We start from the raw sequence: 61,260 nt of genomic DNA, 5'->3' as shown, positions 1-61,260 counted from the left end.
ATAGCGCACAATATTTTACATAAAGCAGGTTTTTAAAAGGACCAAAGAGTTTGGTCTGCTTTGAGTTTTCATTTTTGCCATGGAATTTATTTTTGCTATACTGGTATGGTCACAGCCCTAGAATTAATTATTTAAAATGTTTCAAATGTTGCACATTATCCTAAATGACACACAGCAGTTCAACATGATACGTCAGTACAGTCAGGGTACTAAATAAAGACAATAATGTACACAGTATTCTGGACAGTATGTTTTTGATGTAGAGTTGTAAAGATTAATGTAGAAACTGTTTAGGAAAATCAGGCTAGGAAATAAAAGGCTTCAGGCTTGTACAGAGTTCATGTGGAGGTCAGGGAGTCCACCACTCCAGACTTCCTCCTCTGGGGAAAACATGAAGGAGGAAGTGCTGAACCTCTCCCAACTTCCGGACGCTGGATCGAGGAAAACCCTCCAGCAGCTTCATATAGCAGCTTTACTTTCTCATAAAGATTTCAGATGATCCAGCAGTCTTTAAGCAACTTCTGCAGCTATTTTTACTTTCTCCCTCTCTCAATCTTTCTCTCTCATTCCGCCTCCCACTCTTTCACCATTTCCTGTAACTGCAGGAAGAGCTAAACCAGTCTTTGTGGCTTTAAATGGTCCAGTGACTTGCCTTCCAGTTTCAAGCTGCTCTCTGACTTGCAGACTAATTAACCTTCCGGTTAGTTGTAGTCTACTGTTGACTGCAGGCCTAGAGCGCCATGTTTCGCAGCACTTCCAGTTATTCTACTGTGCCCATCCAGCGTAGCACTAAGGTTACTGTATGACAATTTGACAAACACATGCGCAGGCAGGCGCACACACAAACACTTTCCAAGTCATGTGAAATATTTCCTGTTGATGGTGCCCACACTGTTTCCTGTCACAATGAGAGGGACTTCACCTTGTGACTTCCTCGTTCCTCTGGACCACATTGTTAGGACTCATGTACTAATTAGTCCATGGAATCAACTGCTAGAATAAACCATTTCACCATCCATCTAAGACATGTGTTCCCAACCTATGGGGAATGCCCCAAATAGGGGTGTGCCAACGTTTCGCGAGGGGGTAGCGGGACCTTCCTTGATTTTTTACAATTCGTGATTGTTTATACTGATCTAAAACTATGCATAAATCTGTGATGCTTTAGGATAGAAACAAGCGGAAGAGGAAGACACGATATCTTTGGTTAGTCTCTATGACATTCAGAAGCTGAGCTACGACCTTCTAAAGTCGAGGGGTCAAAGAAATTGGACTTTGCTTGGGAAGTCATCTTATACAATGTGTGACTCGTCGCTATCAATTGATCTATTAACTTTCTGTAAAAGAGAATATGTATACTCAGCAAAAAAAGAAACTTCCCTTTTTCAGGACCCTATCTTTCAAAGATAATTCGTAAAAATCCAAATAACTTCACAGATCTTCATTGTAAAAGGGTTTAAACACTGTTTCCCATGCTTGTTCAATGAACCATAAACAATTAATGAACATGCACCTGTGGAACGGTCATTAAGACACTAACAGCTTACAGACGGTAGGCAATTAAGGTCACAGTTATGAAAACTTAGGACCTTAAAGAGACCTTTCTACTGACTCTGAAAAACACCAAAAGAAAGATGCCCAGAGTCCCTGCTCATCTGCGTGAACGTGCCTTAGGCATGCTGCAAGGAGCCATGAGGACTGCAGATGTGGCCAGGGCAATAAATTGCAATGTCCGTACCGTGAGACGCCTAAGACAGCGCTACAGGGAGACAGGACAGACAGCTGATCGTCCTCGCAGTGGCAGACCACGTGTAACAACACCTGCACAGGATCGGAACAGCCGAACATCACACCTGCGGGACAGGTACAGGATGGCAACAACAACTGCCCGAGTTACACCAGGAACGCACAATCCCTCCATCAGTGCTCAGAATGTCCACAATAGGCTGAGAGAGGCTGGACTGAGGGCTTGTAGGCCTGTTGTAAGGCAGGTCCTCACCAGACATCATCGGCAACAACATCGCCTATGGGCACAAACCCACCGTCGCTGGACCAGACAGGACTGGCAAAAAGTGCTCTTCACTGACGAGTCTCGGTTTTGTCTCACCAGGGGTGATGGTCGGATTTGCGTTTATCGTCGAAGGAATGAACGTTACACAGAGGCCTGTACTCTGGAGCGGGATCGATTTGGAGGTGGAGGGTCCGTCATGGTCTGGGACGGTGTGTCACAGCATCATCGGACTGAGTTTGTTGTCATTGCAGGCGTTACAGGGAAGACATCCTCCTCCCTCATGTGGTACCCTTCCTGCAGGTTCATCCTGACATGACCCTCCAGCATGACAATGCCACCAGCCATACTGCTCGTTCTGTGCGTGATTTCCTGCAAGACAGGAATGTCAGTGTTCTGCCATGGCCAGCGAAGAGCCCAGAACTCAATCCCATTGAGCACGTCTGGGACCTGTTGGATCGGAGGGTGAGGGCTAGGGCCATTCCCCCCAGAAATGTCTGGGAATTTGCAGGTGCCTTGGTGGAAGAGTGGGGTAACATCTCACAGCAAGAACTGGCAAATGTGGTGCAGTCCATGAGGAGATGCACTGCAGTACTTAACGCAGCTGGTGGCCACACCAGATACTGATTGATACTTTTGATTTTGACCCCCCCTTTGTTCAGGGACACATTATTCAATTTATGTTAGTCACATGTCTGTGGAACTTGTTCAGTTTATGTCTCAGTTGTTGAATCTTGTTATGTTCATTCAAATATTTACACATGTTAAGTTTCCTGAAAATAAATGCAGTTGACAGTGAGAGGACGTTTCTTTTTTTGCTGAGTTTATAATTAAATTGAAAACATAGAAATCATATTTGGTAGCGGAATAACATTTGGGGAAATCAGGTCTAGGGGTTTTTTCCTTATAAATTAAATAGCCTATCTATCTAAAAGATGTAATGAGTCTTGTTAAACTACGAAAAATTGCAGGAAATTAGCTTAAAAACAAACAAATTCTTAGGTCCCTCAAATTAAACAAAAGCAAGCTGGTGGTGTATTTATTATAGACTATCTCAATAAACAATAATACCATTTTTAAAAGGGGAGGGGGTTGCGGCGTGACATTTTTCAAATGTAAAAAAAGAGAGCCCTGGGAAACAAAGGTTAGGAACCCTGATCTAAGAGAATAATTCATTCCTCTCTTCTCTTCCACTCACTCTCAAACTATTTTACCTCACCCTCTCTGTTCGCTAATGTCAACATCTGAAGAACACACTTGAACAGATCTCTTCCTCCTTCATGAATTTGGTTTATCCAACGCACTTCTCCCTTTCCCGCTCATTCACCCACGTGTCCTTGTTACCTCTTCACTCAGGGTGCGTCGATAGTCTGCCAGCTCCGAGAGGGACTGGTGACCTTGTTGGAAGAACTGGGACTGGGCTTCCATCATAGACACCATCTGACAGAAAAACACAGAATAAAGCATCATCATACGATCAGACTAAACAATACATGCCACAAAGACAACTCAACAACTGCTCAAGTAAACTAATTATTAGACACTCACATGTGGACTCAACCATGCGACACTTACAATATTCCCAATGATAAAAGTTCCCACATCATGAAACTCACCGCCATCAGGATGTCGGTCTTCTTCTTGGCCTCGATGACATTGATCTAGGAGAGAGGACGAGTGAGTGAATAGGAGGGGACAGAACATGTGTGTTGGTATGACTGCAGCTGCTAGTACAAACCACTGGGTATTAATATTTACCAGCCTGCTACAGGGGAAACCCTTAGGCAATGCTGTTAGCATTCACCACAGCAAAACACATGACACTAAGGGGAGGTGCTGCTGCATATTTTATCAATGCCATTTGTTAGAAATATATCCTGGTCCTCCTGACAAATCTGTTATGTAAAATTATTTCTAGTATTTTGTTTGAGGCCTTCCAGTAGGGTCATGTTCTCAAACGGAAAGCAAGCAGTGTAATGAACAAGATTCCCAATTGAGCTGGAGTCTACAACTGATAGTTTCAACACTAGTCTGTAATTCAATTCCAGGCAAACCACTTCAAACCAGGCCCAGTGTATGTGAGCGCGTCCATGTCAGTGTGTAAGTTAATGTTTTGTCTCTAGCATACTTTCCATCAATCACCCAGTTTTGACCTTCCCCAAAATACACTCTCATCCTCCAGCTTTGATGACCTCACCTGTAGTACGTAGTCGAGGGCCCCGGAACGGAAGGTCTTGCGGGTATTGAGGAGGGCATGGCTGGCCTCCTCCACCTCGTGCTGCTTCCCCCGGGGGGCCTGAGCGTTCCTGCTCAACGCCGCCTCCAGACTCTCACTGCCCCGCTCAAACTCCTTACGCACTTCCTTGAACCGACGCACGTCCCTGGGAGAAGGGGAGGGGGCATTAGGAGAGAGAGATGAATGAATGTGGCCCATAAAGATGTGGGTGGGACTGGGGGATGTTGTGACAGCAGTCTCTGGTAGTGGTTTGAAACAGAAGGAGTGCCAGACTAACTCACTCTTTCACAAAACTCTGCAGTTTCAACTTCACCGACTTCTGTGTGGTCTCAATCACTTCCTTGGAGAAAAAGAGAGAGAGAGAGTGAGAGAGAAATAGAGGGAAAGAAGGGGGGTGGGGTAGATGGAGAGCGAGCGAGAGCGGGGGGGGGGGGGTGGTAGAGGGAGAGAGATAGGGGCAGAGAAAGAGAAAGATACTCAGAGACACCTGACATTTAAAAGTGGTTGCTACAGTAACTAATGTTGATGGCAAGCGATGCACAGTAGAGGAGTCCAACTCACCCCCTGAGCTTCCAGAATCACTGCCAGTTTCTGGGAGAATTTCTCCAAACACTCCTACGAGAAAAGAACATGGAATGAGTTTAACTTATTTATCAATGATTGAATACAATAGAACTTCCACTTACATTTTAGTCATTTAGCAGACGCTCTTTTCCAGAGTGACTTAAAGGAGCAATTAGGGTTAAATGCCTTGCTCAAGGGCACAGACAGATTTTTCACCTAGTCGGCTCGGGGATTCGAACCAGTCATCTTTTGGTTACTGTCCCAACGCTCTTCATCGCCAGACTACCTGCTGCCCTTCCCTTGATAAGAATGTACTATGATAAAGACATTAGGATATAACACTAACCATAACTTAACACAACACTATGTAATAGCCCTATATACAGATAGGTCCCTCCTACACTGATCCCAAATCAGTGGTTAGAGTGTACTACCCAGCATCTCTATAGACTCACCCCCATCATGTTGTCCCCAGAACAGTGGTGGCCCAGCTCTTTGAGCCCTGTGACAAAGCTCTTGCTGGTCTGACAGTAGGCCCTGCCAGCCTCTAGCATGGAGTGGCACTGCTTCACCAGCTACACAATAACACAATGTGTCAGGATTCAACACAACACAATTCCATGTTGCAAAAGACATCAAAACACACTGCAATGCATACAGCATGACATAAGATTTCAATATGACATGGTGTAACATTGTCCAGACGCAGAATAGGTTGAGACTCACAGGAATCTGACATTTGATTGCCAAAGTATGCATCTGAAAATGTTATGTGCACCAATCCCTTTAGGGAATTAGGAATATCAAGTGATTGAAAGTACATTGTGTGGTCAGTTACGTTTCTCTGGTAACAATAGAGTGGGGAAGCAGCACTGGAGTTAGTTCCCTTCAACTCAGGTGAAACACCACCATGTCTCTCACAGTTCATAGTCACTACTCAGAGGAAGAAACTGACCCTGTCCAACAACTACTTCCTCTACGGTATGGATGGCTGGGTGTGTTTATAGAAGTAGTGGTTTGATACTGGGAGCATAATGGAAAAGTGGGGACTTTGTGTGTGTGTGTATGACTCTCTCACCTTTTCTAATCGTGTCTCCAATTCACAGACATCTCCTTCCACCACTTCAATGGCAGCCCTGGATGAAACAGACACACATTAAGCCACATCACCACAGGCAGAGGGTCTTGTCTTATGCATCCACACCCTCCTTGGGCAACACCATACTGGTCTGAATGTTGAGCTGCATGCACAATGTTATCAGTTCTACAGTAAGAATTGCTGTGGCTCCATTACGTTTATTTGCCTGTAATATCAGACGTCATGAGAGTTCAATCACCAACAGTACACATGATTCTTCAAATGATATCTAGTAGAGTTTATAAATGGGCCTGTCAGAAGGGCAGTGGAAGGATATTGTGACTGCTGTGACTGTTAGTCTGTGATTCAGTATCTCCTCTGTTCTTTCTCACATCAACGGCCCAACAGTGTGGTTTCCGCTGCCTTCCACCAAAGACAGACAGTTACTGAGAAAGTGCACAAAGAAAAATACAAAAAGAGAGAGAAGGAGAGCAGCAGAGAGAGAGAGAGAGAGAGAGAGAGAGAGAGAGAGAGAGAGAGAGAGAGAGAGAGAGAGAGAGAGCGCATCTGTTTGTCTGCTGGTAGTGTAGTAGAGACAGTGGCTGCAGTTTATTTCGCTGAGTATCATTCATATTGAAATGGGCCTAGCCAGGCATGACAGGGGTACCAATACAGGACTGAGAAAGGTTTGGTGGAGAGAGTAAGATAGAAAAAGATAACTTTGAAGAAGGGCAAAGATAGAATTGAAGATGGATGGAACAAAGCCTGTGTCAGACACACATTGTATTCGTTACCCTCTGAATGTGTGTGTGTCTGTAACGTGATACTAAGGTGATTAAACGGAATGCATCTGTGCATTTGTATGAGTAAGTGCACCTGAGAGAGAGAAACCTCAAGTTTCCACAGCGATCCACCCCCAAAAAACACACTTCCTGTCTCTTGTTTATCACCTCAATAACTCTTGCTTCACTTCCTGTTCCACTCCACAAGCCCAGGCCGCCCCCGGTTACCTAGCAACGGGAGGCAGATGTTTGAAGCTCTACCCCAAGCACTCTGCCTCTGTGTGTATGTACACTACGGTAGCATCTCTTTTCCTCTTTCAATACATATTTCCCGAGATGTCCCTCTCTCCTCTATCCTTCTTTCACTTCTCTCTTTTCTAGTCTTTCAAAGCCTCTTTTCTCCAAACGTCACCCTCTCCAGTCCACCACACTAGCTGTGTGTGAATATGAAGGCCTACCAGAGTTCGACCATGGCTTTCATCTAAAACCTTCTCCTCCCCCTCTTTTTCTCCTCCTCCACCTCTCTCTCGCTCTCTTCTCGGTCAAATGAGACCTCACCGCTGCAGAATGCACCAATGACTGCCACAACAAGTCAAACTTTCCGACACTGTGTGTTCCTCCCAGAGAGACCATGAGCCAAGAATGAGGAAGAGAGCGAGAAGAGAAAGAAAGAGATAGAAAGAGAGAGAGAGAGAGAGAGAAAGAGAGAACGAAAGAGAAAGAGAGCAAGAGATGGAGAAAGAGAGATAAAAGCTCTTCAAAAAACTTGCAAGGTTAACCAAACAAGAATTAAGAAAATATCAAACAGCAAAAGATTGAGAAAGAAAGAAAAGACAAGAGAGAGTAAGAGTCTAACCACTGTCACTTCTTCTGATCTGCCAGCTAAAAAAAAGGGAGGCACACCCAAAGCAACAAACCTCATTTATTAGCTACATTCAAAACCAAAAAATCCACTTCCCTTTTGGTTTTATGTTGTGTTCCTTTTAGAGTTAAAATAAAAGCTATATTTTGACTGAAAGAGAATAGACCAGGCAGAGGTTGGTGTGCTGCATTCCTACATTGACTTACAACCTGGGCTTGTAACCATCTTGGTGGCATATGCTCCTAAATATTGTGCTGTGTGACCTATAATTTTGATTAGCACCAATGCACCTTATCCATTGAATGGCAACATTCTATATTTGCCGTTGGGAGCAAGCACGGTTGTTAGATTTATGTTTCGCTTCAGGTGCGGCGGTTGTTACATTTGTATCATATTTGTTTTAACTAACATTTTAAAGTTGGGAGCACCAGTGCTACCAATGAAAAAGCCATTTTAGTTGTATTAAGTTGTATCAATTATCTTTCATTCCAGCACACAAAGCCAGTCCCATCAATGAGAAAAGGCAGTGTCTCGCCGCAGTGTCAATGCCCAAAGAAACTAATTTCGACTCATTGCAGTGACAAATCTGACCCCAAGCATGAGGCAAGACCCCAAACTATCTGCAGGGCTGACACTCATTTGACAAGTTTATCATGTGGTTGTGCTGAACTACAATGCTGTAGCCTACTACACTGTAGACCAATATGCCAACCCAGGATAAGATTGTACAGGTAGTTTTGAAATAAAAAAAGAATGTCTTCACTTTTCTATTTCCTCACTGTTAGGGATGATGCAAGCAGGATGTCATACTTTTACCCTATGTGGACATGTGGCAGCTCTGAAACTATCTGAATAATGTATTACAAAATCATAGAGTAGACCTACACAGGCCTACCCTTTAATCAGGTATTATAACTTCTTGTAACTGTAATAAATTGGTAGTCACATAACTGAATGCAGCATTTACAAATAAGCTCTCACCTTACAATGTAACTGAATGAATAATGCCTATTTGTAGACTGTTACCTAAGTCATTAAAAATGTTTTTCAAGGGTTAATCTAGACCTACCTGAATCGGGGGGAGTCTTTGAGACACTCTTCAAAGTCCAGTTTGACAGTCATCCTTCAGTTGGTTTGACACAAATTACACCAATAACGCAAACGCAACTATTTCTATTGATATTGAATGTGACATGGGACAGTGCGTTCGAAAATATAATATAGGCTATATATGAATATGTAAGATATAATATCTTACATATTGAAAGTATATTACATTGTTTGTAGGTTTTTACCATAAATAACTTGTGTTCTCTTGAATTAGATTCTTCTCGACATCAAATCATGACATTAGGTGTCAATGAATCAGTCGAATCGCGGCTCTCTCTTATTGGACTAGCAGGTTATTACTGAATTGATTAGAACAATTTAAATAACCAAATAACTGCAATCGATTAGTTCATGATAGATACGTTTTTCCACTTCGCTCATGTTAGCTTTTTTTCTCTGTACTTTGGTACGCGCTTGCGTCACGAAAATGAAGAAAAAATGCCCCAAAAACGTATCGCAAGGGTTGCTCATTCCACGGTGAATAATCCAACATTAATAAAAACACAGCACCGCTGTCGCAAATAAGATTAAACAATAAATGGCATTTCCCCTCGAGGGCCCCCGGGATGGCGAGAGTGACACTGTAACGAAACAATCACCTTCCTATCCTATCTCTCTCACCCGGCCGGTCCACCCCCTCACACTATTTCCGGGTATGCAAAGTGCATGCACAAACACAAAGATTGTTTATTATATTGACAAGATATTCGAGTGACCGCTCTAACAATGGAAATACATGTCCTCAAAGATGGAAGGCAGGCGGGAGGAGGCGAGATCAGGTGGGACCATTCTAGCCAATTAGAGGGCAGATACACGTGTGAACAACAGGCCATAGAGATAGAAAGAGGACTCATCTTTGTACCTGTGCCATTGTAGCGTCTGTGACAGCATGGGCAGCGCATTGAGGGTATCTCCATTTTAAAGTAGTCCATTTTCTTCTTCTTCATTGGTTGATTGCTCCCAACTGATAGGAATCCCCACCCAGTTGACTACTTTAAAATGGTGGAAGCCTTCAATGGCAAAGTCAATGCTAAAACAGGTTATTATATTTATTCCTCACTTCGTGGCTTATTTTTTTCATGGGATAGATTTCGGGCAGAGTAAAACCTCTTGCTTCACCTCTTCCTCTCTGAATTAAAGCAAAAAAGCCAGTTTTGTGGTGGTAAGGAAATGGTTAACATGTAGGGGTTATGATTATATGAGGGAGAAATTGCAACTGGGATAAGTGGAATAAATATTAAATTCATTCTAAGAGGTAGTTATTATAACCATGGTTGAATAAATGTGGACTTTTTGTAGGCGGGCAATTCCGTGGTAATAGAATGACGCTGAGACTTTAAAAGTATGCCAAACAAAACCATTGATTGCAAAGTTAAACAAACCATACAACTCTATACACAAGTACTACTTTTAACAATTTCCACACAAAATTTTACAAAAACACATTTACTCGAAGAACAGGGCAGATGTAATGTTTGGTAACAGAATGATGGCAAAATCTCCCTTAGTTTTTTGTGACCATTTTTTCCAAAAACTCTGTTAAAGATCTACCCCGAATTAAGATTCAAAGATGTCTGCAGAAAGAATGGGGTGTCAGCTATAATATGACAACTTGAGTTTAAAATAATATATTTTGGTTATTGAACTATAGTAAATAAAGTGGATTAACACCCGGTAACAATATTACATCATGGGTCCCTGATCTGTACTATACATAAATGCATAATTATGAGCGTCATTCCCTTAATGGTGATGTATCCTGAATAAGTACACAAAGGTAGAAAAATGTAACATCCTCATTTGCTTGTTTGGGTTTTATTCTACATACTGGCTATTATTCTAATGAACTCCGCCCCCAAACAAGACCACATTTGGATGGCCCGGACCGGACCAAATCTGTATCAATCACAGTACAGCACAGAAGAGCACAGCACACTACGGTAGAATATAGTACAGTACAGTACAGTACAGCACACTAGAGTAGAGTACAGTACAGTAGAGTAGAGTTCAGCACTGTACTGTACAGTACAGTAAATTATACTGTACTCTACTCTAGTGTGCTCTGCTGTACTGTACTAAACTCTAGGCCTACTGTACAGTACTGTACTGTATTTTACTGACCTACAGTGGCGGCTCCTGAAAAAATTCTCAGGAGGGGCAATTTTTCTGATGATTTAGGTGACCTACACACATTTTAAAAAAGATATGTCCAGCAACAACATGAAGACAGGGGCAGCATATAAGTCAATACCAGAAGCATTTATTGACTGATCTGGGGAGATGGATTCCAGTTTCTGTGACAGATTATAAATAATCTCTGATGCCTTTGTTATATTAGCTTTTGGTTGAATGTACTGTCGTAGTAAATATATAATGTTATAGCTTGGTCTGACTAAAATCTTGTGCATGACCCATTTTGTGTTGGGCCTTTGTATTCAATACAATGAACAAGAGTCCTATCTTGTCAGCCTTGTCAGCAGGTGGCTAAGGATAACACCCACGCCATAGGTCTCTCAGTTCTTCCAACTCACGAGTTCTTGCCCTGAGGACACACACACACACACCCACACACACACACACACACACACACACACACACACACACACACACATCATCACTGATAAACACACACACACACACACACATCATCACTGATAACAAACACACACACACACACACACACACACACACTGATAACAAACACACACACACACACACAAATCCTCTTCTCTTAGGCTGAACATCTGAAGACAGAGAACCCGACTCAGAGCCAATGCAACAGTGACAACAGTGACGATGTCACCTGGAGGTGACATCGCCCAACTCATCAGGACCAATCAGAAGATCAGAACTACTAGATTCAACCTACTTCATTTTATTGTATAAAATGTCAGCACACAATGTTTAGGGGCTCTTCTGATAAACTCCCTACGAGTTTGACGAACGGGTCCGTGCACGCGATTCCAGATATCTTTACCTCTGAATAAACTGCCTTATATTATACAATTATCCACCTTGTCCAAAAGTCTCTACTTTTTCTCCGTTCTCCAGTAAACTTGTTTTATCAACAATAGTAAGGTTCAATGACACAGAAAGCAGTTCAATGTCGGGGTACAGAGTCGCTCTCTTACCAGGATCGCGGTCCGCTCTGACCAGGGTGAAGGTGGCCGGCTCCACCTCTCTGTCCGGGACTCTGTCATCCAGTCAAGTCTCCCAGCTGTATTGGGATTCCGCTGCCAGCAGCGTTTTCATTATTTAGTCTGTTCGTAGCGGGTATGTACACGATCAACAAGATCAGTCCAAAACCGAAGATCAGTCCAAAGCAGAATGTTTGCAGAATGTTTGTAAACTAAGTCTACAAATTAAAAACATAAAATAACGCCACACTGCAGGTCGCAACATAGACGCTGGTAGCCGCCATTGTCTTAGTTACGTTCAACGTTACGTCACGTATGACGAAAGCGCGTAAGTGCATGCACACAGACACCCATAGAGAATGTATTGAAAGCTTTGAAATGTGAAAAAAATAGATTTTACATGACAGGCTATGAGAGACTTCTGGGCGATTTTCAACCTGACTGAAATCGCCCAAAAAACGGGCGGGGCCATTTGAAGCACGACTTTAGCCTGATTTGACATTTAGTGGCTGGCAGATCAGACGTGAACACTGATAACTGCTGTTGCCGTGATATAATTGATTAGAAAAAAAATCCCTTCCTTTTCCCGTTTGGCAGTGCGTCGCCCATATCGCCCTATTGAACAAGCCGTCCATGCCCAAATGTCTATCACTTTGCTTTCAACCATTAAAAGCACAGCAAAGTTCCAATGGGAATACAATGTCAGATATTTTGTTTATTTATACAAGAGATTAATGTGTTATCACTGTGCTTCATCTAATAGCGGAACTAAATGTACATTTGACATTTTAGTCAGTTACCACACGCTTTTATACAGAGCAATTTACTGGAGCATGACCTGGATTGCAGTTGAGATTACATTAAAAGTACATGGTGCAAGTGATCAACGCCGTTCAAGATTCTGCACAGATTATTACAGCAATTGTGAAGATATCCACAGACCTATGATGACCTATGCATGCTATGTTGAACATGCACACTTTATATGATTACATAAGAAGACATGTATAGTTACAGTAACCTCAAAATGTGGCCATGGATGTGTTACTCATTTTAAGGTTGAATGTTACATTTGTTTGTAAAATAGCCTTAACTTTAGGCTATTTACTGTATTACAAATGTCATATTGAATTGTGTTTGGTTGACAGCACAACCAAATATCAACATTTAAAGGAGATGTAGCCTATCTACTGCTTGGATAGTTTCATCTGAGCCACTGGCTTAATCCTACTCTTTAACTTTTATTTTTTGTTTAGTTGGAGACGTGAATCCAACATACAGTGGGGAAAAAAAGTATTTAGTCAGCCACCAATTGTGCAAGTTCTCCCACTTAAAAAGATGAGAGAGGCCTGTAATTTTCATCATAGGTACACGTCAACTATGACAGACAAAATGAGAAAAAAAAATCCAGAAAACACATTGTAGGATTTTTAATGAATTTATTTGCAAATTATGGTGGAAAATAAGTATTTGGTCAATAACAAAAGTTTCTCAATACTTTGTTATATACCATTTGTTGGCAATGACACAGGTCAAACGTTTTCTGTAAGTCTTCACAAGGTTTTCACACACTGTTGCTGGTATTTTGGCCCATTCCTCCATGCAGATCTCCTCTAGAGCAGTGATGTTTTGGGGCTGTCGCTGGGCAACAGACTTTCAACTCCCTCCAAAGATTTTCTATGGGGTTGAGATCTGGAGACTGGCTAGGCCACTCCAGGACCTTGAAATGCTTCTTACGAAGCCACTCCTTCGTTGCCCGGGCGGTGTGTTTGGGATCATTGTCATGCTGAAAGACCCAGCCACGTTTCATCTTCAATGCCCTTGCTGATGGAAGGAGGTTTTCACTCAAAATCTCACGATACATGGCCCCATTCATTCTTTCCTTTACACGGATCAGTCGTCCTGGTCCCTTTGCAGAAAAACAGCCCCAAAGCATGATGTTTCCACCCCCATGCTTCACAGTAGGTATGGTGTTCTTTGGATGCAACTCAGCATTCTTTGTCCTCCAAACACGACGAGTTGAGTTTTTACCAAAAAGTTCTATTTTGGTTTCATCTGACCATATGACATTCTCCCAATCCTCTTCTGGATCATCCAAATGCACTCTAGCAAACTTCAGATGGGCCTGGACATGTACTGGCTTAAGCAGGGGGACACGTCTGCACTGCAGGATTTGAGTCCCTGGCGGCGTTGTGTGTTACTGATGGTAGGCTTTGTTACTTTGGTCCCAGCTCTCTGCAGGTCATTCACTAGGTCCCCCCGTGTGGTTCTGGGATTTTTGCTCACCGTTCTTGTGATCTTTTTGACCCCACGGAGTGAGATCTTGCGTGGAGCCCCAGATCGAGGGAGATTATCAATGGTCTTGTATGTCTTCCATTTCCTAATAATTGCTCCCACAGTTGATTTCTTCAAACCAAGCTGCTTACCTATTGCAGATTCAGTCTTCCCAGCCTGGTGTAGGTCTACAATTTTGTTTCTGGTGTCCTTTGACAGCTCTTTGGTCTTGGCCATAGTGGAGTTTGGAGTGTGACTGTTTGAGGTTGTGGACAGGTGTCTTTTATACTGATAACAAGTTCAAACAGGTGCCATTAATACAGGTAACGAGTGGAGGACAGAGGAGCCTCTTAAAGAAGAAGATACAGGTCTGTGAGAGCCAGAAATCTTGCTTGTTTGTAGGTGACCAAATACTTATTTTCCACCATAATTTGCAAATAAATTCATAAAAAATCCTACAATGTGATTTTCTGGAGAAAAAAATTCTCATTTTGAATGTCATAGTTGACGTGTACCTATGATGAAAATTACAGGCCTCTCTCATCTTTTTAAGTGGGAGAACTTGCACAATTGGTGGCTGACTAAATACTTTCCCCCCCCACTGTATTAATGATTAACTTGAAGATTACATTAGAAATCAACCAAAGCTTGAAACCCTAGGCCTATATATATTGTCTATTTTTAGTTTAACCCTGAGTTGAATTGAAACAACAGCTGTCGATGACTTTGCAAATGCTATATAGCATGGTTACATTTCATTTGCTCTGTTAAACCTTTGAAATGATTTATATGACAACAGTGAATATATTTAGTTATTAAGAGGTCTCTCAATAATCATTCTCATGATAGCACATTGGTAGTAGCCAGTGACAAATATCAAAGCTAAGCTTGGTTAAAGCCCTGGATGGGAGACTAAATTAATAGCTGTAGATAGATCAACTCTCCAGTAGGAGGTACTCCCCAGCCTATAGTTTTTTTCTGATAGTGGATATAACACTGAAGCTCTGACGTTGTTTCAAAGGTACAAATTCAACATATTTTATACAAGGTTTGTCTATGACGGAAATTTGCTACTATGATGACATAATCCTGTGGTTGAAATTCCACCCTCAAAACAACAGTTAATTACTTTTTTGATGACATTTACTTTTTTTCAAATCCAATGTATTTTCCAAGTAGATTCCACATCACAATATGTTGACAAATTACATTGAAACAACATTGATTCAAACAGTTTGTGCCCAGTGGGAGGGGTATTTACTTCAACATTATTGTGTTTTGAATGTATTTCTAATACCTTTTAAGACTTCTAGGACCCCTAAAAATCAAAGCCTTTACTTATTCCAAATGTTTATGATGGAAAATGGTTTAAACATTCATATATGCCTTAAGGTCGATGTCCGTTCCCCCATGGACATGTCATTAGCATAATAAGAATATCCCCATAAAAATCTGTCCGTTTAAACTAGAGATATCAGCTTTTTGCATTGGATGCTCTCAATCCACCGCATCCGCCTATGTCGCACTTCCACATCTGCAGTAAAAGGTGACAGAGCTAGAGTGGTGTTTGTTAGACAATGAGACATGCCGAAAATCTGTTTTCTCACAAAATCGTCTGTAGTGTCCGAAAGGTTTGGTCTACAGTTATGACCAATGTATGGAAAGGTGAGACTCTCACGATGGTGTTCTCCGTTTTGCTCTATGTCCTCCACAAGTGTCAGGAGACTCGTTTGAAGTCAGTACAGCTGATCTGCCAACTTCTGTCTGAGGCATCCGAGCTGTTTGGGCTATACACTCATATGACCCCTCTGTGCAAAGGTGAGGCTCTCATGTTTTGCTCTAGAACGCCCACAGAACTCACAAGACTTGTCTGAAGGTCCCTGAGACCAGTTGAAAAAATTAATGGAAGTAAATATGGAGACTGTTTAATGCCAAAAATATGGGGTTAAATACATGTACAAAAAAAACTGTTTGGACACACCTACTCATTCAAGGGTTTTTCTTAATTTTTTACAATGTTTTTGCATTGTAGAATAATAGTGAAGAGATCAAAACTATGAAATAACACATATGGAATCATGTAGTAACCAAAAAGGTGTTAAACTAATCTAAATATATTTTATATTTGAGATTCTTCAAATAGCCACCCTTTGCCTTGATGACAGCTTTGCACACTCTTGGCATTCTCTCAACCAGCTTCATGAGGTAGTCACCTGGAATTCATTTCAATTAACAGGTGTGCCTTCCTCAAAGTTAATTTGTGGAATTTCTTTCCTTCTTAATGCGTTTTGTGGTAGAAATATTTAACTCAAAAATATCTCTCAAAAAAACGGAGCTTGTGAATTCAGAATATACTTTATTAAAGCGTAACAAAGCCGAGCTGGTCCATGGAGCAACTGCTTGCCCTGAACCGGAGCTCTCCTTTTATACAGACACAAATGCATAGTCATGCTTATACAACCTACACAGTTACTCCATTATATGTACATGATTAACATCCTTCGGTGTCACATGTTATTTACTTACAAGGGCTATGTGCGCTTCTCTAAATGGGGCCTCTGTCTCTTATCTCATTATATTGGTGGCTTGACTCAAGAAATTATATACATACATACATACATTAAAGAACAATCACACTGTATTGACTATATTCACTATCCAGGCATGCATCTGGAATACAAAGTATAAATCATGTTCATTCTGTTTTACCCTTATCATTTCATAACACATTATAAAACATATAAATTAATACTTAAGCATGGTTTACACATGTCATGTCCATAACATACATTTAAGCCTTTCCCAACAGCCATCCTCCCAGGACCCTGAGCCACTATGGTTTTTCCTCGTGACTATGTGCATGAGGCTATGTGTGTCAGGTCATAAGCACAAACAAGTGATAACACTAGTTCCATTGTTACTCCAATCTCCACACAGCCACAACGAGAAGTTGTATCTCCATCACGTCATTGACATACCCAGACCAACTGCAGGGAGTTAGAGGGAACTATCCATTATCAGAAGCACAGCGTTTGCACTAAAGAAATGTCTCTGCTCTGTTTTAACCCTTTAATTGGTTCTTAATCCATAAGCATTTAAGGCATTTAGGCGTTTTATTCTACAACATGCATAATTAATATAATTGGTTTTCATGTTGTCCGCCCCTAAGTGAGATAGAGTAGTTAACCAAAAATTCCCCACAGTTTCAAATCAAATGAAATTGTATTTGTCACATGCGCCGAATACAACTTACAGTTAAATGCTTAGTTACAAGCCCTTAACCAACAATGCAGTTTTAAGAAAGAATACCTAAAAAAAAAAAAAAAGTAACAAATAATGAAACAGCAGGAGTAAAATAACAATAGCGAGGCTATATACAGGGGGTACCAGAACCGAGACAATGTGCGGGGGCACCGGTTAGTCGAGGTAATTGAGGTAATATGTACATGTAGGTAGGGTTATTAAAGTGAGTATGCATAGATAATAATGCAAATAATCTAGGTAGCCATTTTATTAGATGTTCAGGAGTCTTATGGCTTGGGGGTAGAAGCTGTTTAGAAGCCTCTTGGACCTAGACTTGGCACTCCGGTACCACTTGCCATGCGGTAGCAGAGAGAACAGTCTATGACTAGGGTGGCTGGAGTTTTTGACAATTTTTAGGGCCTTCCTCTGACACCGTAAGAGGTCCTGGATAGCAGGAAGCTTGGCCCCAGTAATGTACTGGGCCTTATGCACTACCCTCTGTAGTGCCTTGCGGTCGGAGTCCGAGCAGTTGCCATACCAGGCAGTGATGCAACCAGTCAGGATGCTCTCGATGGTGCAACTGTAGAACCTTTTGAGGATCTGAGGACCCATGCCAAATCTTTTCAGTCTCCTTAGGGGGAACAGGTTTTGTTGTGCCCTCTTCATGACTGTCTTGGTGTGCTTGAACCATGTTAGTTTGTTGGTGATGTGGACACCAAGGAACTTGAAGCTCTCAACCTGCTCCACTACATTCCCGTCGATGAGAATGGGGGCCTGCTCGGTCCTCTTCTTTTTCCTGTAGTCCACAATCATCTCCTTTGTCTTGATCATGTTGAGGGAGAGGTTGTGGTCCTGGCACCACACGGCCAGGTCTATGACCTCATGTCACGACTTCCGCTGAGGCTGCCTCCCCTCCTTGTTCGGGCAGGCTTTGGCGTTTGTCGTCATCGGCTTACTAGCCACTGTCGCTCCATATATCATCATTCCATTTGTCTTGTCTTGTCAATTACACACACTTGGTTCATATCCCCTCATTAGTCTGTGTATAAGTGTTCCCTCTGCCCCCTTGTCCTTGTGGGTGATTGTTTTATGTGAGTTGAGTGATATGTCGGTGGAGCTACTCATACCTTGTATTGCTGGGGTAGACTTCCCCCTGATTACCGTATTAACCCCTTGTTTCATGTGTCTCTCCTCAGGCCGGTGGTGGCTGGTCCGCTCCAGGAGTCTGAGGTGTGGGAGGTCCCTCCACATCCTCTGGACATCGAGGGGACCCTGGCGTACTCTGTCCGTTCCATCCTGGATTCGAGGCGTCGGGTGGGGGGCCTTCAGTACCTCGTGGAGTGGGATGGGTACGGTCCGGAGGAACGGTGCTGGGTCCCGGTGAGGGATATCCTCGATACGGAACATTTCAAGAACTTCAAACGTTTCTTCAAGTGCAGTCGCAAACACCATCAAGGGCTATGATGAAACTGGCTCTCATGAGGACTGCCACAGGAATGGAAGACCCATAATTACCTCTGCTGCAGAGGATAAGTTAACTAGAGTTACCAGCCTCAGAAATTGCAGTCCAAATAAATGCTTCAAAGAGTTCAAGTAACAGACACATCTCAACATCAACTGTTCACAGGGGACTGTGTGAATCAGGCCTTCATTGTGGAATTGCTGCAAAGAAACCACTACTGAAGGACACCAATAATAAGAAGAGACCTGCTTGGGCCAAGAAACATGAGCAATGGACATTAGACCGGTGGAAATCTGTCCTTTGGTCTGGAGTCCAAATTTGTGATTTTTGGTTCAAACCGCTGTGTCTTTGTGAGACGCGGTGTGGGTGAACGGATGATCTCCGCATGTGTAGTTCCCACCGTAAAGCATGGAGGAGGAGGTGTTATGGTGTGGGGGTGCTTTGCTGGTGACACTGTCTGTTATTTATTTAGAATTCAAGGCACACCTAACCAGCATGGCTACCACAGCATTCTGCAGCCATACACCATCCCATCTGGTTTGGGCTTAGTGGGACTATCATTTGTTTTTCAACAGGACAATGACCCAACATACCTCCAGGCTGTGTAAGGGCTATTTTACCAAGAAGGAGAGTGATGGAGTGCTGCATCAGATGACCTGGCCTCCATAATCCCTCGACCTCAACCCAATTGAGATGGTTTGGGATGAGTTGGACAGCAGAGTGAAGGAAAAGCAGCCAACAAGTGCTCAGCAAATGTGGGAACTCCTTCAAGACTGTTGGAAAAGCATTCCAGGTGAAGCTGGTTAAGAGAATGCCAAGAGTGTGCAAAGCTGTCATCAAGGCAAAGGGTGGCTATTTGAAACATCTCAAATAGGAAATATATTTTGATTTGTTTAACACTTTTTGGGTTACTACATGATTCCATGTGTGTTATTTCATAGTTTTGATGTCTTCACTTTTATTCTACAATGTAAAAAATAGTAAAAATAAAGAAAATGGTGTGTCCAAACTTTTGACTGGTACTGTATATGTTTCCTAATCTTTCTTATATCTCTCAGATATAGGAGAGACACTTCAGAACAAACTTCCTTTTATATGTTTGGGGGACTATCTGTTGCGCCGTGTAGTGAACCTGTTATTCAATGTGTTTGTATGGGCTAATAGCATTAAGGACATATATTTTTGGGATACTTCAAGGGGTCTTAAAATTCAAAATCAAATAGCTAAATGATCCTTGGAATTACCTTAAAACAATTCCATATAGCTTAGACAGGGCTTAGACTCTGATGGGTTTTAATAAAACATATACAAATATAGACTCTTGGCTTTCATTTGACACCAAATTTGATGTGCTCCAATGAACTTCACATGTTAGTGCTCATGGGGCGTTTTACATGGAAATGCCTGTGCTTATTCATAGGAAGGGTACACAACTCAGAAAGGACCGGGACCTGGTGGAAGCTAAAAGTTAATTTGGTCTGTGGTTGACTGGCCTGGACAGATCATTTCAGTGGCTGATGGTCTATCTAGACCCATCATTTTTGTCTCTCTGGCGCAACACCTGTGTACACAGAGGCAGCTAAATATGCATGTACACATATATGCATGCACACATGCACACAGACATACACAAACACACACACACAAACACACACATATTAGAACACAATCTAACATTTGTGCTCATTAGTAGAATATAATAAAATAGAATTTAAGTGATGTGTTGTTAAATGGCCTTACTCTGCTGGATGGTATGCAAGCAGCCAGGCCTACAAGATTTTTAAAAACATTCGTCAATAACTCCACAACTAATCTTCCAGCACCATCAGAAATGCTTGGAGCAGGGGTGTCAAACTCATTTTAGCTCAGGGGCCACATGGAGGAAAATCTATTCCCAAGTGGGCCGGACCGGAAAAATCATGGTATATATAACTTAAAAACAACAACTTCAGATTGTTTTTTTTGTTTTAATACGATCAACATACAACATAAAGCTGGAGCCTGAGGACAGTGTGTCCAAAATAGTACAAGCACAACATCACTATTAATCATAAAACACGTCAAGTTTATTTGAAAATTCTAAAGAAAAAGAACACACAAACACACAATGCCTCAGTGATTAACAGAACTGTTTCACAGATCACAGAACTATATCAGGGTGTCATTTCTCAGGCAGAAATGTAGATAAAAATAATGAAATCCTGTTCCCCAAACAAGTGCAAGAACCACAGAGTCAAGAATAGGTTAAATATACAAATAAAATAAAATCAATTAAAAACAATAGCACATCAACATAAAAACATATAAACATAAAGATGGAGCCTGAGGACAGTGTCCAAAAGCACAACATCACTATTAATCATAAAACACCTCAAGTTATTTGAAAGTTCTGAGGACAAAGAACACACAAACACACAATGCCTCAGTGATTAACAGAACTGTTTCACAGATCACAGAACTATATCAGGGTGTCATTTCTCAGGCAGAAATGTAGATAAAAATAATGAAATCCTGTTCCCCAAACAAGTGCAAGAACCACAGAGTCAAGAATAGGTTAAATATACAAATAAAATAAAATCAATTAAAAACAATAGCACATCAACATAAAAACATAAACATAAATCTGAAAGCGTTGCTCAAACTCCCGTAACAGTCCCGTTATTTTATCTTTGAACCGCTTCATGTCTGCCACATGTTGGGTCGCGCACACATTTTTCAGACAGGGGAAGTGAGCTGCATCACCACCGGCAAGTTGCGTCTCCCACAATGACAGCTTCAACTTGAAAGAACGTATGCTGTCATAATACTGCGTGACAACTTTGTTGCGCCCTTGCAGCTGTTTGTTCAAGTTATTCAGGTGCTCTGTAACATCCACCATAAATGCAAGGTCCTGCATCCATTCTGCGGAATGAAATTCTAACACTGGTTTGCCCTTTTCTTCCATGAACTGTTCAATTTCTTCTCGTAAATCAAAGAAACGCCTCAGCACAGCACCTCGGCTTAACCATCTTACCTCAGTGTGGTATGGCAGGCCATAGATGTGGTCTTTCTCTCTGAGAAGGCTGTCAAACTGACGGTGATTCAGGCTTCTGGATCGGATGAAATTAACAGTTTGGATGACCACCTTCATGACGTTATCCATCTTTAATGACTTGCAACACAAAGCCTCCTGGTGCAAAATACAGTGAAAAGTCAAAAAATCACGTCCTCCATTTGCAGATTGCACTTTCTCTCTGAACTTTGTCACAACGCCTGCTTTTTTCCCGATCATTGAGGGCGCACCATCTGTAGCCAGGCTGACAGCGCGGGACCAGTCCACTCCGACCCTGTCCAGCGCGCCGACGAGTGCGGTAAAAATATCAGCTGCTGTCGTTGTATCTGTCATCGGCACCAACTCCACGAACTCCTCGGTGACGGTCAATGTGTCATCAACTCCGCGGATGAAAATGGCCAGTTGTGCAACATCTGTAATGTCCGTGCTTTCATCAATTGCAACCAAAAACGCAATAAATGACTTTACTTTTTGCTTCAACTGGCTGTCCAAATCCACTGAAAGATCGGAAATCCTGTCTGCAACTGTGTTTCTTATCAGGCTGATATTTGCAAAAGCCTGCCGCTTTTCAGGGCACACAATCTCCGCTGCCTTCATCATGCATGTTTTTACAAATTCACCCTCACTAAATGGTTTTGAAGCCACTGCGATTTCATTAGCAATGAGGTAGCTAGCTTTCACTGCAGCGTCACTGATGTCTCGGCTGTGAGTAAACACAGACTGCTGTTTCTTCAGACCCGCCAACAGTTCATTCACCTTCTCTCATCTCCGCTGTCCTTGAAAGTTGTCATATTTGTCGGCATGAAGACTCACATAGTGGCGACGAAGGTTATATTCTTTCAGCACTGCAACATGCTCTGAACACACCAAACATACAGCTTTCCCATTCAATTCCGTGAATAAATAGGATGACCATTTTTCTTGGAACACTCTGCACTCTGCGTCCACTTTTCTCTTTTTTGACAGAGACATATTGGGGCAATGAGGGTGCCAAAGCACATAATGTTAAAAGTAGAAGCCGTAATAAATATTGCGGGCAAAACAAAGTAGCTCATTGGCTGCACGTGCTTGACCTACTTGCTCTGCCCCGGTATAAACAGTTTGCTTGCTTAACACAATTGCGCCATCCAGTGGACGCAATTGGAACAGCAGTTTATTTTATTGAAAAATTGCAGCGCATTTTTATACTTTTATACTTTTTTTTTTCTCGAAATCATCTCGCGGGCCTGATTAAACCCGTTTGCGGGCCTGATCCGGCCCGCGGGCCGTAGTTTGACACCCCTGGCTTGGAGGATCAAATGACGAGTGACAAGTACTGCAGGGACTCAGACAGGCAGCCACCACCTGACCTGACCGCGCGTGGCTCTCCCTTGTGACCAAAATAACTCATTACATTAGGCCTACATGCGCTGGTTGATCTGCTCTGAGTGTAAAATCTGAAACCAATCTAAAGTGTTTAAGAGGGATTTATTTTGCGTAGGCTATCAACCTTTAATCTGTTGACTACGTTAGCTGACTACATGTGCGTAATGGCGCGTGGGTAAACCATTTGGGACCTGTATAGCCTAGCCTACTGTTCTTGTTCTATATGGATGGGTTTTAGAGAGTGGTGTGAAGGGTTAACAAATTGAAGACAGATGAAACAAACATTTTTCATGTCGGACGTCATCATGCAATGGGCGTGATGTATTCTCCCCATGTCAGCCGTTAAATGTCTGTTGCTGAGTTACTATGAAAATAAACTCACATAGCTCTGATGAAATAATACTAATTAACATATATTTGTTTCAGCGTATAGAATATAATTTCATCACTATAATGGTTTCTTTTTTGTCATCTATGTTGGTTTATTTGTCTGGGTTATTTTATCTACCACTCTGTGGTATGTGATCCTCTGGTCCTTGCCTTAGCTGGCAATCAGGGTTGCAAAAATGTGTCACCATTCCAAAGCGCGGCGTCTTCATGGAATCACAGAAGTGAGCGGGGCGTATGGCAAGCAGAGAGCGGAGCAGAGAGAGATATTTAGACTGGGGGGGGGGGGGGGGGGCGTATGGCAAGCAGAGAGCGGAGCAGAGAGAGATATTTAGAGCTAGAGGCAGATTTCTTTCTCCACTCCCGAAGAGAATACCGCAGCAAAATAAATAACGACGTTGTAAAACTAATTGACAGCTTGACAAGATCACATTTCTGACTTCTGCTAAAGACACGAAATAGCCTGACGCATGCATGTAGGAATATCAAGGTAATATCGGTCTCAAATCGCGTGAACGCGAGCCGCATAAGAATCGTTTTCATAATGCGGGCGTGAGTAACATACTGTAAACGGAGGGAGAAATAAGGGAGGTTAACCGAGTGCCAGTGGTAATCGAGAGCGGGCCGAGACAGCAGCATGTCGAACCGAAAACATCGGGACAGCCAAGAGATATGCGCCCGCAAGGTCCGGGAGCTGGCCCAGGCTGGAGTAAACAAACACTGCTTCGAGTGCAGTCAACCCGGGGTGACTTACATCGATATCACAGTTGGCTGCTTCGTGTGCACGTCGTGCTCTGGAATGCTGTAAGTAGATGGATACGCAAGGGACATATCTACTTGGATAGCTTCTATAACATGCATATTGCGCACAAGAGGCTATTAAATATGCCTATAAATAAAATAATCCCATTGCATGCAAATTATTAACCAATAACAATGTCCAGTATGTTGCATCTGCAGAGCATATTTGAGGATGCTGTTGTTATATTTGAGTATTGAGAAGGAACTGAAACGTGAAAGTGTAGCCTAAAATGTGGCCTATGCGCGCTGTATAAATTTACGAGGTCTCCCCTTGGTGTGGTTACTTCCTATGGCTACAGTTAATTGTACTACTACTACTTTATAATTTTCAGGCGTGCCCGTTAATGGCACCGTGTTACGTGTCCTTTCGTCATGGCCCAGGTTTGGTATCTCTTTCTGGTTCATGTAATATATTCTGCATGCAGACCGTTGCCAGCTCAGGTCCTCAACACATTATAGGCTATGGCTGTAGCATGTCACACGGTTCAGTAATTTGCAGTGGCCAGATTTCAGCACAGGATTAGAGTCTTGTCAGGAGCACAGAATAATAGCCTAAAGTTTAAACCCTTTGCACAGTGAATGAACAAAATATGAAGTCATGTTTTGTATGCCTAGCCACTGGATACATTTGCACTATGACAATTTCCACCTTTTCTCACAGTCACCTGTCATGGCATCCATTTTTGCAACACTTTAAATCCCCCTTACATCCCTTTACTCTTCAATTCTCTATCAATAGTGTCCCTCTTCAGTGATTTATGTGATTATAAGCATAATAAATGTGGAGTGCCCACTTTTACACATCTTCCATCTCTCTTTTTCCAATCTCTCTCTGCCTCAGGAGAGGACTCAACCCTCCCCACAGAGTCAAGTCTATCTCCATGACAACCTTCTCCCAACAGGAAGTGGAATTTCTGCAAAACCATGGCAATGAGGTGAGTGACAGGCAGGCTGTGTCCATTATTGACAGTCAGGTGGGCTTGTGGGCGGGACCTAACAGTATTACACATTTAGTCATTACCTATATTTCACCTTCCTCATTAGAGTTCTGGGCACAATTCTCAGTGCTCGGCTGAATACTTCAATATTTTAATGAACAAAACACAATCGTGATAAATACTTGGACTGGTAAACATTCAGTATTCTATTTATTTTTCATGTCCCAGGATAAATAGAGCAAGAACAGATTATATACTGTAGGTATTATAAATAGATAGATGTACATCCTTTTACCGAGGCCACCAGGAGAGGGATTGAGTCGACATGAGGTAGATTCATCCATCTCTCAGAATAGGTTTTTTATGTGAACTAGACAATATTAGATCCAAACCCTCACCTCCCTAGATCAGTCTGTTGTAGAATCTCCTCTATCTTCTCATCCATCTTTATGAGATAAAAGGGGATGCTTGATGCTTCCCACTCCTGTACCAGTCAGACCAGATCATGGCACTGTCTTGGTGGTTACAGACTGTTTCTGGAGGAATGTAGCTGCTCTGCCCAATTTGTGCGGTGAATGGAATGCAACATCACAATTACAACCAAACCACCTCATATGTGTGTGTGTGTGTGTGTGTGTGTGTGTGTGAGAGCGAAAGAAAGAGTGTGTGCAGTGAAGAGAATCAAACGTTACAGTTATGCCCAATAATTGAATTTTAAACTTAGTTTGTGTGTGCATGTGTGAGTGTGTGCATGAGTGTCTAATTCATTGCTCTAACACAGATATCAGGTAGAACATTCTGGATATTTCAGTCAGATTTAGTCATGATTTATCAATGTGTTGATGTTGGTGATTCATAATTATGTCAGTGAGCTGCAGTACAGCAGATTAAAACATGTGACTCTAAAACATATAACTAATGTGTGGGGAGGCATGTCTATTGTTCATGTTCTATATCATTGTGTGTGTGTGTGTGTGTGTGTGTGTGTGTGTGTGTGTGTGTGTGTGTGTGCATGCGAGCGTGTGTGTGTGTGTAGGTGGGGAGGAGGACCTGGCTGTGTGCCTTTGATCCAAAGACAGATGGTTGTTTAGACACAAGGGACTCCCAGAAACTGAAGGAGTTCCTCCAGGACAAATACGAGAAGAAGAAATGGTGAGGAAATCAATAAAGATATCATCATATATTCATAAGATATCCATATGTCAGTTGTACCACCTACTTTGAACTCATCTGATCAAAGCTCCATAGTAATAACTAAGTTGTAATTGCACATTGATTTGAATGTGTTGAATTTTTAGAACAATGCATTTACTTACTGTGAGAAAAGTTTTTTATGTTTAGTTTAGTCTCATTGAGATAGATTCTCTTCTTCAAATGTAGTCATAGCAACATGTAACTATTTTCAGGCATTTTTCGAAGAACAAGAACCGGAGGGAGGTAGAGGGACCCTGGAGCCCGCCTGGGATACAGGCCTTACCCACCTCTCACGGCCCCCTGCCCGCCCAGTCCCACGCCATGCCCCCCTCGGCCAGACCGTTACGCACACTGGTGAGATACATAACACCTCCGAGAGATTGAGGAGATGAGAGGCAGAGCTGTATTTCCTATCAGTAAAGCTGTATTGAATCAAATTGAATCAGAGAAAGTGAAGAAAGAGAGAGAGAGAGAGAAAGAGAAGTGGAGGGAGATAGAGAGATAGAGAGCAAGAGAAAAAGAGATAGGCAGAGAGAGGTGTTACTGTGGAGAAGAGTAATAGAGGTAGAGAGTGGTGAATACTGTACCAGAATACTGTAACAGAGATCCTACGACACAGAGAGAACCCACTCCAGGTTGTCTCCACATCAAAGATGAAGGAATTAATAATAGATGAGGGGTTATGTGAGGATATGTAACACAGAGGGGAAATACACCCACTCACTGTGTGGTGATTGTCTGGTTCCCCCCCTGTCCAGCCTCTCATCCAGTCCCAGTCCCAGGTCTCGTCCTGGGGGGACCGAGTCCCCGCTATCTCCCCTGCAGACATGAGGGCTGACGTGTTCACCGCCCGTGCTCCCTCGCGCTCCCAGAGCTTCAGAGACCCCCCTATGAAAGGTAGAACTGTTCACCTTCTTTTTTGGTTCTATGAATAATGGCACCTGAGGCAACATGATTTGACCCTGTTTTTTCTTTCTCTTTCCACTTCTCTCTATCATTATGTCTGTTTCTGTATCTGTCTCCTCTCTATCTCTCTCTCTCTCTCTCTCTCTCTCTCTCTCTCTCTCTCATCTCTCTCTCTCTCTCTCTCTCTCTCTCTCTCTCTCTCTCTCTCTCTCTCTCTCTCTCTCTCTCTCTCTCTCTCTCTCTCTCTCTCTCTCTCTCGCTCTCTCTCTCTCAGACTCTCTACTGAGTGGTATAGAAAGACAACGTCCAGGCTCTCTTTCCTCGGCGATGGGAACTCATAGCCATGCCCCCTCCTTCCCTGCCCTCCCTCGACCCTCAGGTACAGCCCACACGCACCTCTTGTCTGATTGATTGTCTAATGAAATATACTTCCTGGTGTCTTTTTCTACCTACATATCTCTCATTGTCTTCCCCTTCCCCATCTCTGGTCCCTCTTTTTCTTTATCTTTTTTCTTCTCTCTCTTCACATTTACCTCCTTAGCCAGTAGCACTTTCAAAAACAACTTCACTTTAGGTAAGGCACTAGCGTGTACAGGATTTGAATGTGTGCTGAATGTTTATTCAGAGGAATAGAATAGAATAAGAAAATAATAGAATAGATTTGGTGGCAGTGCATACTGGATAACTCCCTGTAAAACAGTAGTAATGTGTCCCCCTGCTAAGTGACTGGAAATGTAATTTCAATTGATCAGTCAGTTTCTTGCTTCAAAGTCCCCAAGCTCAAGCCTGGCCAGGTCAAGGAGAGACACACTGTACCCTGAAAGAGAGAGAGAGAGAGAGAGAGAGAGGGGGGGGAATAACACATTTACAACTATTTTTAGAGAGTGTCAAATGCTCCTTTCAACGGGGGCCCAATGGTATTTCACCATGCTGTGGTGCAGTAGTGTATTGAACTATATGGGTCACAGTTCTAATCATGCACATTAACATTCCAAATAAGTATGCTATGAAGAAGTGTGTGTTGAAGTAGGTTATGATTCTGTCCAAATCCTGCTGGCTGCTAATACATGTAGCATGCTAAATGTTTATGCAAAGCTAGTATTGCCCCAATAATGAATTCTGAGGCTATATTTGCCATCTTGGTCTGGTGAGCCTATTGCCTGGTCAGGTCACATGGTCAGAAAAAAAAACGCATGGTCTGCGTCAGAAATGGCACCCTATTACCTATATAGTTCACTACTTTGCAGGCCCTGGTCAAATGTAGTACACTATATAGGGAATAGGGTGCCATTTCTGACGCAGCCCCAGCCTTCCTTATATCGGCCATCTTTTTGTTGGCTCTCCCAGGTCGTACAGTGTCCTCCTCTGGGGGCTCAGCCCCCTTCAGGGCCTTCCCTAAGTCTCTGAGTGTGGACTTTGGAGGGCTCAGCCAACAGCACAGTCACAGTGTCCTCAGCGTCGCCTCCCCAGCCCCCGGCCCCGGCCCCAACACACACACAAACCACCAGGACCGCTACGCTGCCCTGTCCCAACTGAACAGTGTCTTCTCTGACACATCACCTGGTCCAGGACCAGGACCAGGACCAGGACCAGGACCAGGACCAGGACCTACAGGTAAGGGTACAAGGAGTGAGTGGGTGGTGGGAGAGGGGGTGGGGTGGAAGTGTGTGTGTATGTGTGTGTGCATGCATGTGAGAGAGAGAGAGAGAGAGAGAGAGAGAGAGAGAGAGAGAGAGAGAGAGAGAGAGAGAGAGAGAGCAAGAGAGAGAGAGAGAGAGAGAGAGAGAGAGAGAGAGAGAGAGAGAGAGAGAGAGAGAGCGAAGAGAGAGAGAGAGAGAGAGAGAGAGAGAGAGAGAGAGAGAGAGAGAATAAAGCCCTTAAATTGACATTGAAATTGAAATTGAAATTTAATTGAGAGAGAGAGAGATGAAGGTTATTGTCAGCTAGATTGCATAACATTCTTAGTCAAAAAGCCAAGGTTTATTATTCCCATTGTGCTTTCAGCTCTCAATACTACACTGGTGGGTTGTAATAGAATGACCTTGGAAATATGTTCCAGTTTTGATTTAGCAACGCTACTAAATGCTAACATAGCTAATGATAACATAAATGTGCAGGAACAATGCTTTGGGCATGTTTAAATGTATATCATTGTTTTATTCCCATGATTCAATCCATACTACCTCTCCCCCAGGCAATCATATAGGTATTGTTTTTCTGTCATAGTTTATTTTGATTAATATAGCATTGAACTCTAGAGCAGGTTTTTTTTTACACTGAGCACATTCAATACAATTACACCTTGACGACTCACACTCTGAGAGTGGAAACTTTGCACCCTATGTCTAAGTGATTTTAAGTACTCTTAACAGCTAATTACACATGATTTCTCAAATTAAGCCCCATCTAAGCCCTGTGCTTATGGTCTGTCTATTATTTTAATGTCTGTTGTTAGCACCCCTCGGTGGACTACCCCAGTATAACACGCTCTTTGGGAAGCGCCTGTCCTCCAGCTCTACTCCTGCCAGGTAATGAATGCAAGTCAAGCAAATACATTTAACGTTCATATTAAGTTAATTGAATATGCGTCAACTCTGTACAAGTGCATTGCAAATGCACCAGCCCCAGGACAAAAACATTGTTTTATTTGCTCAGGATATCTGCATGCCCTTGGTTTAGGAATTCATGACAGTCCCACACCAGAGCTGGAGGCAAACTGCAATAGTAAATAGATTTTTAAAAATATTTGTTTATGTTCATACATGTAGTAATACTGTGCCTTCAGAAAGTATGCATACCCCTTGACTTAATCCACATTTTGTTGTGTTACAGCCTGAATTTAAAATAGATGAAATAGATTTGTTTTCTCACCCACCTACGCCACAATGACAAAGTGAAAACTTGTTTTAACACATTTTTGCAAATGTATTGAAAAGGAAATACAGAAATGTCTAACGTATGTTACAATCAATCACCTTTGGCAGCGATTACAGCTGTGAGTCTTTCTGGATAAGTCTTTAAGAACTTTGCACACCTGGATTGTACAATATTTGCTCATTATTCTTTTTAAAATTCTTCAAACTCTGTCAAGTTGGTTGTTGAACATTGCTAGACAGCCATTTTCAAGTCTTGCCATAGATTTTCAAGCCGATTTAAGTCAAAATTGTAACAAACTCTGTAACTGTTTTAAAGTCACCATTGGCCACATGGTGAAATCCCAGAGCGGTTTCCTTCCTCTCCGACAACTGAGTTAGGAAGGACGCCTGTATCTTTGTGTTGACTGGGTGTGTTGATATACCATCCGAAGTGTAATTAATAACTTCACCATGCTCGAAGGGATATTCAATGTCAGTTTTTTTTGTTTTTTGTTTTTTGTTTTTATCTACCAATAGGTGACCTTCTGTGCAAGGCATTGGAAAACCTTGAATACTTATTGACTCAAGACATTTCAGCTTTTCATTTTTAATTAATTTGTAAAGATTACTAAAAACATAATTCCACTTTGGCATCATGGGGTATTGTGTGTAGGCCAGTGACACAACATCTGAATTTAATCCATTTAAAATTCAGGCTGTAACACAAACAACATTCTGAAAAAGTTAAGGGGTGTGAATACTTTCTGAAGGCACTGTATATAGTTGGCCCTTCATCTCCCTCATCCTCACCTTCCTCTCTGCTTTTCCTTCTTTCTTCAGCTCTCCAGGCGTGGATGCCGTGTCGGGATCCCAAACATTTGCAAGTAGGCAGTGTTACAAAAATATGAATGAATCATGCGGGTGTATATTTTTCATGAAAGACTTTAAAAGACATGACCAAATCCATTAACCATTGGCTCTATCTCTCTGTCTCGCTCTCTCCTTGTCTCTCTCTTCCTGTCTCTTTTTCTCTTTGTCTCTCTCCCTCTTTCTCTCTGTCTCTCTACCTACATGTCTCAGATTTCCCCAACCCGTTCAGTTCCTGTTCCATCTCTCAGCAGCAGCAGCAGCAGCCTGCCCTCTCCCCCAGTAACCCCTTTAACAGCTCCACCTCAGGAGGTAAGCTTCCCGCAGGGCTAGTGCTATCTGGAATCCTTGGGACGTCCCTACACTAAACCCTAACCTTAACCCTAATCTAACCATACCCTAACCCTTACCCTAACCTTTTTACATTTCAACTTCAATGGGGTAACGTCAGAGTTGGGACGTCCCAAGGTTCCCGGATAGCAAGGACCCTGCCCGCAGAGCACTGCTTAATCAGCCGGGGGGCAAAGGTCAAGAATGTCCAGTAACACTTTACATGAAGGTACTCTTAAAGTGTTAAACTGTATATAAGTAGTTTATAGACAGTGTTCATGAGTTAATGATGTAGTTTAGAAATCATTAACAAGCAGTTATAATGGAGAATTGGGAATAATGTCTGCACCATATACAAGGCCCCTGGATTCTTGGTGTATTGGAGGACACAAGATGACACCCCGATGTTGTGTTTCTCCAGGTGACTCTAGTGGGTTTGTCACCTCTCCCACCTCAGTTTTTCTCCCGTCTGCCACCTTCCCAGCTCCCACTACCCAGAATGCATTTCCTCACGAGCATGCCAACAACCAGGAAACCAACGGCAAGTAGAAGATCAACTATCATTCTATTCTATTCTAGTCCCGTGTAGCTCAGTTGGTAGAGCATGGCGCTTGCAACGCCAGGGTTGTGGGTTTGATTCCCACGGGGGGCCAGTATGAAAAATGTATGCACTCACTAACTGTAAGTCGCTCTGGATAAGAGCGTCTGCTAAATGACAAAAATGTAAAAATGCTTAGCTCTGCTCTTTTCTATTCTATTCTGCCAACAGAATTGCGAGAATGTTCTTCAACCAGACAGAACAAGACCAGCACTTGCCATGTTGCGTTCTATATATACAAAGTACAGTAGATGCTTTGCCAAGAAACACAACAGTTAGTCAGTGCTGAGCTGCATGGAGGTGTTCCCTGGCTGTGCTACAGTAGCATGCCATGTCACCCCACAGCTAATGATGATTAACAGCATCTTATCTCCTCTGCTTACATAATACCAACTCAGTTCCTAAATATAGAGTTAGAACCCAGAGAATTCGAATTTGTGAAATTGCCATGGTCTGAGGGGCGTTGTCCATTCTAGTAATTATATTTATTTGTTAGCACCCCCTTTCATGTTGAATGCTGGTTGATTTCAATGTGTTTGAATGGCAATTCCAACGTGGTTCTATGTTTGTCAGACTAGTATAGTATTTAATGTATTCGTATTTGGTCTTAATGTATCTCTGGTTTTGGGGTGTTGTTGTGTTTGTAGGTTTTGGCTCTTTCCCTGCACCGGACTCCCAGCCCAAAGTTCCTTGTCCAATGTCAGTGAACCCATTCACTGTGAGTACCACACTACAGCAACACAACAACAATGAGCATTGAGTGTACTTCAATAGATTGCACAGTGTTTGCTGGGGATTTGGACTGCAAGGTGCTTAATTATTATGCTAAAGCTTAATTCAAAAGGAATGAAAGGTTTGTTTGTATTTGAAGGCTTTTTTGGAGCAGTAAATGTACAGTAGGAACTCTCCCTCACCATCTCCTTCTCTCTCTCACCCTCTCTCCCTCCTGCTCTCTCTTTCCTTCTCTCCCTCCCTCTCTCAGGGGAATGTTTACAGGAGTAGAGGAATGTCGCGAAACCCTTTCATCTGATACTGTCACCCCTGGCTACTCCCACCCAACATGGAGGGGTTGACTGAAGACCAGTGAACTTGAGGAGCTGCTGCCATTTCAATGCCCCTTCAAAGAGAGAGAGAGGGGAAACGTTCATGCAGGCCCCTCTCCCCTCTATGTGTGTGTGTCCATGCGTGTGGAGTATCTGTACAGTAATGTTTATCTGTGGAAAAAATGTGTGCATGTGCGTGCTTGAGTGTGTGTGTGTACCACATACCATATATCAAAGGTGTTTTTATGGCAATAGAATCCACCTCAGGGCTCAGTGGGTGTCATCACCAAGAAACACACACACTTACACACTACACGATTTTGGCCCCGATTTAGCTGTCCCAGACAAGATTTTGAGATCGGAGACAAAATCCCCATGTCGTTTAATGTGAGCGGGTCAGAGATGCAATCTGATGGCTACCGATCCCGTCTTTGAGCAGTCCCGGACGTCCCGATATTTTCAAACATGTTTGATTTTATCGGCAAAAAATCTGCAATGCTCTTGTAGTGTGAGATGTGCATCGACAAATTCTGAGAACGGTGATCAGCAATAGCCAATGAGAGCTCTCCAGAGAAGAAGCCAGTGAGATGATGACGTTGTTTTGCATCACCCAGAATGTGTAGACTCTCGGGCAGGAGGCATGACTACTACTAGTATACGTTTGTACTTGCCTTTAACCAAAGCGTCACAAGCAATGTTATTAAATTCTAAATGTTGGCTAGATATTTCAACTCCGTATGGCAAGCGTGAATCTCTGACTGAAAACGTTTATGAGGCTGCTTTGAGCCACAGCTCGTTCTAGTAACATTAACAATCTAATCACATCATCACGCCAATATTTTCGTGAGACAGCTTGGTGGTATCGAGAATCCTCACGACCAAATGAAGAATATTGTGGTGTGTGATCCTCTGTGCCACATCGTTTAGTATGTGCACCACTACATTGGCAAAAAATAAAAAATACAGGAAAGACGGTCGTTTAATTTGAACATTCTGTAGTGTACTCCTGGCATTAGCTGTTTCTCCCATGTCCTGCTTCTGTCCAACAGCAGCCCCATCAGTACGTGAAATCATAATATTTTGCTTACTTTTTGGATACACCTCTGAAAAGGGCATTGAAAAACTCCTAAAAACTAGCCAGTCCAGTCAAGCAGTCAGTCAGTGTGTATCAAGTTACAGAATGGAGATATCCCTCTTCAAGGCTTTCAGACTGAACAATATGACAAGCGCAAAAAAGTATGACAAGCAAGCATTTTTTTCTTAGTGACGGTTACGCCAGCCTTAACACGACGGCCTCCTAATGCATGTAGATAGGAGAACATTACAGACAAGCCTGTCTTTTCCCCCATGTGCTGTGTGTGTACCAGAGGAAACTGGTGGGAGGGGCTATAGAAGGACGGGCTCAGTGTAATGGCTGGAATGGAATCAATGGAACGGAGTCAAACACGTTGTTTCCATATGTTTGATAACGTTCCATTTATTCCTATCCAGCCATCACAATGAGCCCGTCCTCCTTTAGCTCCTCCTATCAGTTTCCTCTGGTGTTTACATTTGTGGAAAAGACGTTTGTATTGTTTTATATGTTGGTTGTTTTTGTCCATAAATCATTTGTGTTTCAGTCTCAGGCTGCATGCGCTTGGAGGGCTGCAAGAGGAGATGCTATTGAATGTAAAAGCTATTTTCAAAACAATAACAGTGTGTTTCATCTCTCTTTGTAATGGACCAAATGTTTCTTGTTCTTTTGGGTGACAACATGGAGTTGAAATTCACTTTCTTTCTTTCTTTCTTTCTTTCTTTCTTTCTTTCTTTCTTTCTTTCTTTCTTTCTTTCTTTCTTTCTTTTTTCAAAAGTTCCACTGAGAAAGTATTTGTAATGAGAAGTGCCCATGTTCATAAATTCAAATAATATTTGTTGCTTTAAACAGTGTCTAGTTCTTTATTCGTTGTGTGTGTCGCTCTCTCTCTCTCTCTGTGTGTGTATGTGTGTGAAAATCCCTAAACGTTTTGTAATACATAACTTGCAACAAACATAATTTGGATCATCAAACATTTACACAAGTAATTCCTTCCTTCTGGCTATCAGTCAATTATGGGTAGACTATTTCAAAACGTCCCTTGTGAAAACTTTAAATAGGTAATGACAACATTTAACCACCAGTTGGCGTATGTTGCATAGATTTTGCATAATTCTACATTACAATGTAATAATGAAAATAAAGATGAATCGCTAGGCTGCTAGTTATAATTACTAACTATGTGTAATTAAAATCGTACAATAAACAATCTTCATAAATAATACATTCACATGACCTTATTGAATCATGTAATTATGCCTATACACATAATGTAAAATGTTCCCATTACAGTTATATCGATTGCACCAACAGCTGTAACAGGATTAAACTGAAAAGTTAAATCAAGCCAAAGGTGCTCAGGGGTTCCATAATCGGGATTCAATTTGATGAGGGTTGCATTTCTGTTGAGTCTTGAGTGTTGCATTTCTTGCAATAAAATGTCCCAATCATTCAACCGTGCAGCACATGATGTGATCTTCAAAATAACTTAGCAAATTCCACAATATTGGCTGAAGAACACAGGCATAGGCATTCTTATAAGAACCAAACAGTATATGAATTCGATTCCAGTTCGCACCCAAACTCAATGCTCTCTCGCTCTCTCTTTCGCTCGCTCTCGCTCGCTCGCTCTCTCTCTCTCTCTCTCTCTCTCTCTCTCTCTCTCTCTGTCTCTCCCTCCCTCCCCCTCTCTATCTGTATACTCTGCCTCTCTCTCCACCTTAACTCACTCACTATGGACAAGTGTTGACTGACAGCTTTTCTTAGTAGCTCCACGCCAAAGCGAGGGGACAAGAGCGGAGGGGACAGCAGTTAAAGCGAAGTAGTCAGCACGCTGCTACTACAGTAAGTGGATTAAAGCACCCTGCCCACTAGTTAAATAGTAGCGATGTGCATTCCGGGTCTTTTCGGTGAGCTGCTTCATTTGGCTCCGTTCATCTAAAAGAGCCGCATTATTTGGCTCCCAAACGGCTTTTCATTGAAAATGCTGGAAAATCGACCTATAACCATGATTTTTTTGTTGCTAATCTCTAATGCAAAGCCAAAAGAGTAAGATCGTGATATGCACTTTCAACTACATTTTTATCTAGCCAAATTGTTGGATCGCTTGCAAAAAAATGAAGATTTTTTTAACGCACTGCAAAAATGAGACTGGTCCAGAATGACTTGCTCTCCCCACTATTGATTGTTTCTGCATTAAGAAATCCTCCATATTCAGATAATGATTTTGTAAATTATTTGCAGATAATCGTTGTTTGAAACTCAAAAAGCAGTAGTAGTAGTATGCAAATCAGGGAGCCAAATGACGGCTCTTTCACGAGATGCAATTTGGTTCCCAACATTCACCGAAAAGAGCCGTTCAAAAAGAGCCGTTCGTTCGTGAACGACCCAACACTACCACATAGTAGTAGCAGGCGCTTTCGCTCAGTTGCCGAATGTGCTCGTCTGTGTGTGTGTGCAGAAAACTAAAGGAGAGACTGCTGATTTGAAGAAGGTAGTTATTGCAACGAGAAAGGAAAGGGAATATTTAGCAAATCTTTTAAAAGACTAAACTGGACCAGAGGACCTCTCTCCCTTGCATACATGTGTTAAAGGGAGGGAGGGGAACTGGACTGAAGGATGTTTGAATTACCCTCTACAGTAGTTAACTTGCGAGAGTATTTTTGCTGTTATTGAAAAGAGAAGTTTAGGTTCTAGTTGAGAAAAACAAGATAACTCGAGCGCAATGGAGAGCCAACTACCCGAGCCGCAAAGCTACGAGGACGTTCGAAAGAGCGGCTATCTCCGCAAGCAGAAATCCATGCACCGGCGATACTTCGTCCTCCGGACGGCCTCGGAGAGGGGCCCGGCCCGGCTCGAATACTACGAGAGCGAGAAGAAATTCCGCGGAAAGACACCCGTCCCCAAGAAAGTCCTGGTTCTGGAGACGTGTTTCAACATCAATAAGCGGGCTGATGCGAAGAACAAGCACATGATAGTGCTGTACACTAGGGCGGAGAGTTTTGCAATCGCGGCAGAAAACGAGGCGGACCAGGACGAATGGTATCAGGCCATGGTGGAGCTGCAATGCAAAAGTAAGTAAGCATAGCAAGCAAACTACAACGAGCTCTGACTGCAACCCGACCTCTATGTGGCTGCCTATCGTTAGCGAAGTGGACATAGTATTACATCTGAACGTGGCAATGTAGCCCATTGCAGCAATTGCTGAAATGCAGCTTACAAAAACGAAACGTGCTCGTTTAAAATATAGTTATTGTTATTAGGCAATTTTTTAGGACATCCAGAAATGTGCATAACGGGAGTAACTTAACATTGCTTGTCAGCAACGAGGGTTGTCACACTGCTCACTACCAGCGCTGTTTTAAAAATGTCGGTGCACGATTTTAGCAAAATAGTTTGAGGCATGATCTTTGCATTTTAAAGAAAAGTGATGTCAAAATATATCCATATTACAATGTGTGGTTGGTTACTGTACTTAATGTGAATTGCTGCCTATGGACCATAATTGAAATATTATTTCAAATTACAGTGCATACTTCTTTGCATAATAATTATATTTTGCCAAGGTCCCCCAGAAACTGCAAATCTTATGTTCCAAGTTGCCGTGTGTGCTTATCCTTGCCAACACCCTGAGAACGTTATCATACTTTTCTCACCACCACAGATAGTCTACTTGCTCCAAAAGTTCACATATGGACCAAAAGCTTGTGGTTTGTACAGGGTTTAGAAAAGGGAAAAACAAGTAGTTTCAATAAAACGTTGCCTGAATCAAGAGGAGGCTATATTGGAGCCAGTGTTCTACAGCCAAACGTCCTCATTTTAGTAATTTAGCAGACACTCTTATCCAGAGCGACTTACAGTTAGTGAGTGCATACATTTTCATACTGGCCCCCCGTGGGAAACGAACCCACAACCCTGGCGTTGCAAGCGCCATGCTCTACCAACTGAGCTACACTGCTTCTTCTTTTCCAAGTCAACCCAGGCCATTGCTCAAACGCATCCAGATGTATGTTATGAGCCTGATTCTCTGATTACCTAGTATGTACGAAAAAAGTATGAAAATGTATGCACTCCCTACTGTAAGTCACTCTGGATAAGAGCGTCTGCTAAATGACTAAAATGTAAATGTAGGTTTTTATTTTCTGCTGACATGACAATATTCGCCCAGACAAGACATCACAGTAGAGGAAACACGCAACACCAACAGTATTAACATGTTTATACAAGATCCATATTGTTGGATACCTGTGCACAACTATCAATAGGCATACTCATCTTCCATTCAGAGTTTTTTTGTATTATGTATTAATATTTGCAATTATGCACATACAGTAACAAAAAGCATCGATTTTCAATGTATACACACTTTCAAATCCTTCCTGATATCACCAGTTGAGCAAACCTTTTGTGCAAACAAAACTATCAAGTCAGTGGCTGACTGTGGCTGCAATCAGCAGTTTGTTCTGCAGTCTCATCATGGAAAATAAAGCTTATAGACCAGTGACTGGGATGGGGAGGACACATGATGCAATCTTGGCAAACTAAGGTTTGGGTTCAAGGTACTTACAGCTGACCTGCTGGCCTACGTTATGTAAAAGAGCTGATTACAATGAGGGAAGAATTAAGGAAAAAATGTGGTGCCGCTGCAACAAACGAGAGAGAAAAGCGGAAGCCTCTTACTGTGTCGATGTACCACATGTCCTAAACATTCTCCACAGGTAACAATGATCAAGAGGTTCAAATAGAATTGGACCTCTTTTGACTTGGTTAACCTGTGCCTTAAAGTAACTGTCCAGTGTTTCCAGATTTCTATTAAATATGGCCTATAATTACTTACAATATGAGTGAAGTAGTTTTCCTTCCAAATTGTATTTTATTAAGTATGTTAAAAAGCAGAATTTCTGTGTTAGAAGGGTGTGCGTACCCCAACAACAGAATGGTGTGGGCATATACCAGTCATTCAAATTATTAATGCGAGTAGACCGCTGATTGGCTAGCTCATCCTACTCTAGACCGCTGATTGGCCAGCTCATCCCCCCTCAGGAGTATGATATCCTACTCTATTAGAAAATAGCAAGCATTTTTTTAAACGGTCTGTTGGAGATACAAGTTTGAGGTGGGGTTTTTGAAGTGTTTTTTTCCCCTCCAATTTATGCTTTGGCTACAAATACTAGAGGAGGACAACATTATTTAGGTATACGTCAACAACATTACTTGGGTATGAGTTAACAGAATATGAACTTTTAAAATGAGATTTTCACTGGACAGTTACTTTAACTAATGTCTTACGCCTATTACCTGTGCAAAGGGGTCCAGGCTCTCTCAGGCTGTAGTTGGCCCTACGTACACATCTAGGATCAGTCTTCCGTACTCCAGTCCTAACTGTAACCAACTGGGCACAAAAAACAGCAAGAATATGTTATGCATATGTTTACATTTACATTTTAGCAGATGATCTTATCCAGAGCAATTTGGGTTACGTGCCTTGCTCAAGGGCACAGCGACAGATTTTTCACCTAGTTGGCTCAGGGATTTGAACCAGCAACCTTTTGGTTACTGGCCAACGCTCTTAAACGCTAGGCTACCTGCTGTTCAAATGTTATTATGCAAGAGGTTACAAACAGTGCCTTCAGAAAGTATTCATACCCCTTGACTTTTTCCAAATTTTGTTGTGTTACACCCTGAATTTAAAATGGATTACATTTAGATTTTTCGTCACTGGCCTACACACAACACCCCATAATGTTAAAGTGGAATTATGATTTTAGAATTTTTTCCAAATTAATACAAAATGAAAAGCTGAAATGTCTTGAGTCAATAAGTATTCAATCCCTTTGTTATGGCAAGCCTGAATAAGTTCAGGAGTAAAAATGTGCTTAACAAGTCACATAATAAATTGCATGGACTCACTCTGTGTGCAATAATAGTGTTTAACATGAATATGTACCTCATCTCTGTACACCACATTATACAATTATCTGTAAGGTCACTCAATCAAGCAGTGAATTTCAAACACAGATTCAACCACAAAGACCAGGGAGGTTTTCCAATGCCTCACAAAGAAGGGCACCTATTGGTAGATGGATAAAAAAAAGCAGACATTGAATATCCCTTTGAGCATGGTGAAGTTATTAATTACACTTTGGATGGTATATCAATACACCCAGTCACTACAAAGATACAGGCGTTCTTCCAAACTCAGTTGCCGGAGAGGAAGAAACCACTAAGGGATTTCACCATGAGGCCAATGGTGACATAAAAACAGTTACAGAGTTTAATGGCTGTGATAGGAGAAAACTGAGGATGGATCAACAACATTGTAGTTACTCCACAATACTAACTGTAATACCCTTGCTACAACCCAGTATAGAGTTGATTTGTTATAATTAATTGGTATTAAATTTAAAAGGTGATCGAATTGCTCCTAATTTGTAATGTCGTTAATGCATTTATTTTGAAGCAATGTTTCAAAAATGTACAAGTGAATAGGTTGGTTTACTTTTAAGTTAAAATTTCCCACGTATCTTGTTAAAGTTTTGACCAATGAGGTAACTTGTTAAGTTGTGGCCAATGGGAGAGTGGACTGGTTGCTGGGAAAGAACAGAGAGGGAAAGGTTGAAAGAAGAGAGAGGAGAGATGTTAGTGGGGTTGGTGAAGGAAAACGACTAAAGGAAACAATACAGACAACAACCCATTGACATATGTCCTCACGTCCGCAAAACTGTATGCCACTGGTCATCGTTGGCTGGCTGCGTTGTCTCCCTATGACTTTAGTCTCAAGTACAGGCCCGGCAGGCAGAACATAGATGCCGATGCTTTATCTCGCCGCCCTCATCAGCAATATGCAGTGGAACAAGATTGGAGAGACATTCCTGCATCCGGTGTTAGAGCCATGTGCCAGATGTCTAATGTTGTTAGAATAACTCCTGGATCGTCTCATAGTAGAGTGATTGATCAGTTGGGAGCCTCTATGCATGCTGTGCCTCAAGCATACTGTAACCTGAGCATGCTGACGTCTAACATGCCCAGATTGAGCACTATGGAACTTTCTGCATCACAACAAGAAGACCCTTGCTTAGGAGAGATGTGGGTTGCTCTTAATAAACATGATATCACCAGGGTGACCAAGACCAAACATCCCCTCATCTCTTTGCTCCTGAGAGAGTGGGAGAAGCTAAAGATGGAAGATGGTGTTATGTACAGGATCACACATCCGCCAAACAAGACTCGTCATGCTCAGTTACTTCTTCCAGAGAAGTTCAGAACTATGGTTCTCACATCACTGCATGATGACTCAGGTCATTTAGGATTTGACAAGACGTATGGACTTGTAAGAGACCAGTTCTACTGGCCACGCATGAAGATGGAAGTAGAAGAGTACTGTAAGTCCTGTGCTCGCTGTGTACAGAGGAAAACAATTCCAAAGATAGTTGCTCCGCTTGGTCATATGCAAAGTGATTTACCTATGGACCTTGTGTGTATGGATTTCCTGTCCATTGAGCCTGACTCCAGTAACACAGAGAATGTTCTGGTCATTACGGATCATTACACGAGATACGCTCAAGCTTTTCCTACGAAGGATCAGAAAGCAAAGTATTGTGGGAGAGGTACTTCATCCATTATGGTCTGCCCAAGAGGATGCATAGTGATCAAGGTAGAGATTTTGAAAGTCCACTCATCCATGAGCTACTGAATATGCTTGGAGTGGAGAAGTCAAGGACAACACAATATCATCCTCAGGGAGATCCGCAACCCGAGAGATTCAACTGAACTTTGTTGAACATGCTTGGAACTCTTGATCCTAAACGAAAGAACAAATGGAGTCAGTATGTTGGGCATCTAGTGCACTCGTATAACTGTAGTCGGAATGAAGTGACTGGCTATTTACCATATTTTTTGATGTTTGGACGTGAAGCTAGATTGCCCGTTGATATCTGTTTTGGAGTCTCGAGTTATAGCTCTTCAGAGAACTTACCTCAAGTATGTATCTGATATGAAGAAACAGTTACACGCTACTTACAAACTTGCTGAGAGCACTGCTGGAAAGCAAAACCAAGAAAACAAACAGCGATATGATAAGAAGATTCGCTACACGCAACTCATGCCTGGAGACAGAGTCCTCATACGGAATCTAGGACTGAAAGGAAAACATAAGTTGTCAGATCGATGGGCCTCTACGCCATATGTGGTGGAAGTTCAGAAGTCAAACTTACCTGTGTTTCTTTTGAAGCCTGAAATTGGAGATGGACCCATTAAGATTCTTCATTGAAATCACCTGCTACCACTGGGGCAGAAAGTGCGCATAGAACCTGTGGTTAACATAGAACCAACACCTGGTAGAAGGACCCTGCAAAGAAGGAGGAAGAGAAAGGGAAATTAAAAGTTGCCTGGAAACTGTACTCCTCAGAATGATGAGAAAGTTGAAGAGGTTAAGAATCCAGAAGATGAGAAGGATTTTGACTCAGAAGATGAGGACATGTATGGCAAAGCAATTAACATTTTGTCCTGAGTACAAAATGTTATGTTTGGGGCAAATCCAATACAACACATTACTTAGTACCACTCTCCACATTTTCAAGCATAGTGGTGGCTGCATAATGTTATGGGTATGCTTGTAATCATTAAGGACCAGGGAGTTTTTCAGGATAAAAAATACACAGAATGGAGCTAAGCACAAGCAAAATCCTAGAGGAAAACCTGGTTCAGTGTGCTTTCCACCAGACACTGGGAGATGAATCCACCTTTCAGCAGGACAATAACCTTAAACACAAGGCCAAATCTACACTGGAGTTGTTGACTCAAGAGGTTAAATACTTATCTAATCAAGATATGTCAGTGTTTTATTTTTAATATTTTCTTTCCAAATGTTAGAATTTTTCTTCCACTTTGACATTACAGAGTATTTTGTGTAGATCGTTGACAAAAAATACAATTAACCCCACTTTGTAACAGAACAAAAAGTTTATCCCCCACACACAGCACTATGCATGGAAGAGACAGAAATAAACTGCAATAGGGGAGCACCCTCAGAGACCTTAGAGTGGGTATGGGATGTGGTTGCCAGATTAGGGAGGCAGGGAGCAGGGAGGGAGGAGAAGAGAGGGAGGAGAGGGGGTGTTTCTCTCTCTCTCTAGTTGTCAGCCAATAAACAGTCGGCAGAGCTAATCAAATAAATGACCCTGTCGACTCTTTGTCTGGTCAAACATTTTGACATCTGTCTTTTGGCATATATTGTGTCAATTGTGTCACTGAATTCTCTGCATTGTGGTGTTATTGAATGACAGCGTAACTCGACATTGCTCAGAACGCTTTCACCCTCTCTTCCTGTTTGTTTAGTGTTGTGTTATAAGTGTAAATCTCTTTTCTCTGACTGGTCTGAAGTTTAGACATTTTTCAGTCAACCCCAGAGCGAGCCAGCTACATCAATCTACACCTGTACAGCTCATATTGCATATGGTTCCAAAATGTTCCATGTCTTTCATGCAGACGTTTGACTAAATTATTTTTGAGGTGAATGAGGCCAACTTGTGTTCACACCCACTCACACACAATCCTTGGAATTCCAACCTATATATACAGTAAAAGGGTGTGCCTGTAATGTATGTTATACAGAGCTTGAAAGAGTCGACAACAAGCTCCTCCCATTTGAAATGAGGCTATTGGGAAAATGGGCCGGAGTCTCTGTGTCAGTGACCATATAGTCTTCAGGGTTTCCATCCAGGAAGCTGAAAGTTTATGGGGGTAACGTGAACCCCCACTTGTTCAGTTGGGATTCACACCCACCCAGATACCTTTTCAGTCGCGCAAATACTGTGCCGCTGCCACTTTCAAGTCATGGCAGTCTTCTTGATCCTATAGGTGTGGAGGAGTGCTTTGTGACATGCTATGGCTTGAACTGAGGTTTTGAGCCAAAGCTGACACATTGAGAGGTAGCTACAGGATTACATTACAGTACTACATTATTATTGGCAATGTATGTGGGAACAGGGGCTACAAAGGGAGAGAAATGCATTCTCTCTCTCCACACACACACACACACACACACACACACACACACACACACACACACGGCAAATGTTTCACTATCTTTGTGGGGACGTAAAATTAATTTCCATTCAAAATCCTATTTTCCTTAACCCTAACCTTAACCCTAACCTTAACCCCTAACCCTAAACCCTAACCCTAATTGTAACCCTAAACCTTACCCCTAAACTTAAAATAGCCTTTGTCCCACGAGGGAGAATTTTCCTTGTTTTACTCTCCTTGTGGGGACTTTGGGGGATTTCCGGTACCCATGAGGAGCCCACACACACACGGAAAAGCCCAACAGACAGCACAGTAGTTAGTCTGTGCACCCGTAGCCCACTTTCAATAACTGCCACAGTCTCAGACTCTCTCCGTGCTGCGTTCTGGGAAACTCACCTGGAGCAACCAGGGACTGCCTTCATCTTAATATCTCACAGGTAATCTACCTCCCTCTGCCAACCCGTAACTTTCACAAATACAGTCCAGCTGCCATGCAGAGACCGAGAGAGATATTGAGATCTTTATTTGTTCAGCTGGGTCCAAGGAAGCCATTTGGCCATTAAATACAGTATCAAGCTGTAAGAGAAGCTTATTTACTGAATTATTTATATTCACTGGACTGTATCAAGGTTGAAGTAGGGTATTAGAAGTGTGGGGCATCATCGTTTGCCAGGCAAATAAAGTCCTCTGGCTCACAAGCCACCTCAAGAACGGTTGTTGACCCTAGTAAACAACGGAGCAGTGTGAACTGGAGATGAGAGATGAGATAAACAGCACTGTTAAGCCAGGCGGCAGGCAGGGGCACTGCGCGCACACACACACACACACACACACACACACACACACACACACACACAAACACACACACACACACTAGGAGGTAAACTGCTCATTAAACTTTAGTGTCAAACTTAACCAGCAAGCCACGACCCAGAACAAAAGCCCTTCCAGGTCTGTCTCGATGATGAACAGCTACTAAGCTCTGATCTACAGTGAGTTGTTCCTTTTGGCCTCACGTAAACCACAGTCATATTAACTGGTGTTTGATCCACTAACCCCATATCAGCTCTGATCTACGGTCAGTGTTCCCTTTTCACTTCATATAACAGACATGACTGTTGTCTGATACTCTGACTCTATATTAGTGCAAGCCAAGACACCGCTTCACCCATGAGGATACACTTGTCTCAAGGCATGGCTGTAGTGTAGTATTTATACACAGCCCTTGTCAGTCAGTCTCCCAGTCATCCAGGCAGGCGGTGTGATCTGGATCTCACTGGTGTCCGCCTTGGCTGGGGAGGCGATTAAACGCTAAACCCAGTTAAACTGCTGCTCATCTCCCTAATTAGACCGTAATTATTGTCTCCGAGTCGGCCTGACACAGCGCTGCCTGACAGGGACAACAGGTCGGTGGGTGTGAATAGCCACCGGAGATAGCTTAGCCTAGAGCTATTTTGGCCGCTAAGACCCAGGGGCTATGTCCCAAATGGCACCCTATTTAGTGTACTACTTTTGACTACATAGGAAATAGCATTTGGGATGCAGACTGAGTAAGCACTGTGAGCTGGATCAGAAGCCATCCAGCCGGGTGCAGGATCCTCCCTCCTCCTTCTCCCGTTAGCCCCAGCCACAGGGCCACAGGGTCGTTTCCTATGCAGAAAATAGTTTACACCCATTAACACCATGTAATTTCATTCAACATGTAGGGCTAGCCTGTCTTTTGCTGGGTGTGTAGAGCCCCTGTTGCGCAATAGATCCATGTTCACTCTCACTCTCAACAGTCAGTTACTGTAAAAGGTCAGCCCGAAGGCTTGGCTCGACATATAGGAAGGCTTGGCTCGACATATAGGCTTGAGAGAGATCAATTTAAAGCCCCTATATGTGCTTCATATGTGTGTTATTTGTGCAACAAGTGCAATATATCTCAAGGATAGTCGGTAAGTGGCCCACAATTTGATTGACATGAAGGAAAGGCTGAGAGAGGAACACAATCGATCACAGCGATGCAGCTTGGAGCAGAGGAGGTTTATGCATGTATAGAAACCTTTTATGGTGATATTGATCTGCTAGTTGATAGTACATTATATAGGCTAACCACCAGCTCACCCACTGTGGTGCAGGACCAGGTCAATGGGTTCATCTCAATGGTGAATGAATTTGACTTCTGCAGCTGCACTCACATCAAGAAAACTGGACAGGTTCCAGTAAATTCCCTTTGTAGTCCTCCAACGCTATATTACTTTGGTTTATCTTGTACTTTTGGCTACGTGATGAAGGATAGGAAAATGAGAATAGACAACCTCTTCTGGTATTTGTTTTTTCTTTTTCTTTAACCTTTCTTTAACCTGGTGTGTCCTCCTCCTCCGTCAGTGGTTTTGTGACCACACAAAAGCCTTGACGTGGCGGTATTTAATGATGGCTGCCAGGTTGACGAGTTTGTTGTGAAGACAATCTGGGGAAGACCGACCAATACGCTAGCTAACCTTCACGCTCACTTTCATGTGGTGCTTTGGTTTAGTGATGACAAAGCTGGATGCCTCGCTGATAATTGTGTGCGTGTGTGTGTCTTCATAACACATACCATATGTGTGAAATGAGCCTTAGGGAGGTGGTGGTGTTGTGTACATGTTGTGTTTCTCTCTCCGGGGGCCAGGAGAGAGGGGGATAGATAATGAGAGAGTGAGAAAGCGAGAGAGTGAGGGAAGGAGAGGTGGGGGAGTAGAGGAGACAGACGGGGACAATTGGCAGCAAGGGAGATCCTTTTTGGAGTCGACCCACGATTTTATTAACACACATACAGTACACACACACACACACACACATACACACACACACACTGGACACAGCTGTCCTGTGTCTCTCCACACTGGTAGCTCAGGGTGATGGTGAGAGGCGAGGGGGGGGATAGCCGAGCAGGCGAGATGGTAAATAAAGGGACTTTAGGCCTCAGATGTCCAGCTCGTTGGCTTCTTTGGTGACGTATTTTAGAGCGTTGTGGCATGCTAGGGCACTGGGGTCAGCAGCATGAAACAAGGCCTAGTGGGAAAAGGATATTTCCATGCCAGCTCTAGTGTTCAGTGAGTTTATATTTTTTAGAAATTGGAATAAGCAACGTCTTTGACTTCTTGTCAAACAGATGGATGTCACGATCGTTGATGAATGGGACGGACCAAGGCGCAGCGTGATATGCATACATGTTTATTAGACTTATAAACACAACGACGAAACAAGAAACGAAACGTGAAGTCCAAGGTACACAAACAACATACCAAACACGGAACAAGATCCCACAACCCACTAGTGCCAATAGGCTGCCTAAGTATGGTCCCCAATCAGAGACAACGAGCGACAGCTGCCTCTGATTGGGAACCACACCGGCCAACATAGAAATAGACATACTAGATTCTACAACAAGAACTAACACAACAAGGAATACACACACCCTGACTCAACATATAAGCGTCCCCTGAGTCAGGGCGTGACAATGGAAAACAGGTCTTAAAAAACATCTAGCAGAAAAAGTCTTAAAAGGTATTAGAAATACATCGAAACACAATAATGTAGAACTAAAGACTTCTGCCAACTAATATCAACACTTATATTTAGTATAGGATATATATTTTTTCCTTTAAAGGGACACTTCAGGATTTTGGAAATGAAGCCCTTTATCTACTTCCCCAGAGTCAGATGAACTCATAGATACAAATTGTATGTCTCTGCGTGCAGTTTGAAGGAAGTTGCTAACTAGCATTAGCGCAATTGCTAACTAGTGTTAGTGCAATGACTGGAAGGCTATGGTAACTGCTAGCTTGCTAGTAGATACCATAGACTTCCAGTCATCGCCCTAACACTAGTTAGCATTGGCTTGCAAAACTACCTTCATACTGAATCCATTGCCAAAATCCCAAAGTATCCGTTTAAGAAACATTGCCTTATGCCTTGAAATTCAGTTACCAAAAACCAACATATCTTTAAGATTTTTCCAATTTCGCTCCCTCATGAAGAGGGAGGATAATGAAAGTTCACAGAAGTAACAAGTAAAGGTAGACCTATCAATTAGTTATAGTGTTGAAATTCTGTTACCGATTATTCCGAAATTCTATTACTGATTTGGAATTTCTGCAATTGAATTGGCTACAATGGGAAATTGTAGTAGTCACAAACCACACTCGTTCTGTGGTCTTGTGGTCAAAGCAAGAGTGTGGAGAGTCTGGACAACCCCTCCCTCTTTCTCGCCAATTAATGTCACCTCTCCATGCTCTTACTGACGCCTACCCATAAGCCCCCTCTCTTTCCACTTTCCAGCATCCTCACCCACTGACCACCGACCGACACCGTTAGATGGACATTGAAAGTAGAAAATTGGTCATTCCGCCCTGGCCTTCAATGTCCACAGACTTAGTTTTTTGGTCCGGTCCTGACCAGCCTTGATTTCAGCATCCACAGACCTCTGGACCAGCCTTCATTTGGACCAAACATAGACATCCATGATTGGTTCAGATTTGGTCCGGTCTAGACCAAATCTGAACAAATCATGAATGTCTATGTTTCACAAGTTTGGACAGCACAGTACAGTACATTACAGTAAAGTAGAGCACATTACAGAAAAGTAGAGTAGCGTCGATTATAGCTCAGTACAATAAAGAAAAGACAAGTTTAGTTCAGTACAGTACAGTCTTGGACTTTACAATAGAGTAGAATAGAGTGGAGTAGAGTTCACTACAGTACACAGTAGACCATGAGTTGAGTTCCCTATAATGTACTGAACTGAACTGTACTGAACTATACTGTACTGAACTATACTTGACTATACTGTACTGAACTATGCTGTACTGTACTGAACTGTACTGTACTGAATTGTACTGCACTGAATTGTAGTGAACTGTACTGAACTGTACTGAACTGCACTGCACCGAACTGAACTGTACTGCACTGAACTATGCTCTACTTTACTATACTGTACTGAACTATACTGTACTGAACTATACTGTACTGTACTGTACTGTACTCTACTGTGCTCTACTTTGATGTCCAAACTTTTGAAACATAGACATCTATGATTGGTTCAGACCAAAGGTGGTCTTGTTTGGTGGCGGAGCTCATTAAAATAATAGCCAGTGTGTAGAATAATACCCAAATATGCAAAGGAGGATATTGTATATTTCTACCTTTGTGTACCTATTTAGGATGCATCACCATGAAGACAATGACATTCATATCTATAATTCTAAATTTCTGTGTAGTACAGATCAGGGACCCATGATGAAATTCTGTTACCACAATTCTGTTACCAGTTGTAAATCCACTTCACTTACTGTAGTTCAGTAAGATTTTTTCCAACTCGAGGTATCATGTCATAGCTGACACCCCATTCTTTATGCAGAGATCTTTGAATCTAAATTCTGAGATGATATTTAATAGTTTTTGGAAAATGTGGACATGTAAAAAACTGAGGGAGATTTTACCGAAACTCTGTTACCAAACTTTGCACAGTTCTTCCAGTAAATGTGTTTTTGTGAAATGTTCTGTGAAATTGTTAACAGAGTTGTATTGTTTGTTAAACTTTGAAATCAATGTTTTTTGTTTGGCATACATTTTAATTCCGTTAACGTGGAATTGCCCTTGACCTACATTGAACCCGGTCGCCTAGCCAGTGTGTGATAACAGCTATCACTATGTCACACTCCGTTCGTCGCTAATGGAAAGGGCTTGTCAATATCCCAGCAGCCAGCTAACACGCAAACACACACACACATATACATACATACACATACACGGATAGCAGCCCCACAGGTTCATGGCCAAAGGACAAACCGCTGTTATGGCCCCCAATAAAAACTGACCTGGATCAGGAGGAAGCAGGGAGAAAACCGTGGTGCCTTGGAGCCAACGAGGCATAATCACACCGTAAGATATATTAGTCTATCTGCTTATACTTGTCTTGAGGGGGGAGAGAAGGATACAGTAAACAAAGTATGTATGAATAGAGCAGTGCGTAGTGTGTGTGTTCTGGACTTCAGTTGGTGGTAGCCCCACGTGAAGCTCAACGTTGTGATAAGGTTGCAGTTAGGTTATAATACATTACTTATCTTGTATGAACAGAGTAGTGTGTCAGAGTTTGTACAAACGGCAGTTGGTTACAGCCATTAATCACATGTTGAACTGAATGTTGCAGTAAGGTTGTCATAAGGTTGAAAACAGTAACGATAGGCTACATGAATAGAGGAGAAAGTGTTCTACTCATCCTGCAGTTGGCTGTAGCCACTGACTAGCCATGTGGAAAAGCCATCTGAAGCTGAATGTTGCAATAAGGTTGCCTTACGGTTGTCATGCTAACAGGAACCGTCTACTGTTCACCCAGAGAGGTGCTTCATGTAGCCCAGGAGCACAGTGTCACTTTGACTCTGTCATCGCCCTCCTGTACTCTTAGGAATCATCAAGACTGCTGCTGAGGGCTTCGTAAATTACCGCTGTGTGTGTGTGAGGGTTAAGCTCGTTTGCAGTGTTATGTACCCTGGTGGTCCGTCCGGGTGCTGGACTTGACCGCCCAGTCACCCCACTGGGTTTGCATTGCGTGAGCTAAAACACTGCTCCTTCTCCACCGCTGGCGCTGTTAATACTACTCTGCCAGGGAGAGTTCCCATAGGGGAAAGCCAGTCACATCTAGAATTCACACACTTCTGTACATCTCCTACTTATGTAACGTTTTAAAGAGGTTGTTATGATGCTGGGTTGGGTAGGTTAGATGGATATTATGGTCACTTTAAGGCTATGCGAAGTGCAACTGATGCGTTAACTGAGTTAGTGAGGTCTAAAGCTGCTCTGATTGCTGCAGACGGTGTGTGTGGGTGCGTGTGCACGTGTGTCCGTGCGTGCGTATCATTAGCAGGTGTAGGAGGGAAAACGGTGGCCTTGCGAGACCCGAGATCAAAGAAGGATCTTGTCGGGCTGTTGGGGGTTGAAGTGGGAAACTCGACACATGGCTGATTTCTAAGGATGTATTCATAACAAGCAACACGGATAGCTGAGGAGTTCTCTAGGATTAAAGAAACACACGGTTGAGCAGTATTTGGCATAGGGATCTGAGGCCGTGTGTGGGAAGGAAGGACAGTGGAGTGGGATAGTAAGATGGTGACAGGGAGGGAAATAGTGAGGTAGCGTTGATAGTGAAAGAAAAGGAGAGAAATAGTGTGAAGGAAGGACGGTGAATCTATTTTTACTTCCATTATTACCCTTCAAGTCAGGTTTTCGTTGTCAGTCAGTACATTCCAGAAAGTCTACGTATTTTCATTCCTCTTATTTCATTCATTTTACATTTACATTTTAGTCATTTAGCAGACGCTCTTATCCAGAGCGACTTACAGTTAGTGAGTGCATACATTTTTTTCATTCATTCTTTAACTTCTGCCTTCATTTTTCTCAAGGATCTTTTGTTTTCCTTCTGCATTCCCTCATCTATCTCAGTCCCTCTGCCTCAAAATCTTCAAAACAAATATTTCTGGTAGTAAATCTAAATGCAGCTGGCAACAACACACACACACACACACACACAGACAGCGGTCCATTAAATAGTCATGCTTGGCCTAGAGTGACTCATCTAATGCAGGGAACGTGCCTCGTACACAGCCACTGGTCTACTGTCTAAACCTATGGCATCAGAGGAGGCTGGTGGGAGGAGCTGTAGGAAGACGGGCTCATTGTAATGGCTGGAATGGAATCAATGGAATGGAGTCAAACACGTCGTTTCCATTTGTTTGATGTGTTTGGTACCATTGATTCCATTCCAGCCATTACAATGAGCCTGTCCACCTATAGCTCCTCCCACCAGCCTCCTCTGTCTGGCATAGCCTCCAACAGAACACAAACAGGTATTCTGGTGTGCGTTGAAGTCATGGTTCATCATCCATTTAGCGGTAAGAAAGCCAGAAGAACATACACATGCAGGTTTCCCATTCCACGACCACAACTGAATGTTTTGGAAGCAGGCGTGGAAATGTTAGTTATAACGGAGGTTGAGTCTGTCTTTGTTTTGTTGTGCATTTGTGCCAGAGGTTTTTGTACATTTTACATTTTAGTCATTTAGCAGACGCTCTTATCCAGAGCGACTTACAGTTAGTGAGTGCATACATTGTACACACACTACCAGTCAATAGTTTGGACACACCTACTCATTCAAGGGTTTTTCTTTATTTTTACTATTTTCTACATTGTAGAATAATAGTGAAGACATCAAAACTATGAAATAACACATATGAAATCATGTAGTAACCAAAAAAGTGTTAAACAAATCAAAATATATTTTATATTTGAGATTCTTCAAATAGCCACCCTTTGCCTTGATGACAGGTTTGCACCTTCTTGGCATTCTGTCAACCAGATTCATGAGGTAGTCACCTGGAATGTATTTCAATTAACAGGTGTGCCTTCTTAAAAGTTATTTTGTGGAATTTCTTTCCTTCTTCAGTTGTTGTCACGCCCCCTAACCTAGAGAACTCTTGTTGGTTGGGTCAGGGTGTGAGTTTCAGTTTGAGATCTATGTGATTATATTCTATGTTGGAGATCTAGTATGTGTATGTCTAGATCAGAGGCAGCTGTCGCTCGTTGTCTCTGATTGGGGATCATACTTAGGTAGCCTGGTTGCCTACCTTAGTTGTGGGGTCTTGACTCTGGTTTGGCTTGTTTGTGTGTAGCCATAGTGAGCTTCACGTTACGTTGCTTTTGTTGTTTTTGTTGAGTGTTTATTTGTTCTAATAAACATGTATGCATAGCACGCTGCACCTTGATCTGACCGGTCTCTCAACGACCGTGACAGAAGATCCCACCATAAAAGGACCAAGCAGCGTGCCCAGAAGGAGCAAACGCCTGGGACTCAACGGGAGGTAACCTTGGTAGATGTCCTCCTCGGTTGGGGGAAAATTACTGAGGAGGAGGCCGTCCGTTACCGGGAGGCAATGAAGGACCCTGGGCGAAGGAAGAAGCCCGGGTAGGAGAGGATCAACAGCGACATCAACGGTGCCGGCCGAAGAGGAAGCCCGAGAGGCAGCCCCAATATATTTTTTTTGGGGGGGGCTAAAGGGGTGGTCGGGGATCGAGAGAGAAGAGCCCCGACCATTGCACCCGTGGGGGTTCCAGGTGGAGTCCCTACAACCATGGGAGCAGGAATGGGAGCAGTTTTACACAGAGTTGTCGGAGGAAGACGACGACGATGAATTTATGTTCCCTCACTCGTGGGGGCTCCTGGAGGAGTCCTCACTGGAGGGGGATTGGCGGTGGAGAGAGAAGGACTGGAACAGTCATGGATCTCCAACGCCAGTTCCCAGCCCGGTACGCCCCGTGCCTGCTTCTCGCACCAAGCCAGTGGTGCGTGTTCCCAGTCCGGCACGGCCCGTGCCTGCTCCTCGCACCAAGCCAGTGGTGCGTGTTCCCAGTCCGGCACGGCCCGTGCCTGCTCCTCGCACCAAGCCAGCGGTGCGTGTTTCCAGTCCGGCACGGCCCGTTCCAGGACAGAAACACGCACCTAAAATGGAGTCAGCAGGTACAGTCGGTCCGTCCGGATCTTTGGAGGAACGTATCCAACGGCAGACGAGCAGGATCCAGGCTCTCGGCAGCGCAATGGAGCGTGTGGTGAGTACATTGGAGCGAGGGGAGAGAGGTGGCGTTTCTACACCTCCTCCAACCACACAACTCACCCGACCTCCAGCGACGGTCCCCTGCAGGGAGCACTTTAGTGTGTCGGTGCCCAGTCTGGGGCCGGCAACCAGCCCAACTACAGGGTTGGAAACCACCTCTGCGTCGGTGCCCAGGGTGGGCACGACGTACAGCCCCGTTTTGGAGCAGGAGCTCCTAAACGTGTCGGTGCCCAGTCTGGGGCCGGCAACCAGTCCTACTACAGGGCTGGAATTTTCCTCTGCGTCGGTGCCCAGGCTGGGCATGGCGTTTAGTCCTGCTCCAGAGATGGGGATGGATACGGGTCCGGAAGTTTGCTCCACTCCAGAGCCAGAGCAGTCCGCTCCACCAGGGTCCAGATCAGCTCCGGTCAGCTGCTCCACTCCGTAGCCAGAGCTGTCCGCTCCACCGGTGCACAGTCCAGCTCCGGTCAGCGGCTCCACTCCGGAGCCAGAGTAGTCCGCTCCACCGGGGTCCAGTTCAGCTCCGGTCAGCGGCTCCACTCCGGAGCCAGGGCAGTCCGCTCAACCGGGGTCCAGTTCAGCTCTGGTCAGCGGCTCCACTCCGGAGCCAGGGCAGTCCGCTCAACCAGGATCCAGTTCAGCTCTGGTCAGCGGCTCCACTCCAGGCCCAGACGTCAGTCCCTCTCCAGGTTCGGGGCCTCCCACACCAGGGTCCAGACAGGGCTTGGTGCATCGTGGGAGGAAGGAGAGGGGAAGCATCGCGCCGAGGTCCAGACCAGACCAGGGGTGCAACGGGGAGGCAGAGAGGGAGAGGTCGTCACGCCCTGAGCCGGAGCCGCCTCCGAGGCTAATGCCCACCCGGACCCTCCCCTGTTATTTTAGGTTTTGCGGCCGGAGTCCGCACCTTTGGGGGGGGTACTGTCACGCCCTGACCTAGAGAACTCTTGTTGGTTGGGTCAGGGTTTGAGTTTCAGTTTGAGGTCTATGTGATTATATTCTATGTTGGAGATCTAGTATGTGTATGTCTAGGTTTGGCCGGGTGTGATTCCCAATCAGAGGCAGCTGTCGCTCGTTGTCTCTGATTGGGGATCATACTTAGGTAGCCTGGTTGCCTACCTTAGTTGTGGGATCTTGACTCTGGTTTGGCTTGTTTGTGTGTAGCCATAGTGAGCTTCACGTTACGTTGCTTTTGTTGTTTTTGTCAAGTGTTTATTTGTTCTAATAAACATTTACGCATACCACGCTGCACCTTGGTCTGACCCGTCTCTCAACGACTGTGACAGTTGTGTTCTATTTGGTAAAAGACCAAGTCCATATTGTGTCAAGAACAGCTCAAATAAGCAAAGACAAACGACAGTCCATCATTACTTTAAGACATGAAGGTCAGTCAATATGGAACATTTCAAGAACTTTGAACGTTTCATCAAGTGCAGTTGCAAAAACCATCAAGCGCTATGATGAAACTGGTTCTCATGAGGACCACCACAGGAATGGAAGACCCAGAGTTACCTCTGCTGCAGAGGATAAGTTCATTAATGTTACCAGCCTCAGAAATTGCAGCCCAAATAAATGCTTCACAGAGTTCAAGTCACAGACACATCTCAACATCAACTGTTCAGAGGGGACTGTGTGAATCAGGCCTTCATGGTCGAATTGCTGCAAAGAAACCACTACTAAAGGACACCAATAAGGAGAAGAGACCTGCTTGGGCCAAGAAACACGAGCAATGGACAGACCGGTGGAAATTTGTCCTTTGGTCTGGAGTCCAAATTGGAGATTTTTGGTTCCAACATCTGTGTCTTTGTGAGACGCGGTGTGGGTGAACGGATGATCTCTGCATGTGTAGTTCCCACCGTAAAGCATGGAGGAGGAGGTGTTATGGTGTGGGTGTGCTTTGCTGGTGACACTGTCTGTGATTTATTTAGAATTCAAGGCACACTTAACCAGCATGGCTACCACGGCATTCTGCAGCGATACGCCATCCCATCTGGTTTGGGCTTAGTGGGACTATCATTTGTTTTTCTACAGGACAATGACCCAACACACCTCCAGGCTGTGTAAGGGCTATTTGACCAAGAGGGAGAGTGATGGAGTGCTGCATCAGATGACCTGGCCTCCACAATCCCCCGACCTCAACCCAATTGAGATAGTTTGGGATGAGTCGGAAGGCAGAGTGAAGGAAAAGCAGACAAAAAGTGCTCAGCATATGTGGGAACTCCTTCAAGACTGTTGGAAAAGCATTCCAGGTGAAGCTGGTTGAGAGAATGCCAAGAGTGTGCAAAGCTGTCATCAAGGCAAAGGGTGGCTATTTGAAGAATCTCAAATATAAAATATATTTTAATTTGTTTAACACTTTTTTGGTTACTACATGATTCCATATGTGTTATTTCATAGTTTTGATGTCTTCACTATTATTCTACAATGTAGAAAATAGTAAAAATAAAGAAAAACCCTTGAATGAGTAGGTGTGTCCAAACTGGTACTGTACATATGGTTGTGATTGTTGGGTTAAACGGAAGGCACGGTAGAGACAGAGGAACACATGTTTCCCTGCACCTAATTGATACCACTTCATGTATGTGCGTGAGCACACGCACACAAACATGACACATGTACACTCCAGTATGATAATGTTGGAGGCTATGGAGAAGTAAGGGCTTTCTTTTGTTTGGCTGAAGTTGACAGAAAGTGCCTGTAAGAGCTATTCATTTAAACATGTAAGCATTTAGGCTTAGTCTCGATGTGAGTGTTGGTCGGTTGCTTATGAAGGATTCATTGAACACCCATTCTTATCTATGAAAGCAGTTATTAAACAGGTGTTCTGGTCCCCTTACCTACCACTGATATTAACAGAGGACTTAATTGTTCCCTATTAGACAAAGTGAGCTCAGTCTCTAGAAAGGTGTGGTCTTTTCTCTCAATACGGTGAGTGACCTGTAAATGAGTGTCTACTGTAATAGAACTTTATACAGTAAAATAACTCTTCTTCTATGGGGTTCTAATGTATTCAGTACGTCTCAAACCTGCGAACCCCAACCAAGAGTATGGAAAGAAGTCGGCCTAAGGGACACGGAGATGGGTGGGATAGGTGGTATATTATCAACACCGACCATACCGATCACTTATCGGAGGCATTTTGCTGATATCGTTCATTACAATAAGTAGCCTATACTAGAGAAATTAGAAGTTTGAAATGAAATAAGTTTGCTAATATGGGTGATTGTTAATGGGACAATTGATGGCTACAACCATCAAACTAGTAGTAGTAGTAGTTTAAAGGATAATAAGAAAAAAACGGTGCAGATTAATGTTATAAACGTATCGTTCTATTTATCATTATCGCATCAATTCAGGCAATTTATCACGATATGGATTTTTGTCCATATCACCCAGCTCTAATCTATAGGAAGTCGCCCGTAGGCATTGCAAGTCAGTAAAACAAATTCCACGACAGTTTAGCCTGTTTTTTCGTAGGCATTGTCCTTTTGAAGTGCCTGAATCCTCAACAGTTTACATTTTACATACGTACGTACGTACGTGCGTGTGTGTGGCCACCGAGTTGGAACATGCAACTGCAGGGAGAGCAGGACTCGCAAGCCGCTGCATGCTCGTGAGAAAAGTGGATTGTTCAGAATTGGCAAAAAAGCTAGATATCAGCACAGCTTGCGAGCTTGTTCTTGTGGGCTACGTAAATAGTGGTGCTTTCACCTCACATTCCCTCCTAACTGATGCACGACGGTCATATTGGTCCTTTACACCCTCAGGGATTTACCTCTGTTCCTTTGTGAACTTCCTACAGGTCCCACATTAATAACCTCTCTTTCTTTCTTCCCATCTCTCTATCCACCCACCTGTTTTAATCCCTCTATTCCATCCCTCTATCCACTCACCTGTTTTAATCCCTCTATTCCATCCCTCTATCCACCCACCTGTTTTAATCCCTCTATTCCATCCCTCTATCCACCCACCTGTTTTAATCCCTCTATTCCATCCCTCTATCCACCCACCTGTTTTAATCCCTCTATTCCATCCCTCAATCCACCCACCTGTTTTAATCCCTCTATTCCATCCCTCTATCCACCCACCTGTTTTAATCCCTCTATTCCATCCCTCTATCCACCCACCTGTTTTTATCCCTCTATTCCATCCCTCTATCCACCCACCTGTTTTAATCCCTCTATTCCATCCCTCTATCCACCCACCTGTTTTAATCCCTCTATTCCATCCCTCTATCCACCCACCTGTTTTAATCCCTCTATTCCATCCCTCTATCCACCCACCATCCCTCTATCCACCCACCATCCCTCTATCCACCCACCTGTTTTAATCCCTCTATTCCATCCCTCTATCCACCCACCTGTTTTAATCCCTCTATTCCCATCCCTCTATCCACCCACCATCCCTCTATCCACCCACCATCCCTCTATCCACCCACCATCCCTCTATCCACCCACCTGTTTTAATCCCTCTATTCCATCCCTCTATCCACCCACCATCCCTCTATCCACCCACCATCCCTCTATCCACCCACCTGTTTTAATCCCTCTATTGCATCCCTCTATCCACCCACCTGTTTTAATCCCTCTATTCCATCCCTCTATCCACCCACCTGTTTTAATCCCTCTATTCCATCCCTCCATCCACCCACCTGTTTTAATCCCTCTATTCCATCCCTCTATCCACCCACCTGTTTTAATCCCTCTATTCCATCCCTCTATCCACCCACCTGTCTCTCAATCTCTCTCTTTCTTGATCCATTTCTTTCTTTCTCCCTATCTCAAACACTTTTCCTTCCTTCCTTCCTTCCTTCCTTCCTTCCTTCCTTCCTTCCTTCCTTCCTTCCTTCCTTCCTTCCTTCCTTCCTTCCTTCCTTCCTTCCTTCCTTCCTTCCTTCCTTCCTCTCTCTCTCTCTCTCTCTCTCTCTCTCTCTCTCTCTCTCTCTCTCTCTCTCTCTCTCTCTCTCTCTCTCTCTCTCTCTCTCTCTCTCTCTCTCTCTCTCTCTCTCTCTCTCTCTCTCTCTCTCTCTCTCTCTCTCTCTCTCTCTCTCTCTCACATGCATGCACACATATCCTTCCCTTCTGTCCTCCTCTCCAGGTAAGGCGGCTACTACCGACACCAGTCTTGGAGGGGACTACGGTGTACCCACCCCAGGCCCCGCCTTCAAGGAGGTGTGGCAGGTCAAGGTGTGGCCAAAGGGGCTGGGCCAGGCCAAGAACCTGGTGGGCGTCTACCGGCTGTGCCTGACCGACAAGACGGTCAACTTCGTCAAGCTCAACTCAGACGCCGCCGCCGTGGTCCTGCAACTGATGAATGTGCGGCGCTGCGGTCACTCCGAGAACTTCTTCTTCGTGGAGGTTGGTCGTTCCGCGGTCACGGGCCCCGGGGAGTTCTGGATGCAGGTGAGATGAGATGTAACACAGGCCCAGTCTCTGGGGTTACAGCTCTGAATGGTTACTGTGTTTTGATTGGCAAGCTGTGTATTCATCCTAATGCATGACCATTTGATGTTGGCTAAACTTAAAGGAAAAGAGACAGTAGGGAATTTGTTATGGGTTAGGTTAAGTTTAGGTTAAAGGTTAAGGTTATGGATTAGAGGTTAGAACATGTGGCCGACTCGACATGTGGTGTAAACCCATAGAGTATAACTGTTCTGTCTCATGCAGGTGGATGACTCTGTGGTGGCCCAGAACATGCATGAGACCCTGCTGGAAGCCATGAAGGCCCTGAGCGAGGAGTTCCGCCAGCGCAGCAAGTCACAGTCCAACTCCGGACCAGGAGGGGGCGCTACAGCCTCCAACCCCATCAGCGTCCCCTCGCGACGCCACCACCCAACCCGCCCCCCAGCCAGGTGGGCTTCACCCGCAGGCCCCGCACTGAGCCGCCTGGAGGGGCTGGAACTGGGGGCAACAGTGCCAACGCATCGCCCACTCCCCGCCACAGCTTCCCCAGGTCACGCACAGCCAGTGACGGGGGTAAAGGGTGAAGAAGAGTGGGTGGAGTGTGTGGAGGGGTAGGGCAGAGTTCCAGTCCTACTACCAACGGGTCCTACTCCACCACGCCCATCCTCAAGTCCAAATCGGCCTGCTCGGCCCCCACCCTGGCCAAGAACAACCCCCTGGGCCTGATGCGCTCCATCTCCAGCCCAGCCCCCTCCCCGGCCCCCAGCCTCTCCTCCAGCTCTGGCCACGGCTCAGAGTTTGGGGTAGTGGTTGGTGCGACCGGAAGAGGTGGTGGAGGAGCAGGGGGCGGTGCATACAGCCGCGTCCCCTCCCACAATGCTTCCGTGTCGGGCTCCCCCAGCGACTATGGCTCCTCGGACGAGTACGGCTCCAGCCCTGGGGAGCAATCCTCCCACTCCCTTCTGGCCCCCTCCCCCAACATGCCTGGAGGGTCAGCCGGGTCGGGCGGCCTGGGCGGCCATGGTCAATCCCTGGATGACGAGGCTGCTAACTACATCCTAATGGGCCAGTGTAGTGGAGCCACGTCATCTGGCTCTCTGCCTGCTGGTGCATCCAGCTCAGCCCCTTCCCACCAGCCCCAGACCAGGAGGGTCCTGCGGCGCTCCTCCAGCCGGGAATGTGAGGCCGAGAGGCGGCTGCTGAGCAAGCGGGCGTCCCTGCCGCCCATGGCCCTGGAGCGCCTGGTCCCACGGCCCCGCAGGGGGGAGGAGGAGCAGGACGAGGACGCGGCCGACTACGCCATTATGTCACGCAGCACTAGCAGGGAGTCCTTCACCACCTCCTCTTCACGGAGAGACTCTGAGATAAGCCCCGGTGGAGGGGTGGGAGGAGGGGGGTACCTGGACGTGGCTGGAGCGTTGGGTAGAGGTGGAGGTATAGTGCGGGATAACGGCTACATGTCCATGCTACCGGGAGGAGTGACCCAACCCCCTGTCTCCCTCACCAACTCGCTTTCCACCTCTGTTGCCGACGAGTCCAAGCCAGCGGACGACTACATGGCCATGACACCCAACAACAGCATATCACCGCCACAACAGATCCGGCCCCCTCCCGGAGACGGCTACATGATGATGTCACCCAACAGCAGCTGTTCTCCAGACCAGCGTGGTGGCCTGGCAGGCGGGGCCTGGGTGGGCAGCAGCAGCGCAGACAGCCGGGCGGGCAGCGACTACATGAACATGTCCCCCATCAACGCCCGCTCGGCCAACAGCAGCCCCCCTCCCCCGAGCAACTCCCTCAGGCAGACCACCATCCCCTTCAGCAGGCCCCCAAGATGGTCTACTCCTACTACTCACTGCCCCGCTCCTACAAACACACGCCACCTGGTGGACACTTTGAGGACGGCCGAGGCAGGAGGCCCAATGGGAGCGGTGGTAGTAGAGGGGTTGGCAGGGCAGTGAGTGGTCGTCAGGACCCAAATTTGGGTGCGGTCCAAGGTCGCCACCTGTCCTTCTCCTCGTCCTCATACTCCTCCAGCTCGG

General features: G+C 43.9%; 2 protein-coding genes and 1 pseudogene across 3 annotated transcripts; 2 read left to right on the top strand and 1 right to left on the bottom strand.

Annotated features, from left to right (window-relative positions):
- Positions 1–2,825: 2,825 nt before the first annotated feature.
- Positions 2,826–9,253, bottom strand: LOC311126308 (arf-GAP with coiled-coil, ANK repeat and PH domain-containing protein 3-like). Its single transcript, XM_084200319.1, has 8 exons — positions 8,600–9,253; positions 5,887–5,944; positions 5,264–5,383; positions 4,806–4,859; positions 4,526–4,584; positions 4,206–4,389; positions 3,625–3,669; positions 2,826–3,448 (listed from the first exon to the last, which is right to left on the bottom strand). The coding sequence occupies exons 1-8, from the start codon at positions 8,650–8,652 to the stop codon at positions 3,332–3,334; spliced, it is 690 nt and encodes a 229-aa protein (XP_084056445.1). The 5' UTR covers positions 8,653–9,253; the 3' UTR covers positions 2,826–3,331.
- Positions 9,254–23,856: 14,603 nt separating this feature from the next.
- On the top strand, positions 23,857–35,010 carry LOC311126310 (arf-GAP domain and FG repeat-containing protein 2-like). The gene is made up of 13 exons (XM_084200320.1): positions 23,857–24,364; positions 25,203–25,296; positions 26,336–26,451; positions 26,706–26,847; positions 27,252–27,390; positions 27,674–27,778; positions 28,747–29,013; positions 29,855–29,927; positions 31,095–31,138; positions 31,335–31,433; positions 31,873–31,992; positions 32,697–32,767; positions 33,032–35,010. The coding sequence occupies exons 1-13, from the start codon at positions 24,198–24,200 to the stop codon at positions 33,077–33,079; spliced, it is 1,485 nt and encodes a 494-aa protein (XP_084056446.1). The 5' UTR covers positions 23,857–24,197; the 3' UTR covers positions 33,080–35,010.
- Positions 35,011–36,612: 1,602 nt separating this feature from the next.
- LOC311126307 lies at positions 36,613–61,254 on the top strand (annotated as a pseudogene). The gene is made up of 3 exons (XR_014615178.1): positions 36,613–37,238; positions 58,914–59,218; positions 59,483–61,254. The product of XR_014615178.1 is annotated as an uncharacterized misc_RNA (transcript).
- The last annotated feature ends 6 nt before the right edge of the window (positions 61,255–61,260 follow it).

This window comes from Coregonus lavaretus (genome assembly GCF_964263955.1).
Source record: "Coregonus lavaretus genome assembly, contig: HAP1_SCAFFOLD_3571, whole genome shotgun sequence".
Taxonomy (NCBI): Eukaryota; Metazoa; Chordata; class Actinopteri; order Salmoniformes; family Salmonidae; genus Coregonus; species Coregonus lavaretus.
Note: the sequence above shows the minus strand (reverse complement) of the source record. Positions and strands in the feature narration are given on the sequence as shown.

Bases quoted from the DNA above. Each gene is read 5' to 3' on its own strand.
- LOC311126310 (XM_084200320.1), top strand. From the start codon at position 24,198: ATGTCGAACCGAAAACATCGGGACAGCCAAGAGATATGCGCCCGCAAG. The intron at 29,014-29,854 runs GTAAGGGTACAA...GTCTGTTGTTAG, and splicing joins ACCAGGACCAGGACCTACAG to CACCCCTCGGTGGACTACCC. The intron at 29,928-31,094 runs GTAATGAATGCA...TTCTTTCTTCAG, and splicing joins TCCAGCTCTACTCCTGCCAG to CTCTCCAGGCGTGGATGCCG.
- LOC311126308 (XM_084200319.1), bottom strand. From the start codon at position 8,652: ATGACTGTCAAACTGGACTTTGAAGAGTGTCTCAAAGACTCCCCCCGA. The intron at 4,585-4,805 runs GTGAGTTGGACT...TTTTTCTCCAAG, and splicing joins TGATTCTGGAAGCTCAGGGG to GAAGTGATTGAGACCACACA. The intron at 4,390-4,525 runs GTGAGTTAGTCT...CCCTTCTCCCAG, and splicing joins CTGCAGAGTTTTGTGAAAGA to GGACGTGCGTCGGTTCAAGG.